This window comes from Pinus tabuliformis, chromosome 1_2, assembly GCF_031772625.1.
Source record: "Pinus tabuliformis cultivar Carrire ecotype Pingquan chromosome 1_2, CPIR1, whole genome shotgun sequence".
NCBI lineage: Eukaryota > Viridiplantae > Streptophyta > Pinopsida > Pinales > Pinaceae > Pinus > Pinus tabuliformis.
Genome location: NC_142298.1, coordinates 987,320,205 through 987,392,293, shown reverse-complemented (window position 1 = coordinate 987,392,293; position 72,089 = coordinate 987,320,205). Strand labels below are relative to the sequence as shown.

At 35.3% G+C, this 72,089-nt stretch overlaps 1 protein-coding gene and 2 pseudogenes across 1 annotated transcript; all 3 read left to right on the top strand.

Moving 5' to 3' along the window:
- Positions 1-29,161: 29,161 nt before the first annotated feature.
- On the top strand, positions 29,162-31,066 carry LOC149209348 (putative galacturonosyltransferase 7; the record flags this gene model as incomplete). Its single annotated transcript, XM_089398589.1, has 4 exons — positions 29,162-29,475; positions 29,600-29,957; positions 30,071-30,640; positions 30,788-31,066. Coding segments are annotated over 4 exons (1,521 nt in total), but the record flags the coding sequence as incomplete, so codon positions are not given.
- A 24,223-nt stretch (positions 31,067-55,289) lies between these two features.
- On the top strand, positions 55,290-55,874 carry LOC149209347 (putative fatty acyl-CoA reductase 4 pseudogene; annotated as a pseudogene).
- Positions 55,875-67,627: 11,753 nt separating this feature from the next.
- LOC149209346 (serine/threonine-protein phosphatase 5 pseudogene) lies at positions 67,628-69,176 on the top strand (annotated as a pseudogene).
- The last annotated feature ends 2,913 nt before the right edge of the window (positions 69,177-72,089 follow it).

Below are 72,089 nucleotides of genomic sequence, written 5' to 3'. Positions count from 1 at the left end.
CCATTTGGTAAAATAGTCAACAGCGACTATAATATACCCATGCCCCCCGGTCGAGGTGGGGTTACATTGCATGAAATCGATGCCCCACTTGGCGAAGGGCCCAACAGCAACTATCGGCTGTAAGGGTGCGGGCGGTCTTCTGGTTTTGCTATCAAAGATCTGACATGCATGGCAACTTCTGACAGCTATTATGCAATCTTTAAACATAGTTGGCCAGAAATATCCTGCTCGTAAGATTCTTTGTGCTGTTGCATATCCAGATTGATGTCCCCCGCACGCGCCTGAATGACAATCATTCAGGGCTTTTTCGGCCTCCTCATGGGTAAGGCACCTCCTCAGAACCGTATCGACACCACGACGGTAAAGTGTATCACCGACGATCATGTAGTCTTTAGATTGGTATCGTATACGTTTCCGTTCCGAGTGTGAGGTATTAGGCCTAAATTTTTGGGTTTGGAGATAAACAATGATGTCTCCATACCACTCATCGCTTACCGATATCAGAAACAAATTTTCATCCACGATTGACTCTTCTGATGTTTCATCGTTGGATGATGATGGGAGATCGCATAATAATTCCGCGAAAACTAGAGCTTTCTTCGATTTGGATTTTACAAAATCTAAATCAAACTCTTGAAGGATTGCTATCCATTTTGAATATTTGCCCCCAAGCAACTGTCGCGACAGTATATATGTCATGGGATTGCAATCTGACAGAACGGTAGTTTTCCTAAAGAGGACATAATGTCGAAACCTTTGAATCGCTTGAACAGCAGCAAGCGCTAGTTTTTCAACATAGGAATATTTACTTTCTGTGTCATTTAAGTTTTTACTTAAATAATAAATAGGATGTTCTATTCCATCGACTTCTTGCACTAAGACCATCGCAATGGTCGTATCTGCTGCAGCTAGATACAGGTTAAAATCTCTTTGATAGTCCGGGGCGTACATTAATGATGCTCTTACTAGAGAATCTTTCAGAGCGTCAAAGGAAGCTTGCGCAACCTGGTCCCAGACAAAAGGTACATCCTTTTTCAAAAGACGAGTATAACCTTTGGCAAGTTCTGCGTAATTTGGAATGAACCTCCTCAGAAAGTTTGCTTTCCCTTGGAGTTTCTGAATCTGAAGCAAATTTGAAGGTGGAGGCAAATTAATGATTGCCTGAACCTTACAAGGGTCGAGACGAATCCCGTCCTTAGAGACCAAAAAGCCAAGTAAACGACCAGAGCCGACGCAAAACACACACTTGTGCGGATTGAGTCTTATCTTGTAATGTCGGCAACGTAGAAATATTGCTCTCAAATGCCGCGGATGATCAGTCCGCTTCCGCGAATGAGCCGGAAGATCGTCGAGGTAAGGTTGAACAATGTTCTTGATGTCATGGAAGGCATAATTCATTGCCCTCTGAAATGTCGCCCCTGCGTTCTTTAAACCAAATGGTAATTTTCGATAAGCGAATGTGCCCCACGGACAAATAAATGCAGTCTTAGACTGGTCCTGTGGGCGGATATTTATTTGATTATACCCGGAAAATCCATCCATAAAGGAAAAGATTTCACATCCGGCGCATTCATCAATTATCTGGTCGATGAAGGGTGTAGGGTAGTTGTCCTTCGGACAAGCTTGGTTTACATCCCTATAGTCGACGCACACTCTTATCGTCCCTTGTTTTTTCATAACAGGGACAATATTCGATACCCAATCAGTTAGAGGAACCGGGTAGATGAATCCAGCATGGAGAAGTTTTTCAACTTCTGCCTTAATGGCAGCGGCTTTCTTCGGATGTACCTGTCGAAGCCGTTGTCTTACTGGTTTGACATCAGGATACATTTTAATCTCATGTTCAACTATGCTCGAGTCAATGCCTGGCATTTCATCATATGACCATGCAAAGACATCTCTAAATTCGCGAAAGAGAGCACTATATATTTCCAGTTCTGAAGGGGAACAACTTTTGCCGACATGAATATTCTCAACAACATCAGATTTTGTCGAGATGTTTATGGCTATGGTTTCTTCAATGTTGGATAGGTTTCTCTCTGAATCCACCGTGTTTACAGTATTTGTTAGGAATTCAAACACTGAAGGGTGATATAGGTCGTGATGAGTTTCTTCTTCACATTCTAGAAGAAGGGAACGATGGTGGTGATCATTCCATGGTGCCCCCTCAATCATCATTGATTGTAAGATTCCTTCGTCAGTCCCATGAACTTTTGACCATGGATCTAATGGGGTACCATATTCTTCGGACCTATCTACCCAAACGCTTGACGAGCGTTCATTTGGGCTCGCCTCCCATGCCTGAAACATTGATTGCTACAATATTTCAATAGGGCTAGGTGGCAATACCACTTGATGATCCATGACGACTTTGTCTTCTGCGACCTTTGACGAAGATACCATGTTGCATGTTGCTACAAACGGGATATTCCCTTCATGGAAAGGAGGTGGCAACGCGAAAGTTCCCATCATTGTGGGATCTTTTAGCAAGCCTACTCCTATATCTTTTATTGAATGGTCGCTCCCATGGATCAGGGGAATGCTTCCAGTAACTTGTGAACCATTAGGGAGGAAATTCTGTTGGTCGACGATCGTAATCCCTCCTTCAAACGGGAATGCGATCTTCCTAAAATATGTCGACACTACAGCTGCCATGGCATATATCCATGGTCTTCCCAGTAGGATGTTATAGTCAAGATTGCCATCAATGACTTCAACATCAATCTCTACTGTTTTTCCTCCTAGTTCAACCTTAAAGTTATTTAGGATACCGTACGGAGTGTACGACCTACCGTCAAATGCTTTCAATGTCGTCGAAGATCGCGACAAGGTTGGAGATCCAAGAGTTTTCCAGCAACTCATCGACATGATACATGTCGATGCGCCCTCATCAATAATCATTCTATGAACAGTTTTGTTGAGTGCTTTCACTTGAATAAGGAAAGCTAATTGCGCTGGCAACTGAGGATCATATCCTTTGTGATCAAAGGATACAAGATTGGAATCTTTAGGATCCACTCCACCAATTGCTGACAACAATGCCTGTCTTTGGGATGGGCAATTTTGTAGTACCTCAAGAGTCGACATAGCAGATGGCGATTGGGCCAAATCCTCCACTATATTATAGTGTTGCGCCGCTCTGGCGCGAGGGTTGAATGTCGACTTGTGGACTACTCCCTTAGGCGGCTTTATTGTTAATTCATGCGTGAGGGGGGGTACAACTTCTGCCGACGTTGTTGTCGAACTACTGGGTTGATCTTTCCCTTTGTCGTTCGACACCGGCGGATTCCCATAATCTTTATTCCTAGTCGAGACCAAAGCATCATTTTGCTTAGAAACCGACAACATAAGCACTTGAGACGGAGAAGCATTTCCACTATCAACCATATTTTGACCTGGGGTGGGAAATGGATCAGTCAACACAGCTGAAGTTTGGGAACTTTTAAAGAACCTCTTTAACTCAGCTTTGAACGGACAGTTCTTTGTTGAATGATTTTCATCGCATATTTGACATGGAGGAAATTGTTTCCCTTGCCCAGGAGGGTTTGAAGAAGTTTTTTGAGGGGATGACCCACCTTGTTTCTTCTTCTTCCCTTTGTTTTGTTTCTTCTTGCTTCCTGGTTGATTGGAGTTTTTGTCTTTATCCGTAGATACAGCATTTACCTCCGAAGCAAGAATTTTTTGATTTGCTTTTTGATTCGAAGTCTTACGGGCTTTCTTATTTGAATCCCTTGTCGACTTAGCGTTTGCAGTTCCAATCACGCCATCACCGGCATGAGAGTCACTATTCGATCCGGGAGGAGGAGGGATTGAAAATTCCGGTCTGGGGGCATCAGGTATCTTATCATAGAGCGTGCCCGACTGAGTATACACTAAGTCCAAATATTGAGCACGAGCAATCACTTGCTCTTCTGTTACGACACCTCCCTTGGCCACATCTTCTGTTATTGCTGGCAGAAGCGACTTTATAAACCACTCAGCTAATAGCTGATCTGGAACATAGGTTTTTACCATTCTGTGACGACGACGCCACTCATGTATATGATCAGATATATGTGTGGATGTTGTCTGCTTGAAATTGGTCAAGATCTCTGTCCCAGTTTCGTACCTTATAGGTAACTGAAAGTGTGTTAAGAAAGTCGTGGCTAGGGAACTAAAGTTGTCGAAAGAGGCTCTAGGTAATTCAATATACCATTTGGCCGCCGGACCAGTCAATGTCCTCTGGAAAAGACGAAGCCTTATCGAATCATCATTCAAGGTATTCGACGAACACCACAGATGGAATGTCATCACATGATTCGACGGGTCTTCGCCCGGATTTCCATTGAATTTAGGAATGTCCGAAGGAAGCTTGTGAGGAATCGCTGGCCACCAATGGGCATAGGCGATTGGATTGTTCGTCAATCGATGTAAATCTGGTAATTCTAAGGTCGCCACGAATGGCAACTGTTGATTTAGGTTTGGCGAGGCGTACCCAGGATATGATGGAATCGCCTGAGCAGTAGGTCTTTGCTCACCAGTATAATGCAACTGATGTTGATATGACTGATATGGTTGGTGGGCTTGGCCACTGTAAAGTGGTTAGTTTAACCCATTCTGAATATAGGGTTGCCCACTATTTGCAAAGATCTGTTGCTCAGACCCCTGGTACACCTGTTGAAACTGAGGTTGTTGGTATTGCACCATCCATGGTTGTGAAGCCATGTTTTGTTGTGCGACACTAACCGACGGACCAAGATGCGGGGTTATGGTTCTCGTTTGTATCTGTGTCGTCCCGGCAGTTGGCGATTGTGGTTGTGTTGCAGGGTCAATAGGCTGTTGCATTACAACTTGGGGTTGACATACAACAGGCATCGATTGAACTTGCGACACGGTTACAATTGCTGGCGTCGTCGGGATACTAGACATAGGTACACATTGTTGCATGGAATATACAACTCTTGGTTGTTGGGGTAACATAGGTACCCAACCACTCGTCGTTACTTCAGTCAAACCTGAATGTGGTTGAAAACTGCCGTATGGGTATCCCCCCGGAAGGGGAAGTGAAAGGGCATATTGCCCCCCATACGGTAACAATCCGGAGCTCAAGGGTATAGATGGCCTTTGAGGACTGGATGGCCCAAACTGATTCCCAAAGGGATCAATTTGTCTAGTTTCAACATAAGAATTACTGGGTATTATACCGGAAGAACAAACTGGAACAGACAAAGTTGTCATAATAGTCCCTGGGTGGACTCCTTCTAGTTGATGAGAACTAGTTGGGACAGATGGTATGCCGGCAAACATCGTTGGAGTGGCAGCAGGAGCTTTTGCTATCGCTGTGTCATTTGGCACAGTCCTAGATGTCGACGGTTGTTCAGACATTTTAAGTCTATCGAATAAACTTCCTAACGATTCTTCAGGAACTTCCTGTGGCGATGGACAAACTTCTGATGCAGAAGGAAAAAGAGGGGTACCTACTCCAAAATGAATTGGAGTATTTGCTTGCTGGTCCTCTACGATTTCCTCTATTGCAATCAGACCAGGAGGAAGAGGAAGACCGTCAGGTCCGTAAAATATTTCTGGTGCCGAAGAAGGGGTTGCTTCGACAGCGACAGTCGTTTGAACAACAAGACTCTGTGGACCGGTTTCAGATGGAACTGGTTCAGTTATGCAAGTACTTGTCTTCAGACTAGGATCAGTACCACTGTCCTTCTGTTGCTGTTGAACTTCTTCAATAGAGGCAGGGATTCCAGAAATATTGGGAGTGACTCACAAGCCTCCCTGAACGACGGGGTTTTAATTGACTTTCCTCCACGGTTGCGGATTACTTGACCAACTAAAATACAAAAAAGGGGAATTATGTTTCCGTATTGAATGAATTTTATTAGACGCTTTTAGACACAACTTTGCTTTTTCATGTTTTAAGAGTCGAGAAAAAGCTAAAGATGACTCTAGTCGCCTTCGATGTATTAACGAGCCCGAAGTGACAAATGCTCGGCTGGACCTTTTCAGTTATAGAGTTTGAAAAGGGCCAAAAGAAACTGCTCTGGAGATCTAGGCAGAGGGTGTGCCAAACCTTTCGCGAAACCACAGAATACGTTTTACGGTACGGGTGGTCGATCTTCGTGAATGCTGTGTTCACTGCATCGCGATCAGTAGGGCGGTCGACACGGCTTCCTAAGGATAAAGGATAAAAGCCTATAGGGGTCTCCCAATATACGCGACGGTACGCGGGAGCTCAAGTCCGTATTAGTGCCACCGACTCTCAGGAGGAATCACCCACCTTCGTAGAGATCGACAGTCACTACGTTTAACGACGCCGGAACACGTCTCTACCTAGACCTCTACTGTGAGCGTTATGTTACAATGCGTTTTTAGATTCATTCAATATATTTTAAGTTGATCTTGTTTATCAGTTTGTCTTTCAGGATCACCACGAGATGTATTGGTACGAATTCCTAAATGCAGCTAAAATGATAAGCAAGCTTTCACAATCTTTTTAGCTTTGAAAATCCTAACTACTGAGGGGAGAGAAAAACAATATCTTTCCACACAGAGCACAAAGCACAAACTAATGCACTTTCTCCTAGATCAGACACACAAACTTATCAAAAATGCAAATGCAAGATGCATGTATTTCTTTTCTTTTCCTTTAATGTTGATGTAGACAAAAGGAAAACTGTTGTATGACTTTCGAATTCAATTTGAAGCGTAAACAAACAAGCTTTGTCTAAATGAAAAGACACTTTACAAGTACTTGTTTCAACACTCAAAATATATGAATTCAAACCATAAAGTGAAAAACAAACAAACTCAAACAGCCATGAACAGTAATAAAACTAGCTCTTAAGATCACAAAGACACTTTTACAGTTCAGGATCTAAGAGGTCACAACTATACTGGTTCGCTTTTCACAATGGGAAACTGTAACTGAAACAAGAAATACTGAAAGAACATTCACAGTTTCATCACACAACTGAGGCGGAATAATGTCAAGGAGAAGTGGTCTACAGCAAGTACAATGACCAGCAAGCAATCAGCTAAAAATCAGTGAAAACAGGGCCAAGACACAAAGGGAAAGCTGAGCAAGACAATGGCTAACTGGACCAGCGCATGTTATAGTCTGCCAGTTTGACTCTCAGCGCAGTTCCCGAAGGGAGCACCTGCGCTGTAATGCAGACTGCCTGTGGACAGCCTGCACTGACACACGAGAGTTGCGTCTGCAAAGAATTCTGGGTCATAAAAAGCTCAAAAATGCACTGTTTTTGCTGAAATAAAAAGCTATAGGTCAAGTACAGGCTAAGGGATGATCAAGAGGATGAAGATCTATCACAAAGAGTAAAGAGTCTTTTGTAGATAAGCTCTTCAAATCTTGAATTTGCTCAGCAAATGAGCAAGAGTAACAGTCCCTCTACTTCGCTTTTGATATAGTCAAAAGCTTTTCGATTTGGTACTCTTTTCTTCAAGAAATGAATAGCAAAATACTACAAACACCAACAAGATACTAGGCTCCCCAGTGGAGTCGCCAGTTTGTTGTGGGGAAAAGTATCCGATGCGGATGACCCTATCCCTACTCTAAAGGTGACAGTCTTTAGCAACAACTGAAAGTAAAGTTTTGATGATTTCCTTTATGAAAGTACAGAGAGAATGAAGAAAGATTAACCAACCTGGTGTCTTTCGCTTAGTCGATCCTTGCCCTCTCTCTTTGTCTCTTGTTCCCAGCTCCTTGCTCTCTTTGCCGGTCCAGCTACACACAGATCCTGCACAAAACAAGAGAGCAAACTACAAGATACAAGTACTCATAACTGACGCATGGATTAGAGTGAATCAAATATACATGTAAATACAATACATCAATGCAATACAAGTATATAGGAGAACATGCAAAACTTTATTGATAGAAGTAACAGGGTTCTGAGAAGGTTACAACCAATGATGGCTCCAATCTAGCAGCACCTCCCCAGCAGCAAGAACTCTCTTCTTCACCTCTGGTAAAACAATCACCCAATAGCTCTAACTGTAAACCAACAACACCTCCTTGCTTTACACAAAATTCCAGCCTCCTTAGACCTCATAGAAGAGCTCTATATATAGGAGAGAAGAAGAGAGGATGAGTCAGCTTGAGACTGACATGAAGCTGCCTTGTGTCCTCTCCCTCTTCAGTTAATCTTCAGTTCTTGAGTCCACTTGGAGATCCTTGCTTACACATGGTGATCAAGTACCTCTTACTCATCACAGGGCGAATCTCATGAACCAAGTGTCAGTTTGGAAGCTTCCTGGGCAGTTGACACCTTGCAGAATGACTGTGCCACTTGGCCAATCTCGCCCAGCGCAGGTAGCCTTCATTAGATTTGACTTCCAGCGCAGGTACAAGGAGGAGCAGTTGCATTCCAGCGCAGATGCTCAGTGGAGCAGCTGACATGATCCAAAATTAGCCTGTTTTGAAGTGTTTTCAGGTGGAGAACTGATTGGAAGTGCTGTTGTTTGATGACCTTGTTCTTTTAGGGGTAAGAACAACATGTTTAGGGACTGAGGATCCCTGTAATTATTGACATTTCATGCTCCATGTCGCGAGGCACAAAAATGTCTATAACACAAAAGGAATTTATGAACAGGTTTCCCAGTTAGGGTGGAGGTTTTTGCAGGCGAAGAAGACTCTGGAAGTTCAGCCGCTTTATCGGGTACTTGAACTAGTCTAGGGTTTTTCTATCTGCCGTGTTGTAGTTGTTCCGGTATTCAGAATTTGTTTACAGCATTGTTATTCAATAAGTTCCCTTTTTTTGTTCCTTCGCATTAGCGAGAATGATTAAGCAAAAGGAATTTATGAACAGGTTTCCCAGTTAGGGTGGAGGTTTTTGCAGGCGAAGAAGACTCTGGAAGTTCAGCCGCTTTATCAGGTACTTGAACTAGGCTAGGGTTTTTAGCATTGTTATTCAATAAGTTCCCTTTTTTTGTTCCTTCGCATTAGCTAGAATGATTAAGCAAAAGGAATTTATGAACAGGTTTCCCAATTAGGGTGGAGGTTTTTGCAGGCGAAGAAGACTTTGGAAGTTCAGCCGCTTTATCGGGTACTTGAACTAGTCTAGGGTTTTTCTATCAAGGTTTTATGGCTGATGAGTTTCGACTCCAGGGAATGATTTTGTCTGAAGATGCTTGTTATTTATATGCAGTCTTAATTCCTTATTTTGAATGTAAAGTTCGCCAACCCATAATGGTCGTATGTATTTGAGTTAGGAAAGACATTGCAAGGTCAGGGTTTGTTCGTCTCTGTCCCTTTTAATGGACTTAGAATGATCTGGCTCGGCCTTCGAGGATATGCTCTAGAGGCCAGTCTTTAGACTTCGATATTGACTGTTAGTGACTATTTGAAATATTCATATGTTTTAATCCTAATTATTTTTTTGATAACCCCATCGGGGATTTCTGAATGAAAATACAGTGTTTTCCGCTTTATATCGCAACTACTGTAACTCTCTCTTGATTCTGGGTATTGTAATATTGTTCGTTTCCGACCTTGCGAAATGCCTATCTGAGACTTCTGAGATTGGTGTTTGCCGTGTTGTAGTTGTTCCGGTATTCAGAATTTGTTTACAGCATTGTTATTCAATAAGTTCCCTTTTTTTGTTCCTTCGCATTACCGAGAATGATTAAGCAAAAGGAATTTATGAACAGGTTTCCCAGTTAGGGTCGAGGTTTTTGCAAGTGAAGTAGACTTTGGAAGTTCAACCACTTTATCGGGTACTTGAACTAGGCTAGGGTTTTTCTATCAAGGTTTTATGGTTGATGAGTTTTGACTCCAGGGAATGATTTTGTCTGAAGATGCTTGTTATTTATATGCAGTCTTAATTCCTTATTTTGAATGTAAAGTTCGCCAACCCATAATGGTCGTATGTATTTGAGTTAGGAAAGACATTGCAAGGCCGAGGTCTGTTCGTCTCTGTCCCTTTTAATGGACTTAGAGTCATCTGGCTCGGCCTTCGAGGATATGCTCTAGAGGCCAGTCTTTAGACTTCGATATTGACTGTTAGTGACTATTTGAAATATTCATATGTTTTAATCCTAATTATTTTTTTGATAACCCCATCAGGGATTTCTAAATAAAGATACAGTGTTTTCCGCTTTATATCGCAACTATTGTAACTCTCTCTTGATTCTGGGTATTGTAATATTGTTCATTTCCGACCTTGCGAACTGCACATATGAGACTTCTGAGATTGGTGTTTGCCGTTTTGTAGTTGTTCCGGTATTCAAAATTTGTTTAGAGCATTTTTATTCAATAAGTTCCCTTTTTTTGTTCCTTCGCATTACCAAGAATGATTAAGCAAAAGGAATTTATGAAGATTATTTAGTGTTTTCTGTTTTATATCGCAACTGTTCATTCTGAGTATTATAATATTGTTCGTTCTGAGTATTATAATATTGTTCGTTTCTGACCTTGCAGAAATGCCTATCCGAGACTTCTGAGGTTGGCGTTTGTCGTGTTGTAGTTGTTCCAGTATTCATAATTTGTTTAGAGCATTTTTATTCAATAATTTCCTTCTCTTTGTTCCTTCGCATTACCCAGAATGATTAAGCAAAAGGAATTTTTGAAGATTATTTGTCTTGGTTTGTTTTCTCTGAAGTCAAGGTTTCATCGCTGTCTAGAATATATTTATATGTGTGGTATTTGTATGACTATTGGCGATCGATCGATCGCTGACCAAGTAGTTTGACCGTTATATTTTTATTATATTAGCATTTTAACCTAAGTCGAAGCAAAGTTTTGGTGTGGAAAATTATTGGATTCTTATTACCGGATTCACGTTGTTCGATGCAAAGGACATCAAGTTGGTTTGTCGTAAGCCGTCATCGCCACGAATCCAAACCCTTGTCATTCAATTTGTCTGTCACCAATTTAATAGTTGGTACCAGATGGCATGGCTATGGCTCAAGTGTTTTCCACTTTATATCGCAGCTACTGTGACTCTCTCTTCATTCTGAGTATTGTAATATTGTTCGTTTCCGACCTTGCGAAATGCCTATCTGAGACTTCTGAGATTGGTGTTTGTCGTGTTGTAGTTGTTCCGGTATTCAGAATTTGTTTACAACATTTTTATTCAATAAGTTCCCTTTTTTTGTTCCTTCGCATTACCGAGAATGATTAAGCAAAAGGAATTTATGAACAGGTTTCATATGCTTCAACAATTCGACAACGTTGGGAACTTTCATTTATACAGGTATTATGAAAATTAATTTCCATTGTTAGATTCAAATTCCCGGTTTATCCATATATATTGTTTTTAAAATGCGAACTTCTAATTGTGGACTCCTCCCAGTTAGGGTGGAGGTTTTTGCAGGTGAAGAAGACTTTGGGATGAAGAGTTAGAGGAACACTTGCTCAATTCGTCGTGTATCGTGCTGGAAGTTCAACCGCTTTATCGGGTACTTGAACTAGTCTATGGTTTTTCTATCAAGGTTTTATGGCTGATGAGTTTCGACTGCAAGAAACGATTTTTTCTGAACATGCTTGTTATTTATATGCAGTCTTAATTCCTTATTTTGAATGTAAAGTTCGCCAACCCATAATGGTAGTATGTATTTGAGTTAGGAAAGACATTGCAAGGCCGAGGTCTGTTCGTCTCTGTCCCTTTTAATGGACATAGAGTGATCTAGCTCGGCCTTTGAGGATATGCTCTAGAGGCCAGTATTTAGACTTCGATATTAACTGTTAGTGACTATTTGAAATATTCATATGTTTTAATCGTAATTATTTTTTTGATAACCCCATCGGCGATTTCTAAATGAAAATACAGTGTTTTCCGCTTTATATGGCAACTACTGTAATATTGTTCGTTTCCAACTTTGCGAAATGCCTATCTGAGACTTCTGAGATTGGTGTTTGCCGTGTTGTAGTTGTTCTGGTATTCAGAATTTGTTTAGAGCATTTTTATTCAATAAGTTCCCTTTTTTTGTTCCTTCGCATTACCGAGAATGATTAAGAAAAAGGAATTTATGAGGATTATTTAGTGTTTTCCGTTTTATATCGCAACTGTTCATTCTGAGTATTATAATATTGTTCGTTCTGAGTATTATAATATTGTTCATTTCTGGGCTTGCAGAAATGCCTATCTGAGACTTCTGAGGTTGGCGTTTGCCGTGTTGTAGTTGTTCCAGTATTCATAATTTGTTTAGAGCATTTTTATTCAATAATTTCCTTTTCTTTGTTCCTTCGCATTACCCAGAATGATTAAGCAAAAGGAATTTATGAAGATTATTTGTCTTGGTTTGTTTTCTCTGAACTCAGCGTTTCATCGCTGTCTAGAATATATTTATATGTGTGGTATTTGTATGGCTGCTATGGTATAGTGAATGCTTTCAGCTAACTATTATACAACCATATGGTTGCTCTTCTATGACCCTACTACTATTCAGGATTTGTTTACTTTAGCCGGAGTTTTTGTGTTAATGTCCGTCAGAAAAGTAATTCTGGAAAGAAAAAGTATTTATGGATGAATAAGTCTTTTTTCCCTTATACTTGCATGGTTTTCATTACAGAATTTACACCTTCGATAGGCTAATTTCTAATACTAGTATAATCTAACTCGTTTTCCTTTCTTAATGCTACAATTCCCATGTTCAAACTCTATATTTTGTTTATTATTATTTCTTTCTATAAGCTTTCTGATTCTAATTCGTACCTTTACCAGTTCTTGTTATCCTTCTACCTGTTTATTTTCATAAAAGTTATTTGCAGACTACCCTACTATTTCTCATGGTAATCTGTCATTTTCTACACTCTAAGAGCATTTGACTTGTAGATATAATTATTTATGAAGATACATAATTTCCTTCAGTCTAGTAACTTCGACATGTAGATATATATATACAAATACATAACAGATTTTCTAAATCACTTTATAAGATAGTTTTACTTATCTGGCTCACTACAATTATACAGTTTTTTTCGTGCTAAAAAATATATCCAGTGACAACATATCTCTCTTTGGCATCACATAATGCATCACTGTAAACAAAACTTTCTTTTTGTGCCTAGGCTCCGTCGTTTCTGGTTCAGATCTATGGTTGTTATGGACGGGATTTGCTGTGTGCCACAATTACAGGCGAATTATAGTTGGGCAAAATTCCAGGCTGCCAAATCTTTACTGATCATGGTGTGATTGTCTGATGCCTGTACCAATTATGCCCTTAAATTGTTTGCAGAATGACAAACAGTATTATTTTTCAGAAACTATTTTTCATTCGGATTAGGTTTTTTCCATGAATATTAGTAATTTGTCAACATTCAGATTAGGTTTTTGAGGTTCAAGATTTTTGTTTTCAGGATATATTATTCTCAATATTGTTAATTTCTGGTATGTTTTTTCTTAATTTCACACAACAGGTTAACTCTCTGTTAATGTTAAGGTATCCGCTCATCAAGTTTATGTTATTTTGTTTCCTTTGTAATTTGCAAATTAAAGCATACGAATAGTTCCTATATTGTTCTGCTTGGTCAATTGTCAAAAATTAAAAGCAAGCATGTTAGCTAACTCACATCTCACATCTTTTCTTGAAGCTTCTCAAATTCCTGTTGTTCTATCGCTTATTTTTCAGTGCTCATAACTCATGACAATCCAAGTGATGTTATAAAGGCAATATACAACATTGGGCAACATGTTTAAGTAGTAAAATATAGATTTCAATAGACAATCTATTGTTATTTTATTTCACAAATGCAATCGACAATAATGTTAACTTTCAGAAATATTCTTAAAGTTATGGTGCATTTTTTCATTTTGTCTTTCCACTGCTTCCTTTTGTTAACTTGCAGAAATATTCTTAAAGTTATGCTGCATTTTTTCATTATGTCTTTCCATTTTTTCCATTTCCAATTTCTTTGTTATTTATAAATATGACTTGTTGCTAGAAATTTGATATTTGTTTGGCAACATAATGCAAGAGCCTATTTTTTTAATATATGTATTTTGTTCGAAAAAATCATCTTCACTTTTTTCTAATTTGATCAATATTTTTTGCAAAGCTGTAGAAGACAATTGCAGAAGGCAACTCTGGTAAGCAATTGCAAATGATGGAAGAAATAATAGATGTTGACAGTTACAAATTCAGATTGCAATGCATCTTGCCTGACAGCATTGATATTGTATTAAAAAGAAATGGTATTTTTAGACTAAATTCATTTTCATATACTGTAGGAGATTGTCTATTTGACTCATTCGAAATGCTTCTACATTTTCGTTATACTTCAAATGAACTGTGAAATGGGTTAATAGAACACTTTCTTTTTTGCCTAAACAATAATGATGTTGAAGCAATAGAGTCATATGAGTATGAACTAGCACCTGAATTCCTATACGAGTTACATGGTGTTAATGATATTGGTACATATCTTCATAAAATGCGTTGTTCTGCATCTACAAATATAAAGGAGTCTAACCGAGGTTTATGGGGTGATACCTTTTGCATACATTGGTTAGCTAAATGGCTAGATATATCAATTGCAGTTTGGTCATTGACAAGAAAAACAAGATATTTGCTTTTTAATCAACATGAAAATGCAATTCCATATTGCATTCTCTTTCATGATGCAAATCCTATTAGTGGTCATTATGAACCATTGGTATACCAAAAGTTTCCAATATGCATCTGCAGCTAGTCTAATATCTACCTGTCACCTATTTGCAAAGATATTGAAAGCCACTGGATGCATATTGCAGATAATATGCTTTTAAATGAATTAACAATCGCAAAGCAAATGACATCTAATTGTGGTGACAGTCTCTTTAGTGCAATTTGCTATTTAGTAGCAACAGAATTCGATGCAGAGTGTTTGCGACTTTACATTGTGCAATCTTTTTGCAATGCACTTATGCATAAGAATCGAGATGCATTACATTGTTTAGAACAATCCCTAGTAGTTGATGTGATACACTATGCAATGAATAACAACTGGCAACAATATCTCATAAATATGGCAATGCCATATGAGAAAGGACAGGTAGAAGGCGGACCATTCTGTTTGCAATGGATATCTGTGATATTCAAAGTCAATATCCAGGTATGGTCCTCTGTTGCTAATAACTTTGTCAGTTACTGTTCTGCCTATTCAACATGCAATCATATTGTTAACATCATGTCATTCAGGACAGATACATCACATATTCACTACCACACAATGATACAAAAATACGTTCACAATTCTCAACAAGTGCACATGGAAGCAAAAGAGGATTGTAATCAATTGCATCATAAGCATATACTAGAAAAACAACAATGTATATCTCAAGTACATTTTAACAATAATATTGCATTTGAGATAGCATCTCATTTAGAACAAATGCAGCCAACTAAGCATCGTAGGCTCAATTATCACAAACTAAAGCAATTCATATGTACAAAACGCAAATGCAATGACATATGCAAAAAAGCATTTTCTAATAAGAAGTCAAGAATTACAAGCAAGAAAAATGCAGTACAGATTTATATGGAAAAAGTCGAAGACACGCCTAGGAATACATGTGCAGTTTGTACCAGATTGCATTTTGCAAAAAATATTAGATTCTTCACTATAGATTTGCAAGAAAAGCATATGAATTTGAAACTGAACAATAGGACCTTCAGCAATGAAAACATATGTGTTCCTTGCAAAAAAATAGCCAAGAATGGAAAGCTACCACAATTTGCAACACCTGAACAAATAAGACGTAACATTCCATTGCCAACTGTAAATACACTTTCAGATCTAGAAGAAAGACTTGTGTCATTGAGAATTGCATCTGCACAAATCAGACAATGGGGATATAGGCGATCACAAATTGGCTTAACACGATCAATTATCAATGTACCAGTTCATATGGACATTGTGCAAAAAGAATTGCCACAATATCTAACTGATACAATGACAATTGCAGTTGCATTAAAAAGACGATTTCAATACAAAAATGCATACCAAATAGGTAAAGTACGTCCAATTATTGTCATGAAAGCATTGAACGAACTATGTTCTAGAAGTATTTATAAAGCTGAGAACATTTGTATAAATGAGAATTGGGCCCATGTTTTACAAGAGAATAATGAATACATTGTACAAAATTCAAACAACAACAATGAAAGTGATACAGACAATGATGCAAATAACGAAACACCTACTGAAACATTGGTGCATGGATTAATAGAGTCACAACGCATCTACGATTTGCAAGACAAGATTATTGAACTGGCACCTGCTGAAGGACAACGACCACTAGGCATTTTCAAGGACAAATATGCAGAAGAAATGAACTTTCCAACATTATTTTATGGCGACGCACGTGATCATGACATCACAAATAGGTTTAGTTACCAAAAAATTGTACAATGGGAATTGTTACAAGCAAGTGGTGACTTCTCATATCATACAACAAATTTGCTTTTCAAGACAATGCGAATAATAATTGATAAAGTGCTTTCTTGCATATGGGTACGAATAAGAAAAGGACAACTAAAAGGCAGGAAAATATTAGCAAAAGATGTCAAGTATCGAGCAAATTTGGAAAAGTTATTGAAATCTGATATTGGATACATAGATTTCAAAAACATTCACATATCTTCTGATCATTTGGAACAAATTAAGAAAAACATATTTGCAATGATACGAAAATTGGGGCCTCCAACTTTCTTTGTGACATTTACAAGTGCAGAACATCGATGGAAACCATTAGTAGATACACTCGTCACATTGTTTAGAAATCAAGCAAATAAAAATGCTATTGATATATTAGAATATGATGACATTGACTACCTTATAAGAAAATATCCAGTCACATGTAGCCAGTACTATAGACATAGAATTAATGCTATAAAGCGATTGATATGTCAAGATACTACATTCTTTGGAAAAATATCTGATTACTATTTCGTAACAGAATTCCAAAATAGAGGAACTGAACATGAACATGGACTGTTATGGATAGAGAATGCTCCAATATATGGAAAACAATGCAATTCAGAAATTGAGAAGTTTCTTGACAATTACATAACTTGTAATACAAATCATTTGGACCCAGATATTGCTAAATTGCGTAAACATCACCATACAAGAAGTTGTAAGAAGCAAAAAAATTCAAACTGCAGATACAACTTCCCCATGCCACCAATGAAATCAATAATGATCATCGAGCCAACCAATGCACAAAATAAAAAAATCGTAGAGAAATCAATATCACTTTTCGCATTCTTGGAGCAAACAAACTACAATGATTCAATAACCCATGACAATTTCCTCCTAGAAATAGGACTACTAGAAAGTGAGTACATAGAACTATTACAACATACAATAAAGCAACCAACAATTTTCCTGAAACGAAAACCTTGTCAAATTTGGAATAACAGTTTTGCAAAGGCTATGCCTACTTTATGGAATGCAAATACAGATGCACAATTTGTGCTAAATGCATATTCCGCAGCATCATATTGTAGTTCATATATGACCAAAATTGACAAGTCTATGACAAATGCATTTAGAAGAATATGCAAAGAGCATCAGAAAGATGAAATTGATGCTATGCAAATGATTCGTAAACTTGGAAATACATTACTCAATCTATAGCAAATGTCAGCTCAACAAGTAGTGCATATAGCACTTTCATTGCCATTGAGTTGTAGTTCAAGGGAATGTATATTTGTAAACACATCTCCAGTTGATGAACGCACATTTATGCTTAAACCGCCTATTCTTTTGAAACAAGAACCTGATGATTTAGAAGATGTTATGTGCCATTCCATTATTGACTACTACATTGGACGGCCAAGTTCCATTAGCAAAATCTGCCTTGCAGAATTTGTATCAAATTACAAGAAAGATGGCACACCCATATCTAAAAGGAAAAAACCAAATGTTATACGATTTGTCAAATATAACAAACACAATGATATTGAAAACTTCTGCCGAGAGAAATTATTATTATATATGCCATTTGAAAATTGTGAAAATACATTGAAACAAGAATTGTCTACATGGCTATCTGCATATACATTACATGAAAAAACAATTCAAGCCAATGAAGCCAAATTTACATATAACATCAATCCAACATGGGGTGATTTAGAGACTGCAACAAATGAGCAAATTAGTTCTTTAAATACTAACCAAATGAATATGCGGAACCAAGAGAACAGTTCCCATTATGAGGAATATGATTTGCAATCGGACTTGCAATTTCCAAAACAATTTGAAATGAAGAAAAAAATCAATCTTGGATTTCAAATTACTGCCCATCCATTTTTAATGGAGAACAATGAGTATTACAAACTTAGAAGAATCTTGAACAAAGAGCAACAAGCAATTGTAAAAGACATTGCAATTAAAAAAAAAAAAAACCCCAAGGAACCAATTTACCTTTTTATTACAGGCGGAGCAGGCGTAGGTAAAACACTCACAGCAAAAGCAATTTTCCAAATGCTTATACGAATTTATGATTCACAAAACACAACTGATCCTATGAAACCAAAAGGTCTAATATTAGCATACACAGGAAAAGCTGCATATAATGCAGGTGGAACAACAATCCATTCTGCATTGCTAATGCCTTTTAACAAGTCTCAACTGTTCTCACTCAACAAAGAATTATTGGACAACTTATCAAAGCTATATCAAGAATTGCAACTAGCTTTCATAGATGAGATCTCGATGATTGGTAGTCGGTTCTTATATTCTATTGACAGTAGATTCAGAAACATAAAACATGTCCAAACCAAATACTTTGGGAACATTGACATCATATTTTCTGGTGATTTCTATTAAGCACAACCTATTCAAGACTCTCTTATTTTTGAACAACCAAGAATCAACAATCAAACAATAACACATGATTTCTGGAAGGATAATGTCAAGTGCTTCCAATTGCATATGACTATGCGACAAACAAATAAGAGATTCATATCAGTGTTAAATAGAATGCGAACAAATTGTCAAACATCTGATGATATAACATATATGAATACAAGTTGCATGCGCCCTGTACCAAATGATCTGACATTTCCCTATTTATTCTACAAAAACAAAGATGTTGCAATGCATAACAAGAAAATGTTAATGCTGATGCCTGGCAAAGAAATTTTAATTAATGCAATTGATGAAAATGAGGAGAATAACGGTAATTTCCCAACCCATCAACATACAGCTATTTTGCCTTCGCACCTTCTCATAAAGTTGAACATGTTAGTTGAAATGTATGCTTGCAATTATGATGCACCAGATGGCCTAGTGAATGGTGCAGATGGAATAGTTAAAGCATATACCCATACAGATAAGGTCGATGCTCTATGGATTAAGTTCCATGACCCTAATATTGGTCAACGACAATCTAGAAAACTAGCTCATTTGTATACTTTAGACATAGCACATGATTGGACACCAATACTGCGAATATAAAAAGCAATGCCTATGACATCAAAGATGGCCCAATTGAAAATACGGAAACAATTTCCAATTCAGCTTGCATGTGCACACACAATACATAGATCACAAGGCTTAACCTTGGATACGCTTGCATTCGACCCTACTGGAGTACAAGTGCATGGCCTAGTATACACATCACTATCACGTGTCAGAAACATAGAATCATTATATTTGCTTAATCCTCTTAAACACAATAATTTTAAGGTTAAGCAAAAAGTAAATTGTGAAATGCAACGTTTGCAAACCACTGCAAAATGGCAATTAGAATATGACTCTTCATCAATACAATCATTGAGATCCATCTTTATTCTTTCATTGAACACTCGTAATCTTCATGCACATCTTACTGACGTATGCAATGATTATGACACAATGCAATCTGATATCTTATGCTTACAAGAAACACATATGTCATTGTGTATGGAAAATGAATATTTCAAAATTTTCAATTGCATCTCGAGTTGCATTAAGCATGGAGTAATGATATTGATAAAGAAAAATATCATTATCCTTGAACATACCCATTTTGAAGAGCACTTTGTAGAAGCATTGCTCACAAAAGTAAAAGTTCACGCATTATAAATTGCAATACTCAATATATATGCATCGCCACATGCAAATATAAACAATATTTTCAATGTCATTGCAAAAGCTTTATGCCACTTAGATCTAAACAATATCATAGTTATATTAGGGGACTTCAATATTGATATGGTACATTGCAATCAAAAAACAAAGCAGCTAGAAACCTACATGGAAAACTACAATCTTCATTTCCTTATTGACAAAACTAATACCATGCATAAATCATTCATTGACCATGTTTGGGCAAATATAGCTAATATAAAATATAGAATTTTCATATTGGATACATATTGGTTTGACCATGATACAATATCTCTTGTCCTTCAGCTATGATATACACATGAAACAGTTTACAAAATTGCAAATTTTGACATTTTTGCAATACCTCATTATTTTTACCATTTCTATTTTACTAAAGCATATTACAATATTCTTTTTGTACTAAAACAAATGATAACATCATACATACTATGCATTCTATCGTACATTTACATATATGAGGTCGTGTATTCATCAATGCAAATTATGCCAAAGACACCCTTTTCAATTAACCAACACAAGCATCCTATCATAAATTTGCAGATATGACCTCATCTATTTATGAATGCAGATTCTACCAGTAAAACCTTTTTCAATTGAACAAAACGACCTAGAAAAAAGAACAACAACATGGAACATAAACAAACAGAGTATATTCTTCTTGCCTTTCCTTTCCTATGGATCTTATGTTCTTGTTCAACTTTTACTTTTATATGTTCTTTTAATTTGCACTAAATATGTCTTACTATTCTATAACATAGCATAAATCTTGAAAGAGGAAAAGAAACAATTGAACAAATAGAATGCATAACCCAATTAGAAAGGGCAAGCCAACCGCTTGTTTTGCAAAGGTATGTCTACGAGAACTACACAAATATGCTAATTTGTATTTAGAATATTAATGTTTACTATATATGCATTCTAATTTTACATATGTATGGTTCTATGGTTTTAATGTTCTTGTTCACTTTTTACTTCTAATTTGCACTAAATATATCTTAGTATTCTATAACATAGCATAAATCTTCAAAGAGGAAAAGAAACAATTGAAGAAATAGAATGCATAACCCAATTAGAAAGGGCAAGCCAACCACTTGTTTTGCAAAGGTATGTCTATGACAACTATACAAATATGCTAATTTGTATTTAGAATATTAATGTTTACTAAGGTATGTCTATGACAACTATACAAATATGCCAATTTGTATTTAGAATATTAATGTTTACTATATATGCATTCTATTTTTACATATGTATGGTTCTATGGTATTAATGTTCTTGTTCACTCTTTACTTCCATATGCTCTTTCAAATTGAACTAAATATATGTTGCTATTCTATAACATAGCATAAATCCTGAAAAAGGAAAACAAACAATTGAAGAAATAGAGCGCATAACTCAACTAGAAAAGGCAAGCCAACCACTTGTTTTGAAAAGGTATGTGTATGAAAACTATACAAATATGCTATTTTCTATTTAAAATATTAATTTTTATTATATATGCCTTCTCTTTTTACATATGTATATTTAAATGTATATAAATTAGAAAATCTTGGACGAGTGAAGAAAGCACTAGTAGTAAGTCGCCCCAAACAATGCAGCAAGAAGACATGTACAGGTTACATATCACAATTTCTTTATTGATTGCTTATCACAAAATACATGTGATAATATCCACATCATATTGAAATGTGCATTTACTTGTGTTAGTCCAAGTGAAACAATCACAACAAAACTTGATTCAACAAATGTACAAAATGATACATCAAAAAGGTATGCATATGAAACACAACACTCTAATCTATTTATAGTTATTCAGTTTTTAGGAGAAACATAGCATTGTAGAAATGTTTATAGCAATTTCTAACTAAGAAATTTTAATAGGCAAAAACAGATACTGCCAATTAAAGTATCAATTAAAGATCTGAATAGTCGTAAAATTGGGCAGCGATTTGTTGGAGACATAATGGTTGTCTATACTGCATTCCTTGATAAAGCAAACAAATCACGTCAAATATTACGAGCTTATTTGACAGATGCTCAAGGAATGATGACTATAACGTTAACTGTACCTGCACATTTAGTGGAGCGACATGAACAGAAAATTTTGCAAGGCAACAGCATCTCAATTACAAATTTCAGGATATTGCCTAAAACTGTTTATGATCGCGGTGACTGTGACAAAATAATTTTGCTTAATGAATCAAGTATCATAGAAACTGTACCTGAAGTTTGCAAAGAATATTGCTTCATTCCCAATACAACCATTAGTCAATTTGTAAACAAAAAAGAAATGTACCCAATTGGCACAATCGCTGCAGCTGTTACACTTTCCAAACGGGTTGGATTGCATTACATACTCCATATCAAAGATGGAGATTCTGAAAATGATAATGCAACTGTATGTATTCGCATGTTACTTATTCCTAATTTTCAGTAAATAACATGCATCACTTCAATATATCGTTATTGTAATTTGTCTATAGTTATTGTAATTTGTCTCTTGCACTTGCAATTTTTCAACACATACGAACAATGTATTTGCATATTACTTTTCGTATTTTTCAATAGATAACAATTTCTCTTTTGCAGTTGCAATTGTTTGACACATATGAACAATTTTTCCTTTCAATGGAAAAACAATTGCAGAAAGGAGACTTCCCCCTCATCCTTTTCAAAAATTTAACAAAAAAGGTAAACACAAAAGAAACAATATCCAGGGCATCAAAGTCAACGTTCATGACTGAACTTAACACAGATGCACTGAACAATCTCAGAAAACTAACTACATCTACCTATGCTGTAAGTATAACAATAATAGTGTTTTTAGTACCTTTGCATTTGCCATGTAATAATGTAAATTAACATTTGAATATTTTATAAACAGGTCGAAGGTATTCTAATGGCAACAAATCCATATTCAACTCCTTTCGAACCTGTTTGTGCAATTTGTAATTCCCCAGTGAATTCATCCATAGTGATAGCCAATGGAACAATTTTCTATTCACAATGCAATGATAATTGCCCTTTCATCTACAAGCATTGTATAAATGTTGTAATAGAATGCATTACAAATAACTTTGTCCAGTGCATTATCAGGCAACCCTTATTACATGACTTATTTCCTGATTTAAAAGCAATGTCATATGAGGAATATTTGCAACAGAAAGCTACGAGTGTTTACATGTTACGTGACTTCAAAATTCAGAGCAAGTTCACACTCAATGAAGATAGTGAGCTATTACATGTCAACTAACAAATGGAAGGTACATCAACATATGCCTTAACATCTTTTGTCTTAAATATGTCCTCTTTTCAATTCACAATGTTATCATTTTATTATAACTAACTATTTGTTATACAAATTACAAAATGCAGGAACATGGCGGCCTTCATGTACACAGCAAATGCAAAAGTGATATGAATATGTTTCTTCATGTTATGGTCTTACTGTAATACAACTATTTAAATTGCAATTTCCACTCATTTACGAAGAAAATGTACTTTCAATATTTTAAATTCCATTGCTACTTCAAACTGAGAAGAGAAGATTTTAAATTTCTGTTCTCGGTTCAAATTTTAGTCATAATGAGCTTGTTGTAAGCCATCTTGTTTTGTTAGTTTTCGTTTCTTGGGTAATGTACACAACGGTTCAGGAAAGAAGGATGGAAAGTCTTTATGCATGTGTGTTTGTACTGTTTCTGTTTCTGTCCTGTATTTCAAATGGAAGGCATTCTGCAACATGCTTGAAGCTTGACAATCAGACATTGTCTTACCACCTTTTGTATTTATATTTTTGCTCCATCTTAAAAAGTACCATGTTTGGTTTAAATTATATCATTGAATACAGCAAATGCAACATCAGATGAGCAATAATTTTGTATCTACGGCTGCTGAATGTGAACACCAAAGGTTCCATAGATTGATTAAACATGGTGCTTATTATCCACTCAATTTAAATGACAAATTGTATATTGAATCGGTTACTCATTTCTGTTTCTTCCTATGTTATGCTTGAAAGCTATGTTAGTTTTTGTTTCTTGGGTAATGTAGGTAACGGTTGAGGAAAGAAGGCTGGAAAGTCTTTATGCATGTGTGTTTGTATTGTTTCTTTTTCTGTCCTGTATTTCAAATGGAACGCATTCTGCAACATGCTTGAAGCTTGACAATCAGACATTGTCTTGTCACCTTTTGTATCTATATTTTTGCTCCATCTTAAAAAGTACCATGTTTGGTTTAAATTATATTATTGAATACAGCAAATGCAACATCAGATGAGCAATAATTTTGTATCTACGGCTGCTGAATGCGAACACCAAAGGTTCCATAGATTGATTAAACATGCTGCTTATTATCCAGTGAAGTTAAATGACAAATTGTATATTGAATCAGTTACTCATTTCTGTTTCTTCCTATGTTATGCCTGAAAGCTATGAAGTTCTGGAGGTGGCATCCCTTATTTGTTTTTTTCCCCAATTTTCCCTAGTTACAGATACATACACTGAAATGCTACATTGCAAAAATGAACTTTCATGGGCTTAACCACCAGATTCCACCAAACTATTTAGCACTTTCAACCTAGCCTCCTCTCTCTTTGCTACTCTGCTATACACGTTGGGTTGCATTATAGGGAATTGGAACCCTGGTGAACGGTTGTAATGGTACGTTCATCTCACTACAAAATCGAAATGCATAGATGTCCCAAGTATCAATAGCTGATTTAGTAGCTAAATATATCAAAGTATCAATACCTTAATATCTGCATTAATAGCTAAACCTAAATAATCCATACCTAGGATAGATCTATTAAGTATTAATAATTTATTTTCCCTGTATAGATCTATTAATTATTAATAATTTATTTAATTTGCTGTACTATGGCACTTTCCTCTATTAAATTAAGTACTGCAAACTACTTAGAAGCAATATGTTACCATACCAGGTAAACTTTATAAATAGCACCAAACTATATGGACTTTAAAATGAATATATGTTGTTTGAAGATGGAATTATGGCATAGTGCTATACAAAATCTACTGATAACTAGCTATGATAAGAGAGCTTTGCTAACCAACAGACAGCTGCGTACATTGCCCTCAAGGCACCACAGAGGTTTGTATTGCATTTGGTATTATTTTATTTTACCTATGTTTCTGTTTATTGTTAACTGTACAATTTGCTTAAATTTTTTGCATGTTATTAAACACATGTGATCCAAAGTCAAACGTAGAGTTATATTTTCAAAGCGAATGCTACAGGGTGACTGCTTTGCGTAAAATCTGGTAGCACTACCAGGAAAGAATTTATCCCAGACACCATCTGAATATGCCATAGATCTGAAGAGTGCTGACATGGTTTCCAATTTACAATCTGAAGAGTGGTCACATGGTTTCCAATCTACAAAGCACGAAGGAGAGAATGGCTAATATACATTTCTGGTAACTTCCACAGAATTTGCAAACGTCCAGCTGAGTAGTGATGTAGAGAATGGCTGATATACATTTCTCTGGTTAACTTCAATAGATTTCTCAGATTCCTCTCACGTTGGTGCCCTACCTGCATTAACTACATTTGCACTAAATCTGGAGTGATCTGCATAACTGCATCAAGTACAACGTGTTACATAATCCTAAATCCTTTTCCTGTGTGTTTAAACCTGAATATAAAGGAAAGGCCGCAATGCTTTGATTTGCAAGATTGCTATATAATCCTAAATCCTTTTCCTCTGTGTTGATTCAGGACTGAGATTCCACCTGGTCTTTTGGCTTGCAAATTTATTCACTGCAATAACCGTTATGTCATAGAATGGTATAACAACCAGAAGCATGACATCCTTTTTGAAGAGTATAGCTGCAGGGTAAGTAATCTAAATTCCTATATTCAATGTTCTAGTCTGCTTGATTGAAAAATAGTTATAGAGTAGCTGCAACTAAGATCTTGCAATAGAATGCGCTGACTGGACCAGAAGTATATTTGCATATGGCTTTCCAAAACTTCAACGGGCACAGAAAATTCAACACCTCCTGGAAGCAATATACCTCAAGGAGCAGGGGAAGAATCAATGGCAGCAGTGGCCTCTCCTGCCCTGTCAAGATCTGGAGGCACATCAGTAAACGTTGTTTATTTCTTACAAATCTTGCAGTTGCTTTGAGTTGTATATTATGTTTTAGTGTTTTGACAAATTTTGATTATATGTAAGTCAAAACCTTGGAACAGTTAAATAACATCCATTTAAATAACTTATATCTGGATTTTTCATTGGATTTTGTCTAAGGGGAAGCTTTTTAATGTTTATGTATGGTTTAAATTTGTGTCTGCTGCAAATTTCTCTTAGAGTTTACTGAATTAACGAGGCTGAGGAAGTGGGAGCTCTTCTGAAATTTTGATAGTACTGAAGCTGAAGTCATTTGCTGATTTGGTGACAAATCTCTGTTCAGCCACTAATAAGTTTGTGGGTGGTGCAAGCACGGAGGGCGTATAGCACCTGTTGATTAGCGTTTTCTGTAGGAAATCATGTCTATGAAGAAGGGATGGAAGAGATATGGAATAGTGTTGTTTTTGGTGCTTCTATCCATGCTCGTTCCATTGGTATTCTAGATCAAACTCAATGCTAGATTTCAGAGCAGTAAGTTTATCTGAACCCATTTCATTTTTTATATGATTTGAAGCCCCCTTCACATAGTTAGTCGTGTATAGAGAAGCTAGCTTTGGAGTACTTGGGCAAGGGGACTTAAAGGTTTTTATGAAACCCGTTTCTGGAATTTGTAGTGGGTTGTTTGCATTTTTTTGCACCATTTTTCCCCTTTGTTGTATACTAAGACAATGGGCATTTGATGATTGCCTAGATCCTCAGCACTGTGGAATATTTTGGGGCAATGTTTGTATTAGATCTGATTGAAAAGCAGGAAGTGCGAGGCTTATTTCAGAACTTTATGAGTTTGTACGCTCAGGGTTTTGATCTCTCCTTCTGCATTGTCATGTTTAGCTACTTAGGGTGAGTCTGGGGTTTGAGGGCAGATACAGTTTAACTTTGTCGGATTTGGGCACATTAGATGCCAAAGATTAGAGAACACAGGATTAGGGGTTCAAAACAGCGAGGCCAGTGGACTTCAATTCCTGTCGGGTGCATTGAAGGATTTCATCAATAGGTTTGTGGGTTCTTTTCATTATATTTACAAAAATGCCAAATGCAGCTTCTTGAGGAGCATACTAACTGAACAATTTCTTAGTTTTACAGTTATTCTTCTGAACTCTTAAAAGTTGCCCTCCTTTAAAGCTCCTAAAATTATTGAGTAGAACTGAGCCAAAGAGAAAGTAGCAGTCCCCAATCTGATGCCCATTGTGTCATTCCCATCTTGGTGCAACCTTGTGTCATTTGATAATGATAGATCTGTCTTGTCAGTCTGAAGGAGCATTCGTTTTTTTATGGAAGTATAGAGTAATTTTGGTTTAGTGGTGACTAGGCGCTGACAACTGCTAACCAGTAGTAGGATTGCTTAATTTGGCATCTTCAGTAGCCACTAGAAACCCTTTGTGATGAGGAACTTGCATGTGATAGAGTACCTTTGAGCGGCTTGATCTTATTTTGAAATTTTGAATCCTCTTTATCTCTTCAACATCAAAGAAGTCATTTGGTTGTTCTGTAACCTGTTGTATGTTTCTCTTGCAGGCTATATCAAAGATGAAGTCCCTCCAACGCTGGTGAGAATACCCTGATTTGGTTTTGGTTTCACAATTGAGGGTAGTTTATAACATACCTAATTTTTTGATAGTCATAATAATCTTCGTTTTTTAGTAATGATATGGAATAGGAGTTGGATCAAGTATACATTCTGTTAACTTGTGTAACATCAATATATTGTTAACTTCACATTAAGAATTTGAACGAATGACATCCAAAGTCAATAAGTTACTCAGTTTTCCTTCTTGTTCTTCTGTGCAAGTCGTGTATGTAGTAAATTCTGTAGTGATGTCATGAAAGTTTTCTAACATTTTACTTGCTACATTTGGTGTGTTCAGAACTAGAGAGATTTTACCAGGATTGTCAGTCTGTCTAAACACGATGATGCTTCACAACAAACAGAAGTAAGGTTTATTACATAAGATTTCACCAAGATGTAGTGGGTATGTATTAAATACAATTTTCTTTGGTACCTTTTGCCAGTTGGTGGTAAGAAGATCAAATTCTAATGAAACCATGTTATACAATGTACTTGCACAATATGGCACTGACCCCATCAGAAATACAACCCATCTCATAACTACCATAGTTCTTTTGTAAAATTTTCACTGCTTTATTAAATAATATATCATTGTTTCCATAGTATGATGGCTTGTTGACGTCAGTGATCTGTGAAAGAGATGGATTTTGATATTACTGGGCTTTTAAATTATAAATTTTAAAATGAATATTCTGATTAAAGCCAGCTTTTGTTGTCTCCACTTTGCAGACAAATCTTTCTAAGCATCTGGATGATCTAAACAAATTGGGGTCTAAAATATCAAACGTTTCCAAAGATGAAGTTGTAACAAAGACCTCAAATTTTTCTACAACGAATGTACGCAAAAAAACTATCTTGCTTTACTTTTATTAATGTACCATCCTTTGTACTTTCCTTAATGATTGCCCACGGATTTTTATATCATTCCAATGAATGGTTTTAGGTTATTATTTCCCAGACAAAGCCATATATAGTTGCCAAAGATACTGACTTCAACACTGGTTACATCTTCTCTGGCACGACACATGGAAATCTGGATAAATTATTAACCAGGCATCCAATCTCAGGAGGTACACACGTAAGATTCTATGAGCTTTGACACAAAATGATTTTAAGAACACTAAAATTTTGAGATTAGGTTACTTGATAGGAACACTTGATCTGAATTGAGTTGGAATTTTGCAAGAAACACAGGATTGTCAGAGAAACCTGGTGTTTCATTGCCAGAAAGCAGAGCAAAAAAGAAGGTAGAAATATAAGATATTTTAATTCTTCAAACTGATGTCGACTACCTACATTTAAACATGATCTAAATTCCAAAGTAGTGTTGATAAACAGATATTTTTCTTTTCAAAAGTCTTAAAAGTCATATGAACACTCACTATGAACTGCTAAAATCTTTCTGCAGAGCGAAAAACTAGCTCACAGGGATGTTAAAAAGAAAGTCAGTGCTAATGGCCTCTCTGATGACCCAGACAAAGCTTGTGAAGTGGCTCTGGGCAGTTACTGCATCTGGAGAAATGAGCATAGGGTAGAAGTGGCTGATGCAACCGTGAGACTGTTGAAAAATCAGCTCTTTCTTGCAAGAGCTTATTATCCAAGCATTATAAAACACCGCAATCATGAGAAAATCCAACAGGAGCTAAGGAAGCATATCCAGGATATTGAACATATGCTAAGTGAGGCAACTGCAGATGCTCATCTGCCAGAGAGGTCAATTCCTTGTCATATTCTTAAATAGAACTTTTAGTAATTATCCTTACTCTTCAACTCATATAGCAGATTTTTGTCAGCTTCTGAACTTGCATTGTGATTTTGAGTGGGTTTGTTTATGCAGGGCATGGAAGAAGGCAAAGATTATGGAAGGAGTTCTAGCAAAAGCAAAAACTTACCCTGTTAATTGCAATAATGTGGTAAAAAACTTGGGACAAATCTTAGACCTTACTGAGGATGAAGCTCATTTTCACAGAAAACAAAGTGTCTTCCTCTACCAACTTGCTGTCCAAACAATGCCAAAAACTCTTCATTGCCTTTCAATGAGATTGACTGTGGAATATTTTCAAACTTATCAAAGCAACATCGAATTACCATTGACCAAGAACTTGGAAGATTCAAGTCTTTATCATTATGTCATTTACTCTACTAATATCCTCGCAGCATCTGTGGTTATTAATTCTACTGTTGTTCATGCCAAGGTAAAACCTTAGTTTCTTCGCTTATCTATGGTTTCATCTTTGGTTCTAAAATATATGGGATCGTAGCTTCTATCAGAGCTCTCACTGTGTGTTGTTCTTCATTATCATTGCAGAAGCCGGAGAAGCATGTATTTCATTTGATTACAGATAGAAAAAACTATGTTGCAATAAAATTCTGGTTTCTGGAGAACACCTATAGCAATGCAACTGTCCATGTTCAGAGTCTGGATGATTTAAATCTTCGTCATTATACCAATTCTGTGATGGGTTCTTTATCATCAGAGGAGTTTCGTGTTGGTATAGAAAGCCCCACTAAATTTTCTAATGATCCCTCTAACTCAACTAAGCACCTTAAATACTTGTCTACCTTCAATCATCCTCACTTTTGGCTTTCTGAAATTTTTCCAAGACTCAACAAAATGTTATTTCATGATGATGATGTGGTCGTGCAAAGGGACTTGACACCTCTTTGGAGTACTAATTTGCATGGGAAGGTAAATCGTGCCATGGAGATTTGTGAAGTAACGTTTCATCACTTGAGGAAGTACCTTAACTCTTCAAAGTTTTTCCCAAATGGTTTTGATGGAAATGCGTGTGCATGGATGTCTGGATTGAATATTATTGATCTGCAACAATGGAGGAAACAAGACCTGACCAAAGTTTACAGGAGATGGCTAAAGATGGTAAATTTTCTTTATGTTTTAAACTGAATCTTCTGAAGAAGCACTTGAACAAGTCTATGAATTGTACTGCATGGTGCTTCATGTTCACAAGTTGAAGTATATCGATTTCTAAATATCTACTAATCTTGCTTTTTCCCTGTTCCACAGCAAAATAGGTATAATATTCCGTGGAGATTTGGGACATTGCCTGCAAGTCTAATTACATTCTACAATATGACCCATCGCCTGCAAGACTCTTGGCTTTCAGTTGGTTTAGGGCATGACTTTGGAATTGATCAGCTTGATATAGAAAAATCTCTTGTTTTCAATTTTAATGGCAACTTGAAGCTGTGGTTAGAGATAGGTATTAATAAATACAAGCCATATTGCGCTAAGTATTTAAAACAAGAGGGTCACTTCATGCTTGAATGCAATGTCAAAGGATGATGTTGTGATATATTTATGTGGATCATATCTCAAAGTGGCAGATTTGTGAAGGCATACCGGTGTGTCATGCCATGGAATGGATTGACATGGTTTTACAAAAGCCTTATTGAAAGCAAGCATGGATGTGTATTGGCTCATCGGCTAAACCTTTGAAACAAAATTATTCTTTTATTCAAGATTGTAATATCATTTAGTAAGGGCTTCCAATTTTGGAACCTATTCCAATTCATGAATCGTGTCCTTTTAGGCTCCTACGGTTTTGAATCTTATTGAATCTATGATTAGAGTGCTGTTAATTTTCTGATATTGACCTAGTCATAGGTAACTTATACAATATAGATGATAGAGGAGAATCATAATTTTAAGGACTCGAGACGTACTCTGATCAATTATTTGATTCTTTTTCTACTCAGAACAGTCTCAAACAGTACAGGGTAACTAGCTTTCTGTATTTCGAGTTCATTCTTCCAGCAGGGCCTGCATTCCAATCAACTTCTAAAAATGGTGTGAAAATTGCCTAAATGACAGAATTACTTGGCAAGAATATAAATATAGGGTTTTGAATATTTATCTATGTTATGTTTCATTCCCATTTGGGGATTGAGGGAACGAGTTTTGGAGACAGTTGAAGAGATCCCCCAAATTTTAGCAGATGGCACTCCAAAATATATAAAAAACTGCCAAGTTTTAACATTTTATATCCATTCTGACCTGCAAAAATCTAGTTTTCTCTGAAAAAAAACCCCTGTAAATTCAAATTGAGTACCTATGTACCCCCTGGAAGAAAATGGGGGACTTCGCTCTCTTGCAGTTGCATATCAAGTTAATAATATGGCTTCTTTTGCTTTATCTGTGGGCTGAATCTTCCTAGTAAGTTCTTCTTGTTGATTATGTATATCTTTATAGCTATCTCAAAATCATTGCAGCAAGTTCCAAAGGGCAGGAAGGAGAGTCCAGAAGGGCCCTGGCATTTTATTACTACTTTTCCAAGCTCTCCACTTCCCCGCAGACCCCAGCAGGGACTACCACCACGACAATGGCTCCTTGTTATTCAATGTACTCTCTAACATCATGAGTAAAGACATGATTGTAAATTTCTTTTCTACACATTGGTTTGCAACTTTATGTATGTTCTATTTTTTAAACGTTTGTTAAGGTTTATGTGCCTATGATATTTATTGAAAGGGTAGACTTGTAACCCTCGGCTATGGAGAAACCTCTAGAGATAAGTGGCCACATCACCTATCTTTATGATGATCGATTGCAATGGGATATAGTTGTCCTCATCCCCAATGTCCAAGATTTAGGCTTTCAATCGAATGGTGGAGGTTTCGATTTTTCTATTGGAGTAGTTCTGCAATCCTCTAAGTCTAGGGCTTTGGCTCAATTCATGCCACTTTTTGGCCTTGGTAAGTAAGAATTGTGGTTTCCTTCACATGTTTTAGAGGAGATTAATTTGCATTGTCGCAGTGCCTAGGTTGAATGGAGCAGTGCGTCCCTCGACATTCCTACTCAATCATGTGATAGAATCTCACCCTTCCAAGTAACTTTGTTTTCTTTGTTTTTTCCTTAATGACCTTTCAGAGTCTCATCAACCCTCTTTTTTAATTTCTAACCCTTAGCTTGATACAAATAATTCCTCTTACATTTCGCCAGTTCTCCATGACATTTCCTCATGTACCAATTCTTTCATTCTTGCTAGAGTTTGACTTCTTCTGAGGGTTTTATGTTTATTGTATCATTTCCACTTAATTCTTAGCACATATTTCTTTACAGTTTCACCAAACTGTACAAAAAAACTAATCCCCTTAACCCACATGGTCTGATCCTCAGATGAGAGCTTTTGCTCAGGCTCCAACTTTTCTTTTATGACGACGAGTTTTTTCAAGTCATGGCAACTCACAATCCCAAGGTTTTCCCTGTTCTAAGTTTCTAGGTTTTCTACCCCCTTTCTACTCAGGAAATTCAAATAGTTAAGGTTTCAGCTAGGGTTCAAATATTGGCTTGTCAAGCTAGTTATCTAGAATGTAACTTGTATATTGTGATCCGTTATATATTTCCCCTCGATGGGCCATATATATAGATATATTAAGAAAAGTCTTAGGAACTCCTTTTCTAAATCGATTTTACGTTCTTTATTTTTCAAGGATTATCTAGCTGGAATGACTGTAAATATTTTAGGGAAAGTTCAAGTTGGATTTCATTATGTAATTATTTTTAGAGTCCCTTACCATCGTGCTTTGGTTATTTGACAGTGTGCCTTTCTTTCTCTAGTTAATGGATTTTCTATAGGATTTCTACCACAACATGCATGGTTAAATGTGGTTGTTCATTGTTAATCTATCATTTTAGTGAATAATAATTATCCATTTCCTATGTAATGACTAGTTATAAATATAAAAATTAATATTAATATTAATATTTAATTTATTTTTATATAATTGTTAGTAATATAAATATTTATAATTAATAATTAATAATAATATCTATACTAATATTATTGTTTATTAATAATAATTAATAATTAATATTAATGATTATTAATATTATAAATAATATAAAATATTAATATTGTTATTACATAATAAATGTGGTTGATATATACCTATCAATGTATTGCCACTATATTTTTCAATGTGTTTGTGCTAATATATATATGTGTGTGTGTGTGTGTGTGTGTGTGTTTACTTGCTCTAGTTTTTATCGAAAAAAATATTACGCTCGCACCTTGGGATAGGTCACATTTTTGTTTTTCTAGGGGTGAATATTACGGTCACACCTCGGGATAGGTTGCACCCAATTCTCATCTTTGATAGCTTCATCAAGCGATTAATGTTGAAATGACAACAATGCAAATTTTGAATTAAGATCCAAATCATCATAAATATCTTGCAGACTTCTCCTTTTTCTCTTACCATTGCTTAATTCATCACCTAATTGATAATTGTGAGTATTTCGATGTGTTGGTTTGCTTGAAGATCTATGTTGTTCATAAAATCATTGAGTCCTTATTGGCGTAAGTCTATTTGGTGTCTTCTTCTGTAATCCGTATTGCTCATTTTTTGCTACATATTCTTCTTCCATGAGTGGTACTCTTACATCAACAGTTTTGTCTACATTCTCATTCCATGACTCTTGTTCTTTGAACACAACATCTTTAATGATTATAGTATTCTTAGTGACATAGTTATGCAATTTATAAGCTTTTGATTTCTCACTATAACCAGTAAATATGCATTTTTCACTTTTATCATCCAACTTGCCTCTTAACTCTTTAGGTACAAATGCATATGCTACACATCTAAACACCCTAAATTGAGACACATCACAAGACATACCTGACCATTCTTCTTCTGGAAATCTGTTCATCACACTCTTTGTAGGAGATCTGATTATCACATAAACAACACATGAAACTTCTTCTGCCCAATACTCATTTGACAAGTTTCTTCCTTTCAACATGTTTCCTTCCATGCTCATAATTGTTCTATTCATTCTCTCTCTTACATCATTATGTTGCGGTATGTATCTGTTTGTAACCTTCCTTCTAATTCCATGTTGTTTTCAGTATGCATCAAATTCCTTCAAATCATATTGTCCACTATGGTATGATCTCCATACCTTGATCTATCGATCACTTTGGTCCTCTACTAGGGATTTGAATTCTTTGAAATTTACAAAATTTTTAGACTTCTCCTTCAAAAAATAAACCCACGTCTTTCTGTTGAAATCATCACTGAATGTGAGGAAGTAACAACTTGCACCAATCGACTTGTCTACATGGGTCCACATAGGTTTGTATGAACCAACTCTAGTGGTTTCTTTGTGTTGCATTCAACTCCTTTTGGAAAACTCTCATGGTGTTGCTTTCCCAAGATACAACACTCATAAGTACTAGTAGGTTCTTTGATGGGAGGTAATCCTCTAACAATATTCTTCTTCTACAATAATCTCAAACCTTAGAACTATAAATGTCCAAACTGAAAGTTCCATAACCAATGATCATCAGAACATGCAACTATAGAAGAACTAACATAATCTCTATAATTCATTTCGAAAATTGCAATGCCAAGGAATCTGTTTCTTTTCCTTTTTCAAGTATCCTTTTGCAAATTAATATATTTTTTCAAATTTGTGTGGCAGGCACTACACTACTATGCAAAACTTGTTTATATTGAGTTCTATTCACTTTTAACATTAAAAATACAAGTGATATCACAATGTTTTACTACGAAGTGATATGTTTTTAGTGGTCTTTATTGTAGGTAGTTTTTTTATGCATATTAGTTAAAGTAAGACTCCATTAATGTTATTAAAGGGAAATTAGTTATAATATTTTAAAATTGGGGTATTTTTAAAAATATTATTGAAGTTACAATTCTTTTAAGTTTTAATTGAAAACATTAGATTATAATTGAACCAATGTCATCAGAGTAGCTATGGTTTTTAAAATTAGATTTATAGAAAATATTATAATAAATATTAAGAAAATTATGATCATTTTAATTATAAGCCTCAAAAATTTAATCTAAGGAGCTTAATAGTGGATTTATAAAAGAGATTATGATCAATATGAAGAAATTGTAATCATTTTAAAGCCAAAGCGTCAAAACCCTAATCGCATAAAAGAGTTTCTTTGAATGTAATTTTATACTTTTATATTTTAAGCCCATATATTTTATAGTGTGATGTTGCAACTATTATTGCCATCGGTTATATCCCTAATTATTAAAGCATACATAATATTATAAGAAAATTATGTAGAATAAACTTTTCCTTTCTTGATATTTCCATAAAGTATGGAGAACATAATCAGGAGTAGCTAATTAAAGTTGAAGAAATTTATAAGGAACACAAAATTTATTCAAATCTTGAAGTAGTTTGTACATGTCCATGGATTTCTAGAGAAATAAGTGCAAATGTCATATACATTTAAAAGGATGGTACATGAGGCATATCTACTATGTGCTACTTAGAGGCTTGTAAAAAATTATATATATGCAATTGTTAGTTATAGGAAGACAACTATTTTCGACTGTAATTGGAGTGTACTTTTTCATCCATTTTGTGAATCCACATGATCCTTTCTTTGTTGCAACCGTTACAGACACTTTTCTTGGAATGCCTCACTCTTAGCATCGAAGGAAACATTCATTATTAGAATTAGTAACTTATGGATATACATCAAATTTGTACGGATCCAAGCAAACACATTTCAATGTTGATGAATTGGCGGGATACAACCCGTTGATATAGTAAAAGGAAATGAATTTACTAGAGTTAATAATATTAATATAAGAATGAATGACCTTCAATGTAATGTGAACTAGGTTCAATAACTTAATCATTTTAAATAAGGTCTATGAGATACTTATGATGGAAAAAACATAATATAGTTCATTTACTGATGTAGAGACCAACAATGTTTAGGTTCACTTTTAGTTGAGGCTTTCCATTTTGGGTACAATGTTTTATACTTATATAGGAATTCTCTCTTACACAAGGTGTCATTTAAGGTGTTTTGACTCTATATATAGATGCAATCCTTAGAAATAATATAAGGGGGATTAACAAAACCTTGATGGATGATTTTGTTGAAACTAGGTGCCGAAAAACATGCCCATGCAATAATGTGTATACATTATTTAAAACAAATAGATTGTATTGTTCCTATAGCCTAAAAACTATTTAAATTTTCATGCAACCTACTACATAATTTTCCAAGAAAAAAATTAACAAGAGCAGAGGCATTAAAAAGTCATGCTCATTCCTATATTTATTAGTAGAAGGAAAGAGTGCTAACAATTGTATTTATATACAATTGCATAACATATGATATGTATTAAAATAATATCTGTTTTAGCATAATAATATTATATAATTAAAAAACTTGAATAGTCAAATCTAGCCATTCTTAGTCAATCTTAGCCGTTTATCCTGTCTTACCTAATATAGTCGTTCTTTCAATATAGCCGTTTTTCAGTCAAACCTAGCCGTTGGATGATCTGCTCTCCCTATTTAACATGTAGCCATGATCTAGTTCTTCAACTTGTCCTGACAGTGAACCACACTCGTTGGTTTGAAACGCGTCGACAAATGTACTATCATGTGATTTACGCCGAAAAATGTTTCTCATAATCTTGATATGGATCACAGAAGCCTCAATTCAACAAGAGATTCCATAAAGCTGGAATCTAATAAAATAAAGTAGAAACCAACCTAAAACAAATCCATCCACCAATAAACTTCAAAACAAAATCAGAGTTTGATAAATCATAACAAAATTTAATAGTTTTTAGCTATAATATATCATACACCATAAAAATTTGCAGGTTTAGTGTGCTTAGACAATCCTGTGCATCAAGGTATGTATAAATGAGATTCTTGAGGGATTGTATGTGCCTTAGTGTCTCTGCATTTTTCTAATTCTTTTTTTAGTAGTTTTTCATTTGAATGAATGCAATATGTTTTTTTTCTTGCCTCATAATTCCATTGTTATTGCCTTTAAAAGCATAATTGTTGAGAAAACCATATGAACTAGTTAGTGGACCTTTTAAAAAGTAACAAAACTAAACCATAGAAGCATGTTTGTTCATTCATGAGAGTTGCATTACCTAAATTGAATTTGACGCCTAATTGATGCAATATCTATAGGAGTTAATAATCTTCTCATTTAAGAAATCATTATAGATAAGTTAAAATTCAAGAACCAATGAACTCTTGTGACTTGGAGAATGATTAAAAGGTTTGTAGGTTCTTCAACTATCTAAAATTTCGAATATAGATGTGAACTGAAGTTGTGGTGTTTGTCATCGTTTACTCAATGGTAGTTATTGATATGTCATATCATGACATTGAGCTACAACTACTGAGTTCTATATAATTCTTGGAAGTGATTTAATTGTGTCTCTTTTGATTGTTTATATTTATTCCCTCATCCTTATCAAAATAAGAAAATATGGAAACAGAAAGTGTGGTTTTCTGCATGGAACTATTTGGTCAACTTATAATTGGATTAGGTTGAACCTCAATCAACATAGGAGATGGAAAAGAAAAAAACCAAATTATTTTATATTTGCTTATATTCCATGTAGCCCTATAAGCTCTTCACTTGTAGTTATACTTCCCATGGGACCAACATTCCAAGGAGGTATATGTGGCATTCATTTCTTCATTTCAAGTAGCAGGAAGATTTGGTGAATTTTGTGTAAGCATTGATGGTGTATTTTATGTAAGGTTTGGTGTTCTACTATTTTACAATTAAAATTTCTTAACATCATGATTCTTAACATTTCTTGAATCACAGTTTTAACCAAAATGGCTAGTTTCACAACTTTTTTAATGACTTACAAATGAGTCGACATAGTTCAGTTTCCAACGGCAAAACCTTCTTCAAAATATAGAGGTCTCAAGAATCATTGCTATTCAATATTGATAGAGATCCAAAGATATCAAGGAAGTTGCAAAATGAATACTTCCAACTGCACATGGAGATATATGGGGTTTTGACACTCGAAGTCGATATGATTTTCCTTGCCTTGAAATCGTTATAAGTAGAAACACTAACCATGGATATAGCATACTACTCCAGAATTTGATCAATGGTGTGATTGCGAGTTATGTTGGAACATGTCTCTATAGATATGGGTAGGAATTTACTCCAATTATCTCCTAGTTTTTATTGAACAACATTTTGTAGATGCTCCAATAGTATGCCCAATAATTTCTTCTACCATTTCCTCAAGGAATGAAATATGTAGCATAGTTATTGAACACATGAAGGCATGAATTGATGTATAAATTTCATGTTTTAGAATCTCGACTCATATAAGATGCATAACATATTCAACTTTTTCCCCATTTTTTAAATATTACCTTGCCATTCAAAAAATATCACCACATTTCACAACATTCAATGTGAGGTTTGGAAAATTTTCATAGGAGATTTCTAAAATTGACATTAAACATTTCATAAATATGCATATATGTCAAAAATGTTGCACAAACTTCTTAGTTTTTCAACTTTGAAATTTATTTATGTCTTTCTGTTAGTGGAAAGGGGATAAAAGATAAGGAAAATGAGTCATTTTATCTTTTTTCTATATTTTTTGCTTGATGTAAAACACAACCAACTATTGGTTGTTGAGATATAATATGGAAATTTAAAATATTTGGACTATGATGTCTTTACTTCTGGACAATACTTAGAGTCCTAATAATGGATATAATATCAACTCCAAGGAGATTCTCTATGATTTCCTAATCAACATTAGGTTGATCTTTTGTTTTGAAAAGCTATTATGAAGATCGGTGTATTGTAAATGGGCCCCTCCCTTAGAGGGAATTGATAGTAAACAAGATATTTCTTCAGCTAGGAAACAGTGGAATTTTCCCATGATTTACAATCAACCCTAAGTGCTTCAATCAGAACTCTTGTACAAGTCAAAAGGGCACAAGGGATAAAGTATGTCTAGGATTTGAACCTTGTTAATGGAAATTCATCTCATTGATTAGCAAGTTGATTTACTAAACTAACTACTAGATCTTTACCACAAGCATAATATGATGATAAGATGAGGCTAATTCCATACTATATATTTTGTAGGGAAATAGGATTTTATCTTAGATTTATTTGGTGCTTTTGTTCAATGTTTAGTAATCATACTCCTATACTAATAACCCTCTCAAATTGCAAAAGTCATTGTAGTCCAATCTATTCAAAGTTGGATACATATTCAACCAAATTCACTTAAGATTTGAACTTCACACAACTTTACTATAGATTCAATTCCTTGAAGTTAGCATTACTATGAGGAGTTGGACAAGAACTAATGGAAACACTCAACTTCTAGAAGAGCTCTATTCAAATTGAGTTTTCGACTTTACTAGTATGAGCAAGAATAACAGATTTATGGGTAACTCAACACCATTAACATAAATCTTTGCTAAAAAAACTGATCAATTGAACACTAGAGGTCAACTATGGCATAAATCATAGAAAAAATAACTTAAAATATACTTGTCATGTACTTGCTAGATCAAGGCACACATATAAAAATAAAATGGGTAGTGGAGGAGGGAATGTGAAAAGATTCATTTTTAGTTAAAGGAACATATTTTTTGTGAATGAATAACCATCCTCATGGATTCATCATTACAGAGAATGGTAGCAAGGCTCCTATCTTAATTTGACAAATAAATAAAGCAATTTTAGCGAACACAAACCTGAATTACGAAGTTGCAGAAATTTATAAATACTAATAGAAAAGAAAAATGTTAGAAATAATACATGATATATAAGTATGCTAAATTGTTAAGAGCATTCGGACATTGGATCTGTTAGAAAATTCAACTCATTTGTAAGCTTCATTTTCCACCAAATGAAGCCCCTGCTTCAAAATTAATATCAAAGCCAACAACGTCTTTATTTATTATTTTTCAATTAAGCATTTTAAAAGTTAATCCTCCAACAACGATTCTCATGTCACTACATTATTAGATTATTGGGCATTACTAAAATTGTGAGAGTTTTATCACTTCTCCATTTGAAATGGTGAAAGTTCATAACGATGCAATGTTTTTCAAACTATATAATCAATGTGACTCCTATTTCGAAATCGTGGAAAAGTATGCGATGTCCTATTTTTCAACCCCTGCTGTGACTTTACGTAGAAAGTCAAAGACAACACTCCGCAATATTTGGTGAAGTGACTCCTCTATACAATAGAGGTCGATTAGTATATATACTCTACACGTCATACCTATTGCATTTCAACTTTTGGAATATACCTATTTCAACTTCTCCTCTACAACCATCACATGGACACATCAAGTCACCCGATCATACGTCTTTCCTCCACCATCCCAGTTTTATGAACAGAACAGACTATGAATACAACTGTAGTTACGGCTATGAATACAACGGTAGTTGTTGGTCTTTACTTAAATTGCATTCAGTAAACAACTAAATTCCATAGAGAAAAGCAAATCACAGTTTTCAAAACAACAAAAAAAGGTATGGAAGTAATCAAGTGGCAAAGTAATCAAGACGGTAGGCCTTGAATTTTCGAGACCGCGCGATCGCATGCTTCTCCGCATTTTGGATAAGCGGTAAACTTATAACACATGGGAATAGGTAACCTCGAATAGCATTACCATAAAGTAGAGTCAAATATTTGAGAAAATTAAGGACGCACACATAAAGACAACGTATCTAGTTCAATGTAGTGGTTATGACCCGTGGAACGTGGAGGGAATTAATTGATGTTCTCCTTGGAATTTGGGTTGCATGGACATTTGTATTTTAGATAAATAAATAAATTTTATACATATTGGTGACTGGATAGACCGGTTTCCTTGGAAAAAGTATTAAATATTTCAGAGACCACTTTTTTTCTTCTAATATATATATATATATGATCTTGAAGGTTAACTGCTGATCGAAAAAAAATTGTTCTGCAAAGGGCGAATGATGCCGAGTCTGCCAAAATCCGATTCAAAAGTGAAGTAAGAAATCTGAGTACTCTTCCTACTCATAAATTGGTCAGCGAAAAGCCTGCGAATGATGTCATTTCTTTGCTATGAATGACAGGCTTTGAAGATGGAGTTGTTCAGAACTTTGAGGGAGCAACATAGAGATAACTTTGAAAGCTTCCTATGGTTGGAGACATTGCAACGGATCATAATCTTGGAGTTGATACGGAGAGCAGCAGCGAGCACCTCTGGAGAAATCTGGACGCCATTGTAAATATTGCACGTGTTTGATGACAAAGCTGATTACTCGTTGGCATTACCTGTGTTTATTTTTTTAATTATTTGTAATAATTTTATGGACGCTAGATTTTTGGAATATGGTAAGTTGGTTATTAATATTATGTTATTATTTTCGCGCTGATCTATGTTCAATTTCCGTGAATTTCTATGTATGTTTAATTTGATTTTTTAATTATAGAGATTTTAAAATTATATTAAAAAATTATTTATTTTTTCATATTTTTTTTAAATAAAAGAACATTTACACCAACATTAAATCACCAATGTAGAAATAGCTATTTTATAGTTAAATCAAATACCAATGTAGCAATAGCTATTTTTTTAGTGTAAGTTAAATTAAAATAGATAAATCTATATAAAAATCTAATTAATAAATACATATAAAATATAAATATTAACTATTGTTTTATGTTTTACTATGAAGGATAAAATTTTTGTAGAAACTCACTGGAATAAGAATGATGGCAGGCCTTTGAGCACTTAGGGTTTCAGAACAATCATGCAATGCTGCCGCCGTCCCCAGAGCTTAGCCAGGCCCCGGATCTGCTTGGCATCTGGTTGATGGGAACTCAAAAATCGAGTCATCGTTCTGGTCCTCCCTGGATTTCACTGCAGGAAAGAATACACATGGACCGGATCAAAGCCGCCAACGGCAGAGGGAAACATCTCCCTTCATGGAGCAGGCCGATATTCTAACGGTGGATCTGGGTTTTTTTTTCCTCAAAACCCTCGGTTTTTCGTTTCAACACAGCTCGATTATATACAGATTTGGTTATCTGAGCTAGCACGTGTGGGGGATCTAGACAGGCAAGGCAGAGAAGTCTGCGCATGGTGGGAAGCGAGGTGGCTGACGTCTCCTCTGCACCATTCCATTCCTCGACTTGATGGAGCTGAGCAGCCCCTTCCGCGTCTCGTTTCAGTCAAGATTCTTGTGGGCGATGTCATTTGGCTCCGATTCCATTTCAGGGATGGAAAATCACTGGGGTTAAGGCCGATCTATGCAGGTATAGATCGTTGGCTGTTCACCAGGCCAATCGATCCATTGTTGTCTTTTACACGCAAAGAGGGGGGACTGCATGTTGCAGATCCAACCCAGTTCAAAAATGCATGGCATAAATTCCACGGATCTAGGTCGGATCTAATAGATTGGAGCAAGATTCAAGACAATACGGAATCCAGCCAACAAATCGGAGGGGATAAGTATCGAATGATCAGAGGGCACGCTTTTCTCGTCACACAGAAGGTAGATCGACCCAATAAGAGGCAAGATCTGGAAGAAGGCACACAACTTGACCATCTGGCAACCAGCATAGACACTGGTTCAAGCAGAGCTCAGCCAGACCGCAGAAAACAGGTAACCAAAAATAGTTTCCAGATTTTTATTAAAACCCCTGAGAAGAAATCTCTCTTAGTATGGGTAAGTGGAAATAGCTCTGTTTCGTTGTTAAAGCAGCAAATTTGTGCTTTGACTGGCTATCCTGGCCAGATCCAGCACCTAGTCAGCGGAAGATGGTCTCTTCAGGACCACAGAACCCTGGGGAGCTACGAGATCAGCCCAGGAGAAACCATTGCCGTGAATCTCAGGCTGAGAGGAGGGGCACCTTTTCAAGGTCAGCCAAGCAGTTCAGGAGGGGAAAAGGGGAAAACAGTACCCCAGCATAAACCTAAGGGAGCTCCATCATATAAAAACATTCTTCAAGGCAACAGAGAGTCAAGACCCCCCCCAGATAAAGGTGGATATACACCTCGGCCATACATAGTAGAATAGCTAGGGCAAACTCCAGCCCTTAATCTTGATCTCACAGGGATGGATGACTATGTTAAGTCATATGAATCGCAGGCCCTAATATGCCGATTCAACAGTTTCTGGCCAACACCAACGAATCTATTCCACTGTATCTTCAAAAATTGGACCATGGAATGCGATATACACCTGTGCTCCAAAGGTTTCTTCATAGTCAGATTTGCATCCATGGAAGTCAAAGATACAATCATCAATGCCAGGCCTTGGTTCTGGGGAACGGCGGGGCTGTTTATAACCCCATGGTTTACAGACTTCGATCCAAACAAAATGACAGTCACCAAAGTGCCGGTATGGGTTCGTCTTCACAACCTCCCCCTGCATTTCTGGAGCGAACAAGTCTTGGAAGGAATTGGGAACAGTATCGGGAAATACATCAAAACAGATATCGAAAGGATTGATGAAAGGATCTTCACTTTCGCACGAATCTGTGTGGAAGTGGACTTAAGTAAAGGGCTGCCTGACAATATAAGGTTGATATACAAACAGCAAACTTGGTTGCAATCACTAGACTATGAAAATACTGCCTTTAGATGTAGGCTCTGCAGACAAACAGGACACCTGCAAAGCACATGTCCAGAAGCCAAAAAAGTGAACAGCAAAAGAAAGCAGAAAGGGAAGCAGAAGAAAGGTTGGCTCTTTTCCCCTCCGGTCTCAGATGACGAAGAATCAGAAGCTGAAGAGGAAGACACTTCCACAGAGAAAGCCGAGGCTCCCCAGGAAACGGGGAACCAGAAGGAAACCACAACAGATACCAAGGTTGCACAGTTTCACCCAAATCAGGCAGAGAAGACAAATGATGAACAGAACATGGGAGGGATAAAGCGGCACCACAAATCAGACACATCAGACTCAGACAAGGAATTAGGCATGCAGGAAGCAGAAACTCAGTTAGTTATTGCCTCGATCGAGCCCACTCAAGGAGTATGGCGCAAGGTCGAAAAGAAAAAAGGAAGAAAAACCTGAAGCGTGAGTCTTACTCACAATTGTAATTCATTTTTTCTCTTGCTCTCACTTCTTTTCCTCTCTCTCTCTCTCTCTCTCTCTCTCTCTCTCTCTCTCTCCCTTTCTCATCATTTTTGCACGTTAGTCCTGTAACGTTGCGGAGGGTGCTAAGGCACCCGAGCCCACCGGGCAGCTATGGAAATGCATCAAGCATCTGCAATTGTAACTTTTCATTTTTTAAATAAAAGGTTACAGATTTTTTCTTCGGAAAAAAATAAATAAATATTAACTATAAATTAAATTCAATAAAATTTTAAAAGAGATTTTAATTATTTATCTTAAAAAAGCCATTATAACTTATAAATTAAAATAATTATTTATATTTATAATCAATATATTTCCTAACTTTTAATTATTAAACTTATTTTAATTTAATATTTTTAATAAATTATTTTCCTAAATCGTATACGTTAATTTTTTTTTCAAATATTTCAAAGAAAAATGCTAACCACGTATACTTCTAATTATATATATTATTATAATTTTGATAAAATTAAAACATATATATGAGAAATTTATAGAATGACAAATAATATTATTAATAATTAAGGATTTTATCTCTCTTAATTCATAGTAAATCAGAACTTAACATAAATCTATGTTACTATATATTATTTTGTTTTTATTTCTTTGATTTAAAATTATTTTTATATGGCAATTCCATATTAAATAGATAAAAAGTTACAAAACTTTATATAATTTTTCTTATTTTTTATGATAAAAAAAATTACACAATTTTATATAATTTTTAGTTTTTTAATATATGTATAATTAGATCAATGGAAATACAAACACAAATTTGAATTAATGACCAATCACAATTAGTACTTTAATAATGTACTCAATTACCATTACATCTTCACATGGTTAATGACATGTTATTTTTTATTTTTTATCCGTAATAAATATTTTAATATATAAATAATTCATATTAAACTGGCAATTGCACCCGATGTTGCAAAGGAAAAGTCGTAAGGCGGTATCATATGTCTCTACGGTGCCACCAAGCCTCTTGTGATATTTAAAGATAAAATAATTGAAAATGGCCCCAACATTGATCTTCGATGTGTAATTGAATGCAGTGGCTGGAGACATCATGGTTGTAGATCCCAACATAATTGGCATGTTGATTGAAAGAATCCACCTGACCTTTAGAAAGGCCTTGTGTGCCAAACACACAATAATTGGAACTACTGCCCCACCTAAGAAGAACCAATTTAATTGGGGATATATACTCTAAGCTTGCCAAAAATCCACTTGGGACCAACCAAACCGATATGACTAATGCATGAAAAAACACACCATCACTAGGACATGTCCATTGGCTATTTGCAGCCAAAAGATATGTTTGGTATATATCTTTCATTGATCCTAACATGCACCATGTAACTCCTAGGTTGATTGTTTGAGCCACTATTGTGACTATAAAATACATTGGATTCACAAGAGGTCAGTCAACACAGCTAATGTGTGCAACTATTGACATGATCGAAACAAAATTCGACAAATCTTAAGTAAATGTGAGATAAAAATTGTAGTTTTCTCAAAATCAGACTGATCCTAATATCTACAATGCAACTCCTAGGTTGATTGTTTCAGCCACTATTATTCCTATAAACCGCATTGCATTCACAGTAGGTCAGTCAACAAAACCAATGTGTCCAACTACTCACATGATACCAACAACATTTAACAGATGTTAAGTAAATGGTAGAGGGAAAATTTTAGTTTTCTCAAAATTGAATACCCAGTTTTAACAAATAATTCTAGTTTGCATCTATAGTATATATACAAATTTGAAACTAAGAAGAAGTCAAGTTCATACGAATTTAACAGAAATCTCAATAGTGTGTTTAAACATTTATAAACTGTATAGAGCTAAATCTTAAAACCAGTTCTTTGTGCAACATAAAATAAACTCCTAAAAATATTAAACCTTTCTTCAATTGACGAGTAATAAAAAATTATTTTTTTGGAGTGATTAGCTGCAAGAGGTGAAAGGAAAAATAAGATTCTATTTGATTGAACATTAACTATTTCTCATTTTCTAATTTACAGTTTTAGCTTTTCCACATTACTTAACATTGATTTATTTTCTGTTAAAGACAAAATGGTCATCATATGACTACTGGAAAATGTGACTTACACATGGGAGATTTTACAGTTTCCTAAGGCAAGCTACAATACATTTGGACCACATCTTTATTAGAAAAATTAGTGATGCGGGTCCTGGCAGGCTTGTACCTACAAAGACCACAACCATGGAAACCCGGTACAATAGCACAGTTCCTGCAGACACATTTACTTATATTCATCCTCCGTACCAAAGGATTGATAGCCTTGGCCCCAAGTCTAATTTGTATGCTACGAGAGTAATCATTTTGCAGTTGCTGACCTGAAAAACATCCATGGTTGTAACAGATGAAGTTAAAACATCCTAGACAAAAATTCTAGAGATTGGCCTCTTAATGAGGCCATGGAATTGGAAATATTACGATTGAGACGTGCATAGTTCTAGGACTGGGATAGACCAGACTTGGAAAAGTATGTTTTGCCAGAGCTTGAGAGATTTAAAGTCCTCAATGTTTCGCAAGCCAGACATGTCAAAGAGGAAATTGATGGTATGCCCACAAATCAATTTCTATGTCCTATACTTCAGGTTATTTTTTCTCACCCACACTTCATTTAAAAGAAAAGATCGGTGACTATTATAATCTATGTTGGTAGAACAATGATCTCCATTAGAGGATGTGTTCATTTAAGTACAGAACCTTAGTGTCTTGGACTAGTGCTTGCATAACTAATTTAAGCAGTACAATAACTAGGTTGAGCTCAAATTGACATAGTCCAAAATAGACATTTTTACGATCTTAGGACTAGAATCTTTGTACCTTACGCATGTATATGTCATAACCGTAGAATCTGCTGCACTTATATGTGTGCGTCTCCCTAAATAAGTTATGTAATACTTTAATTTGTTTAATTGTCTTGTGCAAATCTTCTCATGTATTTCTAGTACCAGGTGTTTAAGACAAATTTCGTAATGTTATCAGTCTAAGAGTCTCTATAGGTGCTCTCCCATATTCTGTTAACTTTCCCTTGTAATCTCTCACAATTCATAAGCCTTTCTATACATCAAAATTTCATTCATCACATTTAATGGTTTATAAATAAGTAATTGACAAATAAACTCCAGAAGTAACAAAGATAGTGATTTATCATTTTGTATCGAGAGGAATACATTCCATACAAATTACAATAGTAAAGTGTTGCGTCATAGTGGAACTGACCCATAGAAATTACAATCATGAATGGACAAAATTATTTTCTCACTGCATTGGATTCATCTAGATTTGTTTTGAACACATAAAATAATGGTGCTAAAACATCATTCATCCCTCACACATAACCAATCCCTAGGTTCAACTTTGAGAAAATTAGTAAGATGTGTTTCAATGCTTCCTGTTTAAATACCCAAATAAATCTCTGAGGAGAATTATAATTTCCATGAAATCACAATATTGCTAGGACACAACCCATTTGTCATTTTCACATTAACAGTTCCCTGGGATTTGTAAACTTCAAAAGACCAATCCTTGTTACAAATGCCTAACCAAATATAATTCAACCCAATAGTAACATGATCCTCATTTGCAATTGCAAATGCAGAATCTCCAGAGAAAGAGATGCATACCTGGATGTGTACGTTTTACATCACATTCAATCTGTTCAATTGTCTCTGTATCCTAAGAAACATCCAAGCCAATTGAAATTAGACAATTGGAGACACCTTCTTAGAGGCCATCTTCAGTTCCAAAATGCTTACTAATGTTAATTGATGTTAACGATGTGATTCCATATAGTATTCATCTCAAGGCTTAGAGGATGTTCTCCATGGGTAATTTCAAATCTTCTGAGGAATCCAATTATAGATAGATGTGCTAGATGCAAATAATTATAGAGTAATCACATCCCTTGAAAACATTGCAAAAAATATTTCTAGTCAGAAAAATGAAAATGATAAAATCATTCTTCATGGAAAATAAATAAATAACTAAATTTGAAGAAATAGTAATTTTTAGTGACTTCTCATGGGACAAAATCTATTTGGAAAGGTTCCTCTATAATGGTTTTAAAATTGCCACATTTCAGGAGTACTGGCCTAGATCACTTCATCATTCTCAATCTGTATGACATTGAATAAGGAATTGAACACAATACCTTTCATTCTGAGGATAGTTTTCTTCATTGATTGGGAACACCCATCACAGTGCAAATGAACCATGAGCACAATTGTTACCACAGCTGGCTACAAAAACAGAGTGGGTTCTTTTCAAAATTCCTTCCATTAGCATAGCTTCAAGGATGAAAATCATGCAAACCAACAAATATTCAATGTGCAGATAATCCTAGCATGTCTTTAACACACTTCTTTCGCTTTCTAGCATAACCTTCACAATGCATGTCCACCTTTATCACAACTATGAGAGGCCTATATTCCTTCTTATGGACCCCACCCTTATTTTCTTTCTTCTTCTTTTTGGCCTTTCCTTCCTGCATAGACCACCATTTGTTGTTCAAAACATAATCAACATTTCTGAAACCATGGAGTTGACCAACACAGAATGTAGATCTCAATGCGCAACAAGCTAAAATTGGCTTTGATCTTGAGCACGTAGACAAGGCAGTTATAAATGGTTTTTCCAGCAGTTGGCTCTCATACATTCTTATTAAACTTTAGAATGGAGATTTTCCCCAATAGCCAGGCTACTCCCACTCTTTAATAGGAAACTTTGTTTTCTTCTCTAAGTTGTCACACCCATCACACTGCAAATAAACCCTGAGCAGAGTTGTTTCCGTAGCTGGCTACAAAAACATAGTGGTTGTTTTTATAATTGTGTACATTGGCACAGCTTCAAGGACCAGATCTAAACCAACAATACATCACACCATAAATTCTAAATCACAACATCTTGCGACCCTGAGCTTGAAAACCATGTCATTATTGTAGGTCATGCCTTCGAGCTACGTGATGTGGAAGTTGCATGGGTTTTCATCTGGTCTCTGGTCCACTGCATGAGCTTATTAGTGGGATCCAACTATCTCATAAACCCTAGGAGAAGAGTTTTTCACTGCAAAATGAAAAAGCAAATGGCAAGGTGAAGCTCACCATCATGGAGGAGAAGCGTTATATGACTTGTCTTATAATTCAGTTGTTGAAATGGTATAACTATGAAAGCGACGACACACTAAATTTGTATGACATTGAATAAGGAATGGAACACAATACCTTTCATTCTGAGGATATTTTTCTTCATTGATTGGGCACACCCATCATGGCACAAATGAACCCTGAGCACAGTTGTTACCACAACTGGATGCAAAAATACAGTGGTTTCTTTTCAAAATTCCATCCATTGGCATAGCTTGAAGGGTGAAAATCATGCAAGCCAAGAAATATTCAATGTGCATATAATCCTGACATGTCTTTAGCACACTTCTTGACCTTTCTAGCACAAACTTCATAAAGCATGTCCACCTTTATCACAATTGTGAGAGGCCCATTTTCCTTCTTATGTCCCCCACCCTTCTTTTCTTCCTTCTTCTCTTTGGCCTTCCTTTCCCGCATAGACCACAATTTGTTCAAAACATCCTCAATATTTCTAAAACCATTGAGTTAACCAACACAGAACGCAAATCTCGATGCGCAACAATCCAAAACTGGTGTTGATCTTGAGCACTTAGACAAAGAAATTATAAATCATTTTGCCAGTAGTTGGCTCTCATACATTCTTTTTCAACTTTAGATTGGAAGGATTTTCCCCAACAATCAGGCTACTCCCATTCTTTAATAGGCAACCTTGTTTTCTTCATTAATTTGGCACACCCATCACAGTGCAAATGAACCCTGAGCAGAGTTGTTACCACAGTTGGTTGCAAAAACATAGTGGTTTTTTTTTTTTTTTTTTTTTTTTTTAATTTCGTACATTGGCATAGCTTCAAGGACCAGATCTAAACTAGCAATACATCACACCGTAAATTCCATATTGGATGAAAATCTAGGAGTCTAACTTTCAAAGAGATGTGAAGTTAATTGATCAATAGTTCGAACACTCTCTCGTGACCTTCACATTCTGAAATATTATAGGAAAACACAATGAATATAAATATACCCATAACCTTACAAATCCTTAACAAACAAGGGACACCCACTGAAAGATTCAAACATATCGGAAACTTTCCATCTCTAATTGGTGCACTCAAAGGAGCCTCATTATTTACTAGAAAAACCCTATAATAGAATATCAAGCAATAACGAGATAACCCGACGATCCTAGAACCTACAAAAACATAAGGGTATTAATGAAAATATGTCTTATTAATTTATTAGAGCAAACCATGTGTTCTAAAATAGCATTATGGTTGAGGCATTATTATTTCTCTCGCTGGGGGAATCCTCTAGTCAGGTTAGAAACACTTGTACAAAATTTAGAAAAAAAAAGAAATCAAGTTAATAATTAGTTCACCAAAGAGAAAAACCTTAACCAAGGCATTCTTACTCTTATTTTCAACTGACAAGTGTTGAATAAATCCAAAACTCTTTGAAGAAAAATGCTCTCATTTACTTGAAATTAAACCATGTGACAATGCACTACTCTAATGGGCTTTGTGATGCCCTGTCCTTCTTGTCCTTCTTGCCCAATCCTCTTACTCTTGTAAATCCCCCAGAAAAATGGCTTAACAAAATGAATTCAAGCTTCTGGACTATAGATTTTTGTATCTCCTCAACAAGCATCCCCTACTCTTACATGTTGTTGAGTTATGTTACTAGAAATTAGAAACAGAGTTTTGAGGTTTCGCATTCAAGGAACAACGAGAGAGAAAAAAACATTAAAATTGCTTTAAAAACTCGTTTACTAGAATACCAAATATTCCAAACCCATCCTTCTTCCTACAGTTTTATTATGTTAACAAAAATTCAACAATATATTAATGAATTATTGGCTTTAGCATGCAACAAAACAAAACACTAACAACAAATTAACAATTTAATAAAAGTAACTAAATACCTAGAAATGTCATCTCCCCTTTTAAGTATGTTGTGAGTTGAGATTGCTCTCTGTTGGGAACCATAGATTTGAGCATTTAGGTGGAGAGATGGGGAAAGATCTGTGATCAGCTTGTACAAAGTATGGCTGGTTATAATAAGAAGAAGGCTGGTTATAATAAGAAGAAGTAAAAATCTCGGTTATAGAATGACCATTTGATTCATTCGAGAAAGTTGTTGGGGGTTAAATTCTTTGTCTTCTTCCATTACCCATCAAACTTGTGATTTCAATAAATTACTGCCTAAACTAGTTTTTTTTACTGTATATATAGATTCAACACCCTCCCTGATTTTAGAGAAATTTGACCAGAAAACGCCATCGTAAAAGCTTCCAAAAAATCACACTAAAGACAACTCCAAAAATATTAAATTTTTGCGCAATGCTTTTTTGGGACGAGAGTTAACCGTAGTTTCTAGGATGTAACAGGTGATGACTAAACCTTGTGACATAAAACTGTTGTAAGAAAAAATATCCATTTAAGGAAAAACAAATTTAACACCAACAAAGACAATAACGACCTTGGGAACGGCGTTTTCTGTACCGTCTCGGTTCTAATGGTAACATAGTTGTTGAGGACCCTTTATAAAATCGAGAGGCACCCTCCTCTCTATTATAAATGAAATTGAGGGCCTTTAGCCCTTTTACCTTTTAAATAGCTAGGGTTGGTGAGGGTTGATCTCCTTTAATTCATTACTTGGGGCTGGATGATTCACATGTATGTATGCTCGAACTGGATCTTCTACTACTAGCAATAGGCCGTGACTAAGTGGATTTAGCTAGAGAGTACGTGTGTGATGCACTCAAGAGTAAGGCATCAAGGAAGACTCGAATTCCCCGGAGCTGTATTTTACGTCTTCTTTGCAAAGAAAAGATTTCTCATTTACCTGGAATTAAACCCTCACCGAAAACTATAACACGTTTACCTGTGATTAAACCCTTACCAAAACCTATAACAATTCTAGCGAGTGGAGGAAGTATCGCGTTCTTGCCGAGATAAGCGACTGATGACTTGAGCCGTCGCGATGTAAGTAAAAGGAATTTTGTTGCTTAGGTCTTAATTTAAGACACATGAGCACGCCCCACTTAAAAAGTTTGTTTTACTTTTGTCTTTATTTAAGACCATTAAAATGTTAGGATGGGTATTTAAGACGAAATTAAAATTTCATTTTGAATAAGCGTCTTAAAACAACCCTTCATATAGTAGTGTTAGAGTTTAGTGTGAACTTAAAGTGGCCAGATTTTCATAGAACTAAGAAGTATTTGCTCTGTCTATATATGTTCTGTAATCAGTTACAAAATCTTGCATATTCGTGTATCTTGTTTAAATGAATGCTTTCTCAGAAATTCGTTAAAGGTTCACTAAGGATTCTGGAGTGTTGTTAGAAAAGCAAGAGGCCGTGTTAAGAAAATTCGGGCATTAGATCCGTTAGAAAGTTCATGTAAGAGAGAGCTCATTTGCAAGATTGATTCTCCGCCGAAGGAAGCCCCATGCTTCAAAATTGATATCAGAACCAAGTAACGTCTTCATTTATTATTTTTTCAATTAACCATTTTAAAAGTTAATCCTCCAGCAACGATTTTCATGTCACTACATTATTAGATTATTGAGCATTACTAAAATTGTGAGAGTTTTATCCCTTCTCCATTTGAAATAGTGAACGTTCAGAAGGATGCAATGTTTTTCAAACTATATAATCAATGTGACTCCCACCTAGGAATCGTGGAAAAGCATAGGATGTCCTATTTTTCAGCCCCTGCTGTAAAACGGAGAGTCAAAATTTTAGTAGAAAGTCAAAGACGATAACAATAGAATACATTTCCACAGCATTGGGTAAAGTGACTCCTCTCTACACGCTACGTTGATCTACTATATATAATCTACACGTGATTAACAAAATTGGATTTTAACGATTGCGTATGGTGGCATATGAACTTTTTGAATATACCTATTTCAACTTCTCTTTTACAACAATCACATGGACAGTTAAAGTAACTCGATCACATGTAGGAGCAGAACAGACTCTAGGAGCAAAGGCAATACTGAATCTCTGGTTACGGTTATGAATACAACTGTGCTTCTTGGTCTTTACTTAAATTGCAATCAATAAACAACTAAATTCCATAGAGAAAAACAAATCACAGTTTTCAAAACAACAAAAAAAGGTATGGAAATAGTACCATGGAAAGCGGCGTAATCAAGTGGCAACAATTTCTGAGTTTCCGCGCAGAAGACAGAAGAAGGCGGGAGTTTTTTTTAATGTTCAGATTGAATTAAAATTGGAAAACACTTGGCTATACACGAAACACGAACACAAGTAAAACTGTTTTTATTCTTGAAGCTTCTGCCGATTCACGTAAATTTTATGGCCATAAGAGGGTACACACGTTATTTAATAAGATCAGTTTATTCTACACCTGGAATTTTCCACACGGCGCGGTATCTTTATCTGAACTTCATCACTGCCCGGCGCGCCCGCTGCCCGTCGTCTGACGTAAACTGCTCTCCGGCGGTGTCAGCGTCACCTCTACTGTCGCGAAACTGCGTGCAATCGAAGCGGCGGCTTTGGAGATGACGGGCAAGCGTTTCTTTAGTGGCAAAGTGCGGAAAAACGGTAAACTTATAACACGTGGTATCCTCCAATAGCATTAGCAAAAATTACACAACGTACATTTCTGAATGTCTACTGGTTATGACCCGTGGAACGTGGAGGGAACCGTAATCATTTCACAAACAAACAAATAGTATATATATATATATATCTAAATAAATTTTCTTTGCAATTTGGGTTGCATGGTGATTTGTATTTTGAATATATAAATAAATTTAATTTAATTTTTTAAATAATTAAATTTTATAAATTAAATTTATATTTTTAATTAATTTCTATTTAATTTTAGATTTAATTTCTATTTATTTATGGTAATTATGATTTGATTAATTAATTTTATAGAATTGTACGAAATTTAGTTATGAAATTATATATATAATATGGGTGGGATGTATGGAATATTTATATTAGGAGTATCTAGAAAAAGGAATTACCTTTTGTGGTTCAACATAGCCGTTAAGAATCAACATTGAGAAAAGTTTAACAAAATGTCGATATCTCTATGTATATAAAATTAAAATGATCTAAAATAGTTAGACTAAGCTTGTGAAAGGATGTCACTCTGGAAAGAAGAATATGTGAGTAGCACATTATTGACCGTTGAAAAATAAAGAATCCATTTCTGAGTCATCGGAAATGGATCGTTGGGGTTAGTAAAGCTGGTTCCTGAGCCGTTATATATACGTTTGTTTCTTCAGAGATTCAGCGGAAGCTTATTGTCACTTTTTATATGCTTATGTGCTTCGCCTTATTCCATTCTGCTTCTCTTGCTCTGTGGCTGGAGTGCGGATATCATATCGTTTATTGCCTTCCAACAATAATTGTGCTGTTTACTTCAACATAAATTGTGTATGTCACACATAATACGAAGTCCTGAAGATAGATTGATTATGTACAACACGTACGCTTGGTCTGATAAACGCTCGATGGCGTCAAATATTCTTGGCTTTCTCAGTGAGAAGAACATATTGGTCACTGGATCGACCGGTTTCCTTGGAAAAAGTATTAAATATTTCAGAGACCAATTTTTTTCTTCACATATATATATATATATATGATAATGAAGCTTAAATGCTGTTTACTTGTTCCAGTTTTCATCGAGAAAATATTACGGTCGCAGCCCGGGATTGGCCGCATTTTTGTTTTGCTAAGGGCGAATGATGCTGAGTCTGCCAAAATCCGATTCAAAAGTGAAGTAAGAAATCTGAGTACTCTTCCTACTCATAAATTGGCCAATGCTCTGCCTACGAATGATGTCATTTCTTTGCTATGAATGACAGGTTTTGAAACTGGAGCTTTTCAGTAGATTGAGGGAGCAACATGGAGACAGCTTTGAAAGATTCGTATTCGAGAAAGTTGTTCCTGTGGTTGGAGACATTGCAACGGATCATAATCTTGGAATTGATACGGAGAGCAGCAGAGAGCACCTCTGGAGAAATCTGGACGCCATTGTAAATATTGCAGCGAGCACCGTGTTTGATGACAGGTTCGCCAGTTCTATTTCATCTTGACTCTAGTTTATTTGTAATAATTTTATGGAGGCTAGATTTTTGGAATAATGATAATTTAGTTATTAATATTATGTTATTATTTTCGCGCTCATCCATCTCCAATTTACCTGAATTTCTATGTAGATTTAATTTGATTTTTTTAAATATAGAAATTTTAAAATTATATTAATTTTTTTAAATAAAATAATATTTATATTAATATTAAATTTTTATAACAATGAATCAATAGCTATTTTATAATGTAAGTCTATTTAAAATTGAAAAAATATATAAAAAATAATAAATTTAATTAGATTTCAGTTTCAAAATCTTTTTTGCAATAATGACTTTTCTAGTCCTTTATATTGTCAAAATTACAATGAGCTTGGGAGGTTTCTCTCCAAGCTTTCTGAGCATAGGAATAAAATCTTAAATCAAACTAAATAATTCATTTATTTAGGTCCGATAGACCAAAGTTTGGTCTCAGTGCATGTTAACCATCATTATCTTAAATATCATATATAAAAATTAAATTCGATAAAATTTTAAAATAGATTTTAATTTCCCACCTTAAAAAAATCATTTTAACATATAAATTAAAATAATTATTTATATTTAATATATTTCATAACTTCATATTTAAATTTAATTATTAAATTTATTTTAATTTTATATTTTTAATAAACTCTTTTTCTAAATTATATATATTAATTTTTTTTTGTAAAATATATGAAAAATGCCACCACATATACATGTAATTATACCTATTACTATAGTTCTAATAAAATTGAAAACAAAATTATTTATATATATAGATGTGAAATTTATAAAATGACAAATAATATTATTAATAATTAGGACAAGCATTGAGAGAAATCAAAAGACTTAAAGTGCAAATTTTTCTTAAGCATTTTAAGTCAAAAGAGGTTTGTATTTTCAAAGATTTTATCTTTCTTAATTCATAGTACATCAGATGTTAAGGTGTAGACCTTTTTTCAACATTTTCACTCAAAAAAGATTTGTATTTTCAGAGATTTTATCTCTCTTAATTCATAATAAGACAGAACATAAATCTATGTTGATATATATTATTATTATTATTTTAATTTCAAATTACTTTTATATAGAAATTCTATATTAAATAAATAAAAAGTTACAAAACTGTATATAATTTTTCTTTATTTTTTATGATAAAAAATTACACAAATTTATATAATTTTTCTTTTTTAATATATGTATAATTAGATAAATGGAATGGCACAAAAATTTAAATTAATGAACTATCATAATTATTACTTTAATAATATACTCAATTATCATCGCAACTTCACATTATTAATAACTTGTTATTTCATTTTTTTAAACGATAATAAATATTTTAATAGAAACATATTAAAATATTTTTATTATAAGTCGAAAACAAATATTTAAGCTACCATTCTTATTTAATTATATTTTTATTATATAATGTTTCTGAGAATTAGTTTGAGTCCAGAGGCAGAAGTAATTGGTGATCTAAGTTACCAAAAACACAAATTATTTGGCATGAATTAAAAATAAATTATACCATTTTTATTTAAATTATATAAAAAGCATGTAAGAATTAAAATGAAAGGGCTGATACATATTTTTCGTTTTTTGATATTTCATAATAAAAGAAGAACCGTGTGAGGTTTACTAGTCATTAAGTGGGGTGCGGAGTTAAAAAAAATTATTTGCATATGAGTTAAAAATAAATTATATTAATTTTATTTAGATTATATAAACACCATGTACCGCTTAAGAGTCATGGTAAAAGAAAAAACGTGTTTAAAGTGAACCAACAATCATTCTTATTCTTATATATTAGGAAAACAAATAGTTGTATCAACTGTCACTGGACTAATATATATGGAATGTACAAAAGCTTACGTTGTAGGACGCAAAAGTGGACAAATAAAAGAGAGTTGTCTGAAGCTGGGGCACACTTTAATGAACGGTAAAGGACTTGAGGGCGAATGTAGTCCACCTCTGAGCTTAGATATTGAACCAGAATTTGGCCTACTAGAGAAAACACAACTCAAACAGCAGGCCTCGTCAACTACTCACACTGCAAGCACAAGTTCGGTAAAAGACGCCAAAGTGAAGCGTCTCAAAGAATTAGGTTTGGAAAGGTGAGTCACTTAGACGCGTATTGTAATTTGCATTGATGTCATTCTGTAAAGGAAGGTATTAGACTAATTCATTAATTCATGCAGGGCAAGAACGTTTGGGTGGCCAAGTACATACTCATTTACCAAAGCTATGGGAGAAATGCTCATAGAGAAATCGAGGGGAAATGTTCCAGTGGTCATCCTCCGACCGACCATTATTGAAAGTACTTTGGCAGAGCCCTTCCCAGGCTGGATGGAAGGCACCAGGTGCCCATAAATATCCATCCTTTATTGCTAGAATCTGGATAGCACACATAAATATTTCATGATAATGTTATTAATATCACTATCATATCATTATTCACATTGATCCTGTGTTTTTTTTTCGGAATATCACTTAGAACTATGGACACCGTTACAAGAGGGTACGGCAAAGGACAAATTTCATACTTCTTAGCTGACCCAGAACTCATTTTAGACGTGGTCAGTCACTTCAATTCCCCTATGGTTGTTCCTAGATATATAGATTGCTTAGTATTTACATTTGATTGTTCAAGGGTCCCCTAGCTATGTTGTTGTTCGTAAATATATAGATTTCTTAGTATTTAGATTTGATATTGTTCGTTTGATGATGAACAGATTCCCGCAGATATGGTTGTAAACGCAATGATCGTAGCTATGGCCGCACATGCATACGAGAACGGTCTCTTTGTTTATCACGTCGCATCATCTGTTGCGAATCCATTGCGTAACTCTGTTGCAGCAGACGAGGCATATAAGTATTTTTCGAAGCACCCTTGTGTTGGTAAAGATGGGAACATAATTCATGTAAAACAGCTCCGTTTTCTAAAGAGCATGAGCAGCTTTCGCCAATACATGCATCGACGTTACAAAGCACCCCTAGAGGTAATTAATCTTTAATATATATACCCCTAGAGGTAATTAATCTTTAATAGGTCCTCTGAACTTCAATACGTACGTGACAGCTAGTGGTGGTGTTGAAAAACAGGTATTCAATGTAGTGAACAAGGTCTTGTGTTGCAACTTCACTGAACGTTACAAACAGATGCTTCGAAGATACAACAAAGTCATGTGCTTAGCAGAGTTGTACGAGCCATACCTCTTCTTTAACGGAAGGTTGTGTCGCGCCCCTTAAATATATTTTCTTATACATAATTATTAAGCTGTCATTTTTACCATAGCTGACCATGTTACGACTCACAGGTTTGACATCACAAACACTGAAGGCCTCTGGAAAAGGATGTCAGACGAAGACAAGAAAGCGTTCAACTTTGACGCCAATTGTATTGATTGGGTTCGTTACTTTTCAGATGTTCATATCCCTGGACTAGTTAAATATGTGCTGAAGTAAGAAAGGATGGAGCTGCCAGCCTCCAAATCTAGTAAATGTCTTCTATTTTATGCTATGACTATGAAGGGGTACAGAGGAGTTTGCTGAAGGAGATCAGAGGAATTTGCTGCTGTACTTGAAATTAACTCAATGTGCTACCTTGTTGGATATTTCCTAGTGATGCAGCGTTACAAGTTCCATAACCATTTCAATGAGCAGCTCTGTCAGAATTTTTTTTGTGATGTACGAAACAAAATTCCACTGAAATAAGGAGTGTAACGTTTCTTCCATTACTTATTTTTATTAGAAAATCATTATTAATATATTATATGTGCAGTATGATTTATTCTTTCATTCATACCAAAAAAAAATTATGGATTTTTAATGTAATATCAAATATTTTTGTTCTATCAGATTATTATTTAATTGTTAGTACATTTATTTTATAAATGAGAAGAATAAATGTTAAATTATTTTTGATAGAATGATTATTATATGAGTTTATCAATGTCATATCAATGTTTTTATTGATTTTGAGCATTAAAAATATAAATGATATTAAAATGCTTTATTATAGAAGAGATATTTTTAAGTGGATGTCTATAGTAATGAGTTTCTTTATATTATTAATTAATGTTATTAAAAATAAAGTAGTTATGATTAGTTTAAGTTTTAATTTAAATTGTAATAGATTATAATTGGAAAATTTTCATAAGAGTAGTTTAGAGTTATGGAAGAGATTACTATCAATATTAAGAAAACAATGATCATTTTAAAGTGGAAGCCTCAAAACTCTAATAACATAAGAATGCTCCAATGAATGGAAGCTTATATTCTGCTATTTTAAAATGATACCTTTTATAATTATAGTGGAATAATGCAATTAAGATGAATATCCTAATCCCTTTTATTAAAGCATATTCAAGATTATTAAAGCATATTCAAGATTAGATGCAAATTATTTCCAATAAGCTCTTCATATAAGTTTGCTTTATTCTTTTATAGATTACTTAGAACATAATAAGAAACAGTTGATTAAAGTTAAAGAAATTTATAACCACGACCAAGTTTACCCATGTCTTGAAGTATTTCATACATTTCTATGGATTATAGAGAATTAAGCGAAAAAAACACATATATTGAAAAGGAGGAAAAAATAGGATATCTACTTGGTGTTATTTAGAGGACGATTCTAAGGATTTATATATAAACAATTATGCTTATAAGAACACAACTATTTTCAACTCTAATAGGATTGTGGCTTCTTCATCCAGAACCAAATTTTTCATATATTTATGAATACACGTGATTCTTACTTATGAGCACACTTCTCAAACTACTTCACTCATAGAATTGATGCCAACACAAACATTTAGAAGCTCTATCTTATGGATATACATTATAGGTGCAAGTATTTAAAAGAACACATCTCAAAGGGTGATGGAGTGACGCCATACACCCCATTGTTGTAATAAAGGGAAAAGAAACTATTAAAAATAACAATACATGAAGTGTGGATGTCTTTTATGTAATGTGAAGTAGGTACCATAATTTAGGTATTTTAAATATGATTCAATATATACTTTTCATGGAATGGACATAATATGGTTCATTTGTTGATGTATACACCACCAATGTTTGCGGTTAGTGTTAGTTGAGGAATTGTATTTTGGGTACAACAACCTATGTATATATATTTCATTTTCTCTTATACAAATTGTCATTTAAAGCCTTTGGTGCTCCATAGATAGATGTGTTGCTTAGCAAAATTCTAGTTAGTCATTACCATAAATTTGAGGGATGATTTCAATGCAACTAGGTTCTCAATAATATGTTAATGCAACTACGTGTATGCATTCTTAAAAAAACATAAGCTTTCTTGCTCCTACAGCCTTAATGCTACATATATTTCCATGCACTATGCCACATAGTTTACCAACTAAATTTTTTCAAGGCCATAGGTGTTAAAAGCACATGCTTATTCCTATGTTTATTAGTAAAAGGGAATAGTGCAAACAATTTTTACATTGTTATGAAAATTCTCAATGCACCTATTGGAATCATTAATAAGTAATTGTGAAGGACTACTTTTAATAGGCGATGGAGGAGATTTTGGCTTTTTCATTGTTTGTTTCAAATAAGTTTACTATTTAGACACAATTATTTTTATATTTCATACATTATTTTTAAATTAAAAAAACTAAAAATATATGGTTTCTCTTTAATTGTAGTACATTAATCAAATTGAGAGCACGTCTTTTTCTAAAAGAAATAATTTAGCTAAATTTAATCAAATTGAGAGCACCCACGCTCTTTTTAAGAGAAATTATTTGACTAAATTTCAAAAGTTAAAAAAAAAAAAAAATTTTTTTCCATATTAACATTAAAAATAAAAAAAATTGCAACTTAATTTATCAAAATAATTTTGAACCTATGCATACTTTTCTCCTAAAAATAGAATATTTCCATAAATATAAGATACAATTTCTTAACATTTACGCAGAATAATCTCAAATTCTATGAAATATTCCTTACAAATTAAGATTCATGTAACTAGTGGAACTCCGGGGAATACCATAAAATTATATTTGAAATAAAGCTACGTATTTAAATCAAAGGAGAGTTTCTAAGGCTTAATATTCTTTCGTTTATGTATTTGAATACGTGTAGATAGTAGACCATATTGTATTGCAATGGACCATTCTCATTCCATCATATTTTTGTATATTCAATCTCCTTCATAGACTTATGAATGGAAAAAAGAACCTTTATTAGTGTTTTTTTCATTCAATTTTAAATATCCCAAAATGGATCTAAAAGTGAACTAAAATGTGTGCCTTATTCATGAGGTTTTCAATACCTTTGAAAGGGGTTAAAAGTATGCTTGATATCTTTTTCATAATTTAAAGAGCATGAGAAAAGAAGAATACGTTGATTGTCGTATTTTATCATTGGATGAAGAGGAGAATTTGGAAATAAACTTCACAATGAAAATATTAGTAAAAGAAAGATTCAGATTTTCACTTTTAACAAGCATGAAAAGATCACCAAAAGAAGGCTCTTTCTTGAGAGACAAGTCATAGGATGATATGCATCTAGTTCTAAGTTTGACAAAACCAACATAAGAAAAGTAAAATAAAGATTAAAATGGTATAGCAAAGTAAGGCCACTCATAGGAATGGCCTCTCCCAAAGGTAATGTTTGGTTGTAAGATGGAATCATTACTGATGCAAATTCAAGAGGTCAAGTGTGATTACAATGGTGGTAATTCGGGTTAAAGAAAATAGCAATGTAATAGTATGCAACTAGTTGTTGATAAAAAATATCTATAAGAAACCATCAAGAACCATAAAAGATAATGGGAACCCCACTTTTGTAGCGTATGGCTAGAAATGAGATGAAGAGAGAGGAATGCCTCTCAAGTTAATGAAAGCATGAGCTCTAAAGAGGGTTCTTGGGCCTAAAATGTAATGCATCATGGCCAACAAAATGGAAATCAAGTGCTACTCTACAATGTCAGTGAAGGATGGAAACTATCATGTAAGTTATGATATGAAAACCATAAAATCATAAAACTAAATTCACCTAATTAAGAAATTTAATCCATGTGGGCATCAACAAATTCACACGGGGGCTTCATTGGGGGATCAATATCATACCAAGTGCATTCATGGGATTTTCTATTGGCAGGTATAAAAAATGGAGCTCAAAGTTAATGAAAAAATATAAAGGGGTATAGAAAATGTTAATGAAAAAATGGATACCTACAATATCTATGGAAAGTATGGGTTTTTTAAATTGGGAATGTGTATTGAGTTTTTATTGGTAAGGGGTTAAATAGTTTTATTTTTAGAGGTATTTTCGAATATGTAGTCAAATTAAGGGTATTGTTTAGTATGCCACAAACACACATGATATGTCACAAGTTCATTGAGTGAAGCCCCCATGCAAATTTGACCTTAATTGAAACTTCTTTACCTCATAACTCAGTAGGAAAAACATGAAATATTCCCTGGGGTTGCAAGATATGCCTCTCAAAGTTTCTCAATGTAGTTTTAGTATAAGGCAACAGAGCTATTGATGCAGGGGCATCTAGACCGGGCCAGCAATGTGACGGGGTGGTCACATGTTGTGGCTAAATGCAAGACTTGAGGAAGACTCAGTTGTTAAATTTGTGTTAATTTCAATAAGGGTAGGTAGTTAAAAGTGGTCTAGTTTAGTTAAATGAGTTATAACTGAATAACTAATTCTTTCTTGTGTGGAAAGAAGTAGCTAGGTATGACTGATGTATAACTTCCTTTTGGTAGAATAGATCAGGGGAGATTAGAGGGCAGAAGAGAAGAAAAGAAGTTTGTAAGCCTACGGGATTTTGTAAAGGGCCATTGAATTGAAAATCTGGCTATGAACCAAGAGGTTTTTTTGTATTTAACTTCATGTTTGTTTATGAAGGACTTATTCTGAATTGTGTACATAGTGAATCTGTGAGACTTTACGTGTGTAGAGAAATTTGAAGTTACTGTCAATCTGTGTTTGAATCGAATGAAATAGAGGGTTACCGTTGTTACTGTCGATTTGTGGTTGAATCGAATTGAAAATTGACAGCGTATTTAAGATCACGACTTGGAAGTCGTGTTTTGGTTCATTTGTGGATTTAATGCAGGTGTTATATGTACTTGAAACCAAACGCTGTGAAGTTAAACGAAATCGAATGTTGTGAGGTTGAATTGTAGTGTTAAATGCCGAATTAAATGGGTAATCCAAGGATCGAAGGACTGTAATTTTGTGTGGGCAAATGTTATTTTTAGTGGCGATTTCATTGATATTAAAATGCTTAAAATCGATTGTCGTTTGATGGTAAGCTGAATGAAATTACGTTGGAGAGAAGCTGTTGGTTAAAACGCTGTTGAATGAAATTGATTTGAAATAAGATACAAAGTTGTATGAGGTGTAGAGTTCTGTTTTAAACTCTGTCTATTTTAATCGATTGGAACAGATTTTAATTACAGATGGGTGCTCGGCCTTGAACGATGCGAGGGATTCAACCCATTCGATGGATCAAGTTTTAAGCAGAAGAAGTGTTTAATTAACAGACATGATAATTAATTGCAGAGGCGTTGTATTGAATTTAACAGATGGTGATCAGTTCAAGGAGGAAGTGAAACCATAAAATTTGTGAACAGATGTTTGAGAAGCTTCCACAAATGAATAGTGTAGAATTTGCCCGGACTGGGAGTCTTGCTTGGGAAGTTATTGAAGGTGCATTTTTATATGTAGGAGAGTGGGAATGATTCTGGGTTTTGCAGGGTAGACCTGCATTAAGTGGTATCAGAGCAGGAATAGCTCTGTGTGAAGAAACAAGTTTTTTTTTTTTTTTCTTCTTAATTCAAGTTAATTGCATATGATGAATGACTGTCAGATTTTGAAACTAATGAAGTTTGCAGCACAGGGACGCAGTGTAGTTGAGGAAGGAAGCAAGATCAATAGGATCTTGAAGGTGAGCCGACAAAGTCTTATTTAACTCTAGTTGAAGGTTATGCTTGAACAATTTGGTTTACAGGCATAGTGAAGAAAGTCTCAGTGGGAAGAAGCAGATCACAACTGTAGAGCAGTGATAGAGGAGTCCAACAAAGGATTCTAAGTGAATGTGGCAGAACCTGAAGATTCAACAGAGGTTGAATAAAGTTGCAGATGAGTGAAGCCTGAAGGAGCAGTGGAGAAATGCTCGAAAGGTTCCAGTAGAGGACCGGGTGATTACCAAAAGACCAGATCCGGAGGAAGGGATTGGTGAGGTAAGTGGCAGCAGAAGAGTTTGCTGTTGCAGAGGCTTGGTGCAACTCATGGGTGAGAAACTCATGGCGAAGGAGATGACTATTGAAAGTCATAAAGGAGAGAGCAGGGGTTCAGAAAGAGGCCACAGTAGAAAGAGGGAGAAAGAAGATGCCAAGGTAAGTGGCATAAGACAGCAGTTGACTGATGAAGAGTATGAGAAAGAGAAAGCTGAGATCGCGGTTCATCTTGAGTTATTGATGGAATTGTTACGGGAAAATATGAGAGACCAGAGACATGGTTGGAATATGAGGAAGAGAGTGAAGTGGCAGAGGCTACAACAGAAAAGAGATCAACAGATAAACATGCAGTTAACAGAAGAGCTGAGGAAGCTCGAGCAGATGATGAGTATACAGTTGAGTCGTGAAGAACTCAGAGTAGCTGAGTTGAAAGTGTAGGTTTCCATTGGTGAAACAGAGGAGGAGATCATTGATGATTTCTTGGGTTATTGGGCAGATCCAAATCAACTGGATGATGTAAAATCTTGTGTTTTTGTAGCTGACAATTGTGATGTGATTACAGGGTTTACTGAGGAGGATGCACAATCTTGTGAAGCTGTCACAAGTATGGAGAAGAATCTTTCGGGAGATAAATACTCGGAAGAAGAAAGCAGTGATGTGTTTGTACTTGAAGCTGTTGCAGTAGAGAGAGGAGCTCAAGAAGAGAGGATGAAGACAAAGATAATGGCAGATGCCGCAGGCAAATTTGTTCAGAGGAAAATGCTTGAAGAAGTAGGGGAAGCAGATGAAACAGATGAAGTTATCTGCAAGCCAGAGGAAGGAATATCTCTGGATGATGATGAGGAAGTGGTGAGATCGTATGAGGGTCTCAAAAGTTCAGAAGAGAACTTGCATCAGCGTACTGAAATGTTGACAGGAAGACTAGATTCAGAGAAACAGGTGACAGAAGATAAAACTGGTGGGAAAGACGCAAATAAAATAATTGATGTTCCACAACAGCTTGATGACTGTTTGTTGCATACGCCCTTGGCTACGATGTTGCCGCTCGAAGGAAGTTCAGAGGAGGTGCAACTTTCCAAGAGCAGCCTGAGAGAAACAGAAGAGGTCAAAGAGGGTTTAAATGACGTGGGAGTATCGGTGTGACAGGCAGGGGAAGACAAATCAATGTTTAATTTTCTATTTGCTGGCCAACAAAAACCTAGCGGAAAAGCCATCAAAGGTAGGGATCAGCCCTGTTCCGCTCCCGTGGTTTGGGATGCATATCAAGCCAGTTCCCTTGAGAAGTTAGCAGGTGGAGACATAAAATCAATTGGAGGAAGGGTTAAGTTGCCGACATCTTGTCTTCACAGTGATAGAGGGTTGCCCATAGTTGGTAAAGACATTTCTTGGCAGGAAGCATGTGGACCCAGCTACTGTTCCTCTCCACCCAATGGCTCCTCAGCATTGTTTTCAAACGATCCAATGTCACCCACACGGAATATAGCTGACAGTCCTGGAAGCAAAAACTGCGTAGAAGACGAGAGCCCAAAGATATTAGTGAGTAAAGGTGAAAAGGGACAGCCAACAAATATTGTCAAAGAAGCTGATGAAGAAAAGACCATGATTTCTGAAAACTTAGTAGAAGATCATCATGCTATCATGATGATAGGCACGATTGAGTCAGCCGTGGGAGATGTTGAGTTGATCAACGTACCTCAAAGAAGACGACATGAAGCAGAGGTTCACCTAGCAAAAGGTGAAGAAAAGGAAGAAGCGCTGACAATGACAAGAAGTCAGCAACAGGATCAAGGAGGAAAAGAAAGCAGCACTCATCAAGAAGCTAATGTATGGGAGAAGGAGCTAGAGTTGCTGGAGAAATGGCTAAAAGCACCAGTACCTGATGAAGACTGCAAGAAGTTTGCAGTAAAAGAAGCAGAAGCAGGGGAGGAAGTTCACAACTGTGAACCAAGGCAAAGAAGCATTATTAGAATAGATGATGCAGGGGAAAAATTTGAAAACTCTTTGAAAGAGTTAAATCAACACACTGAAGTGTGGATGAAAGGAAAAAGTCCAGCACAGCAAGTTGAAACTCCATTGAAAGGAGACACACAGTGTAGATGTGTGAGACAAAGGAAGATGCAGCTGGACAGCAGCAACCAGCTAGAGCAGGAAGGGAGAATTAAAGAAGACGACCAGCAAGAAGATCGACTGGAAACAGAGACTGAGAACATAAAGAAATTGAGGTTGCAGCAGACCAGAAGGCAAAGGCTAGCAGCATCAGGAGAGGTTAACAATCAAATATTAAAATATTTTCAGCAAGTTAAAAGAATTTGTCCAAATGGTCCTGATGCCACCCAAAAGTTTGAAGAGACCGAAACAACGGTCAAAAAAATTAGATTTATTGAGGCCATCTCAGTGAATGATCTGGTGAATCATTCGATTGTTGAACCCATTGATTTTCATTCAATAAAGGTGGAGTGACAGCATGGAGTAGAAGGAGAAAATGTAACATTGGAATTTATAAAGATGGATGACTTCAAGAATCAGGAAAGTATATGCAGAAGGTGTGCATTTCAAATATTATTGCAAGTAAAGGATTTGCTGGAGGCGATTTCTCCGAATGGAAAGCAATTCACTGTTTGTGATGACATCCATGGTCAGCATTATGACCTTTTTAACATCTTTGAGGTTAGTAGGCTTCCTTCGGAGGACAATCCTTATCTTTTTAATGGTGATTTTGTTGATCGAGGATCATTTTCAGTTGAAGTCGTACTTGTGCCATTCGTATTCAAGTATATGTGTCCAAGAGGAAATCATGGAAGCAGGAGTAAGAACCAGATTTATAGTTTTGAGGGCGAAGTCAAGTCCAAGTACAACGGAAGTATGGTTGAGCTTTTCGCTGAAGTGTTTTGTTGTTTGCTTTTGGCTCATGTCCTCAATGACAAGATTTTTGTTGTCCGTGATAGTCGTTTTAATGTTGATAGTATAAAACGGGATGATATCAAAGATATTGTTTGGTTCCGAGAGCCACCTGAAGAGGGTCTGATGTGTGAAATACTTTGTAGCAATCCACAGCTCCATAAAGGGCATGGACCCAACAAACGAGAGGTTGGTTTGTCTTTTGGAGAAGATGTGACCAAAAGATTTTTCCAAGAAAACAATCTTGCGCAGGTGGTCAGGTCTCATGAAGTTAAAGAGGAAGATGAAATTGAACACAACGACAAACTTATTACGGTGTTTTCAGCTCCAAACTATTGTGACCAGAGAAGGAAGATGAAGCAGGAAGCAGCTGACATGCCGCCTAAACGGAGGAGCAGAGCATATGGACAACTCGAGGACAAAGTCTGGGATCCAGGAGGAATTTTTATTTTTCTTCATACCTTTTTGAAAGCACATGATCAGGAGATCATGAATGTTTTCAACCGTGAGAGTCTGATGCAGGAGCATCTAGACCGGGCCAGCAATGTGATGGGGTGGTCACATGTTGTGGCTAAATGCAAGACTTGAGGAAGACTTAGTTGTTAAATTTGTGTTAATTTCAATAAGGGTAGGTAGTTAAAAGTGGTCTAGTTTAGTTAAATGTTGAGCTATAACTGAATAACAAATTATTTCTTGTGTGGAAAGAAGTAGTTAGGTATGACTGATGTATAACTTCCTTTTGGTAGAATAGATCAGGGGAGATTAGAGGGCAGAAGAGAAAAAAATAAGTTTGTAAGCCTACGGGATTTTGTAAAGGGCCATTGAATTGAAAATCTAGCCATGAACCAAGAGGTTTTTTTGTATTTAACTTCATGTTTGTTTATGAAGGACTTATTCTGAATTGTGTACATAGTGAATCTGTGAGACTTTACGTGTGTAGAGAAATTTGAATTTACTGTCAATCTGTGTTTGAATAGAATGAAATAGAGGGTTACTGTTGTTACTGTCGATTTGTGGTTGAATCAAATTGAAAATAGACAGCGTATTTAAGATCACGACTTGGAAGTCGTGTTTTGGTTCATTTGTGGATTTAATGCAGGTGTTATATGTACTTGAAACCAAACGCTGTGAAGTTAAACGAAATCGAATGCTGTGAGGTTGAATTGTAGTGTTGAATTCCGAATTAAATGGGTAATCCAAGGATCGAAGGACTGTAATTTTGTGTGGGCAAATGTTATTTTTAGTGGCGATTTCATTGATATTAAAATGCTTAAAATCGATTGTCGTTTGATGGTAAGCTGAATTAAATTACGTTGGAGAGAAGCTGTTGGTTAAAACGCTGTTGAATGAAATTGATTTGAAATCAGATACAGAGCTGTATGAGGTGTAGAGTTCTGTTTTAAACTCTGTCTATTTTAATCGATTGGAACAGATTTTAATTACAGATGGGTGCTCAGCCTTGAACGATGCGAGGGATTCAACCCATTCGATGGATCAAGTTTTAAGCAGAAGAAGTGTTTAATTTCCAGACATGATAATTAATTGCAGAGGTGTTGTATTGAATTTAAAAAATGGTGATCAGTTCAAGGAGGAAGTGAAACCATAAAATTTGTGAACAGATGTTTGAGAAGCTTCTGCAAATGAATGGTGTAGAATTTTCCCGGACTAGGAGTCTTGCTTGGGCAGTTATTGAAGGTGCATTTTTATATGCAGTAGAGTGGGAAAGATTCTGGGTTTTGCAGGGTAGACCTGCATTAGCTATATTGGATTTTAATAAAAATCATAGGATCTAAGTTTGAAAAAAAAATATTATACTAGATACATGTAAAACAAGAAAGAATATAGAATAAAATTGTTAAGGAATTTACTAATGAACGAAGAACTGATCCAGGTGGATCCCTAATCACCCAAAAATATAATTCTTCAAATCGCAGTAAAACTAGGACTAGATTGAAGGTCTCATCACAAGCTTTCTAATGGCACAAATGATGCCTCAATCCGAGTTCGTGTGTGGAAGTTATGCCCAGTTAAATTTTCTGGTCAAATTGGGAAAAAATGATAGATTTAGCAAAGTGCCAGACAAATTTGGAGCGTCACTAACATTGGCAGTCTAGCAAAATTTGGAGGCTTCATGGCTAAATTTAGCAGACGCTAGACAGAGGCATCAGTAACACTACAGTTGGCAAAACCACCAAATATCGTTGCACTCTTCCAAGTTAAGAGAAGGATTCATGGCCCAATAGCATGGGGCCACGTGGCCCAATCAGATGGTCCCAGGTGGCACCCAACAAATGACCCAATTAGCCACAACCAACCTAGCTAGCGGCTTATGGCAAAAATTCAATAGCCAAAATTTTGGCGATTCGTTTTAAAAAAATTATGTTAAATATAACCGAATGGTAATGGTTCCAAATGTGTATGTGGTCGTCTGAACCAATAATAGACGATTTAAAATATGACAAACAGGATTGGCGGCGTAACAAATTAACAAAGTTTTATCGGTTGGTGACTTGGTAAACGACATACCATTTAGTGGTGGTAAAGTATTCAACACTGGTTTGAATATGTTTAAACAACAATGGTTATAATTTATATGGTGGTTGACATACTAAATTAAATGGATGATTAAGAAATACGACGAGACCTAGTTCCAACGATGGATGATTTTCCACACACACACACACACATATATATATATATATTTCCTTCCATGGAATTGCACACTCTCTCCTTCAACTACTTGTATACTCCTCTAAAATATTTATTTCCCTTGTAGTCTTCACCCATAATATCATTAGTGAAAGGCTCAAGCTACGTTATCAACCCAATTTTTGAAATATTTATCACTGGTGGTCAAAAAAGAATGTATGTTGGCTTATTTGTGGCTCCTTTCTTGTACTTGATTAATAGGGAAAACCCATAGTAAGAATCCTAACAATTTATAATGTCTCACTTGCTACATATTGCTCTTGGTTTGTAGGCACTGAAGGACTTGATGATCCATATATTCTTTTCCCAAGAGATAGTGCTTCCACTTTTTCATCACTTTTAGAATGGCAAAGATCTATGTATCATATGTCCGGTGGTCAAGTACTACTCTATAAAAAAACTCTAACTAGTAACCCATAGGTTTTCCTCCTTGCATGAGAACCACTCATAATGCGTATACTTACTAGTATATGTATCTAACTCAAAAATTCATTAAAAATTTGGCATGACTAATATAGAAGTTTAAGTAATATTCTTCCTCAAGTTCTAACGCACCCCCTGTTATCGCCAACCCCAACTAGGTCTAGAAGGAGGTAGTTGTAACAACCTCGGGTTAAAGTTTCATGCAATAAAGGATATTAAAGGTAAAACAATAAGACCAAGGTCATGGGACATGTATTCCAAGCTAAATGTGTTACGAAACCAGCTCAAAAAAAGATAGAAAAGAAAGATCAATGCCTTAGAATTCAGCCTCTTTTAGGGGGCAACCTCCTTTACTTTACATAAATGAACAATTCTTGGATGATACAAATGACTAAACATCATTTCTATATATAGGAGTCTAAGGGTTCACAATATAATCAAAGCCGACATAACAATAATATTATAAGGGCACAATAATAGAATAAGTGGGTTGCACTAATAACAATAAGGGGTTATAGTAGTAGTATAGAGATCTAACATGCCCCTCTCCTTCAAAAAGTGTTGTCCTCTACGCTTGAGTATTTATAGATGCTTATGTATAAAATTCTCATCCTCTCATGTGGAATATTCATGGGGTAAGTTCTTCCACTTGATGAGACACTCGAAAATTGATCGATTTTGTAGTTGTCGATTTCTTGTTTTTGTGACTGCTTCTGGCTCCAACATGCTTTTTCATTCCTTGTCAAGTTTTGGCAATATTATTTGAACTGCAATATTCTCACCTATAACCTTATTTAAGCATGAAACATGGAAAACTGGGTGCACTCAGGAATATGCAGGAAGCACCAATTTGTATGCCATCGTACCAATCTTTTGCAACACCTTGTAAGGACCATAGTACTCGGGTGATAATTTATTATCCTTCTTAGCTTGCTTG